Raw genomic sequence first — 72089 nt, forward strand, 5'->3', positions numbered from 1 at the left:
CAAGAGGATGGCTGGTGTGGGACTGGAACTGAGGTCACATCTCTTACCTTTCTGCAATAACTTCCCTCCTGGACCAAAGAAGAATGACAGTACCAACCCACGTGGCTCTGGACCTCAGCAGATATCAGATCTCTAGCAGGCAATACAGGATCACTTCCAAACACAGGTGGGCTTTTGTGGCATTCTGAACAAATGGTCCTCACCCAGTGTTATCACTTCTTGTCAGCTGAAGCACAAACAAAATCACTCCTGATCCAGGGTTACAAATGACAGAGAGATCTGAGGATGAGGGAGGAAGCAGGACAGGCAGTGATGGCTGCTGGTCTGAACTGCTGGTGAGCCAAGAACCATCCCCTGCACTGGGAGAGGTGACTGAATGGCTCTGTGCCCCTGAGGGAGGGACCAGGCCATGCTCACAGGGAACCAGCAACTACTAAAGAAGGCTTATGTGGATGGCATTTTTCAATCCACTGTGACTTACTGTGATCAGCATAATCAAAGCATGCAAACAGGGGAATATCAAGAAGCCAAATAACCTCTCATTTGGCTCTGCTGCAGCTACTGCTGTGCTGCATTCTGCTATCCACATGCCTAGAAAGCAGTGAGGAAACTGTGACAGGTCCAGTGGATAATGAAAACAGTTAAAGCTGGAGGGATGTACACGACTTAGTCTGGAGCATTTGTGGGGAAAAAAACCCAAACATTACAAATGTTTTCCTCACAGTTTAATCACCAGTTTTCACAACTGTCATAACTAATGGCTCTTACATTCAGCAAATAAAAGTATAGTGGGAATCAACTGATGGAAGATGAATCTAGGCCAATTCTTCCCAGAAATAAAAGACATAGCAAGAGTGGAATGACTGATCATTAGGATCATGTATCTTGTGATGGATCTTCAGCTGAGGAAAAAAACCTTTTCATTAAAAAGCTAGGCTCTAGACCAGTTCTGAAGTATACTTTGTGTTATAGTTAAATCTGGGCAATTTTTCTGACCTTCGCAAAACCTTTGCTTCTGTATTATCCCATGACCTCACGGTAGCTCCACATGGATAGATGTTTGTACATCTGTTATATTGATTGCTGAAAGAGTTGTTTCTTGGAAGTAGAAGACATACACCTGAAAGCCAGGCTATATATTAACCCATCTCTAACCTATGATATTCCTCAGTGTGATGATGAAAAGAGTAATTTGGTTTTCGAACTTGAGAAAATGCTGTAGATATTTATCAAACCTTACCCATAATTGCTACTGTCCATAAGTGTGGTCATTCTGAGGAATGGGTGGATAAACTACCTTTCAGGAGAAAAAGGGCTCACCACCAGCCTGCTGCAAGTGGACTGATTCTGAGAAAGGTACAGGGAAATGAGGATCATTTTGCAATTCCAGACAGGCAGAGCCCAGATTCAGGTTATAGTCAAGAACTATAAACTCACCAAAAGAAACCAAGCAGGTGAGCATCTATCTCCAAAAGTGCCACAAAAGGGTGTTGACAAGACAGTGTTGTCTCACCACTATGGATTTGTCCATGGCAAATTTTTCCATACCTCTGTCCATGGCAGACCATGTCCTAGCCACAGTTTGCCCCTCTTTGGTCTGATTCTCTGCTGAAATAACTCATCAGAGCATTTGCGTTTGGGTTGCTGCAGAAAATAGGAGGCTAAAGCTACCATGTTGCAGGGTGACGCAACATCCCACTTCAGTTATCCCAGTTCCTTTCCCAGGTGTGCCAATACCTTCTCCCTTCCCCTCCCCTTGCCTCCTGCTGAGAGCTGTCTGTCAATCTTGGCATTCTAGAAAGGGCGTCTGTGATTGGCCAAGTTCAAAAGACGCCTCTCAGCCCTGGGGACATTGGCTTATCCAAGTGTCACTTGTCCCCTGAGCCTTCCCCCCTCCTACCTGGTTGGTGGCACACCTACGCCTTCCCTCCCCCTCTCCCCAGGCTTAAAAGACACAGGACCACGTGGTTTGGTATTCTGTTGGAGCTGTTACAACATTCAGGTGTCTGTGTGCCTGGAATAAAGCTCTGGATCAAACCCTCCAGCAGAATCCATCTCCTTTTCCCTTCACCATCACCTAAAGCCTTTCCACCAGAGGTAAAACTGAGTTCCTGCATGCCTGGACCTGTTCCAAGTGCCAGCTGCCACACCCAGCCAGCCAAAGGTGTCTCTGAGGTGAAACACCACAGCTGCTGCTTTTGGTCCAGCAGTAAGGGTCAGATGAGCCCAGGCACATTCCATCTGGTAATATTGGGATCATATTCCAATACTACCATATAATTGTAATCAGTAAAAAGAAATAAAAAATTCAGGATCATTAGTTACTTCTAAAGGGTTAATTTGAGATCTTAAAAATCAAGGTTTTGCGGGCAGGAGGAACAATCTAGAAAAGACAACTTGTTGCTTTATTTCTATGTGTGGAAGGGAGAGCAGTGTCTTTAAGGGCTGCCAGTTTAACAATGATGTGCTCACTTATATGCACAACTCACTGCTACCATGGGTCAGATATGGGCAGTGTGAATGGCAAGGGCAGAGATTTCATGTACACACTCAGCCTACGGCACAGAAGTCTCCTTGGACACTGCAAGCAAAGGGGAAGGGACAGTGGGCAAGTAATCACTGATCTCTTCTTGCACTATTAATTCAAGAGCACACATTATGTCGTTTTTTTTCTTAATGAACTGTCTCTATCTATTTTCTGTTCCCACATATGTTGTTTCTTCTTTTAGCAGGTTGAATTCCTGTCATTCAGTCACTGGGAGGGATTTGCCAGGATAGACCCAGCAGACATTTCTGTAGTCTGAAGAGGGAGAAGATCAGGATTCCAATCCCCATTTTATAGTGCTTCTGCTATTTTCAGAGACAAGAAACAGCTATATGATTTTCTAAGATCACTGCAAAGAGAACTCTGCTCCAAATTTTTGTGGAGTCTGCCCTGTTCAGGCTGCAAAATATGCCTTGTATATCCTCTGATAGTTCAAGTGAATTAAGTCCCGTTTTACAAATGGAAAATACAGCAGTCAGCAAAAAGGATGAAGCATGCATTTTTATATAAAGCTTAATTTAACGTCCTTTGAAACCAATGCAAAGCACTGCATTGACGTCAGAGAGCTCTCAGTCAGATTCATACCACTGTAAATGTAAATTCAATCTTTCCAGTAGTAGAACTCATGTAATAAACCCCATTTTTGATGTACTGAACAGTGCCATCAGGCTCCCCTTTGATCGTCCATCAGCAATCTCCTTCTATGGAGATGATCTTTAAAGCGCGTTATGAAGGAGGAAAGCATCATCGGCCGCAATTTACAAGTAAGAAAGAAGAGGCAGGAGGAGACAAAATTATTAGCAAAGCTGGCTACTATGTCAGTACAGAAATGAGAACATAGCACATGCTTCCCAACACCAAAATGGGCTCTTCTAAGATAAGTAACACAGATAAGAGGATCTAATTTACTACTGATATGTTAAACAATCCTTTCTCTTTATCTTCCTAAGCAGACCTTTATGCAGAAATGAGCTCCAAAAGCTTCCGACAAATTCCAGTTGGTATGGAGGTCAAAAACCCCCCAACCAAGCAAAATGAACCAAGAAAAAGGGACCCGCCCCAAGTCATAAAAAAAATGAAATAGTTCAGAGTCCTTGTAAAATAAAAATGAAAAATTCAATTTTTTAGTTGAAAATTTCCATATTGCTTTGGTCAGGTTTGACTCTGTGCTGGCCTTATACAGGCCACAGGTGCAAAGAGGACTAAAGTTTGGTCCATTTTTAGTTTTAGGTGAAGCAAACACATGATTAACCCGTTCTTTGGAAGTCAGATTCATTCAAATAAAGCCCTTATCTAATATTTTATGCACAATTTCCCCTGCTCAGAACCTACAGCACTGTCTTGCACCACTGACAGTGACTAGCAAGTAGCTTGATTTCCCTAGATTTCAATGGACAGCATGAAGATAGCAGTATCATATTGCTTGCCAGAGATCCTCATCATTTATGCAGAGAAAAGCTTGAGTAATTAATCAGTCTTTATTTAAGCACAGAAGAGGGAAGGAAAGTGGAGATACACAGGCACTCCAAAAGAGACTCTGTAAGGAAGTGTTATTTTTAATATAAAAGATTGGCTCACAGCGCAGTGTTCAAAGTCAGAAGGACTTAAAAAACGCCTTCTATTTCTGTGAGCAGAGCAGTCACAGTCAGGAGAGCTGGAGCCCACTGCTGCTCAAGCACCAACAGCAAGCCTGTTGATGTAAGCTGGCAAGCATTAGTGTACACAAAATCACAGTTTGTAAACAGGCAGGGAATGCTGTGGTGCCAGGGACACACGCATGCACATCCTCCAGCTCCTCTCCAGAATGAGTGGGAATTGCTTGTGCACTGAACTACCTGAACTTGGCATTCAGAGGTGCCTCCACAAGTCAAATCCAAAGCTGCCAGATAAATGTTCCCTTGGATGTGTCCCTGCACATTGGAGTGACATCTCCTGGCAGGTTCAGTTAGGCTCAAGTGCTGGCTATTACCTATGTCCTCCCCCTACAGCACCACAGCTCCTGTCCTTCCCCCTCTCCCGGGCCAGGGAGGAGAGCGGCTGCCTCCTCGCAGCGAGCTGTGCTTGAGGCAGGATCAGTCAAGGCGCTTTCATATCCCAATCAAATTAGCCGCTGGGTTAATTAATATCTCTCTTTTCTTGTTTGGTGGGCAGATGTACCCCTTGTGGAATCTCCCTTGCTGGGGGATGGAGGCAGCGCCCCAAGCCCTCCCTGCTGCCCTGCCAGGCTCTGCAAGGGGACACAGGGCACTGCCATACAGATACCCAAACAGCAGTGCCTTTTTCCATATTGCAGGACATATAGCACATGGCCAAGCCACTCCTACAGTCCCATCCCCCCCACATCTCCAGCAATCTGTTTCTCTAGAGTGCTGTTATGTTTATCCCTAAAATCCAGTCCCTTTCCTTAGCTATTTCCTTTTCATCTAGATGACCACAAGCAATAGGATTCCTCTGTGTCAGAGGAAAACCTTCCTTTAGAATTTTTGTGCCTTGCCCCAAAGGGGGTCTCAGATGGCTCAGAGACCTGGCTGACAGCTTCACTGGCATGAAACACATGAGGATTTTTATGCAGCTGGCATCTGAGATAACACTGTCTGTTTGGACCTAAGGAGGTTCAAAATCTTAAACTGTTTTAAAAGACGTTGTTCAGATGCAGCTAGTGGACTAACAAAGTCTGGGGAGCAGGCCTATGACCTTTTCTTGCTGGGTGGTGGTGATGGGGCCTGTTCACAGCTTACGGATGAAAAATTCCTACATTAAGACAAAAAATTATAAAGGGCATCTGTATTTGCAGCAGTGCTTTCATAAGAACTGCCTGGAGCAATACTGGGATTGTGTCTCCACAGAATTTAGTAATCATCCATAAAATACATATGTTTCTCCCCTGGGACTCATTGAGAGAGCTGGGGGGAGATGCGGCTGAGCCTGCCCTTCTGGGTGGTAGGTGGAAAAGGGAACTTTGCCTACTGGAAAGGCTTGGGAATCACTGCCAGAGCAGGCTGTGATTTAATACTAGGAAAAACTGTATCCCCTCAGTAAATGTACTTGGACTAGATTTTATATAAGCAAACTCAGAAAAGCCTTACTCATTCTTATGTCACTAATCCAGGCACCTCATAATTTGCAGAGGGTGGGGGAAGGAGAGGAAAATCGACACACTGCTGCTTGCCAGCCACAACACAGCACTGATTTCCCACTGCTTGGATTTCATTAATTTTCTGTAAGGCAACAGCAGAGTATTTACTAATACACAGGGAGCCACACACACCCCCTGCAGGCATTTATTGCCTTTGCTCATCAATAACTGCTATGTCTAACTGGACATCTGTGCTCAGGCAGGTGGGGGGGCACAGTTTTCATGACATGCCTCATTTTAATGGTCATAATGAAATGAAAGCATGCCAGTGGCTGCTCTTAGAGACATCATCCCTCTAATCTCTGTATTGTTGAAGCTCAAACATTTTACAGATCAGAATGTAGTGTCTTAATGTATCCTAGAGACAAGTCAATCTTCCTCTGCATCCCTGTGCCTTCCCAGCTCTTGCCAAGACAGCAGAGTCATTATCTCCTCCGCTTTTCTATCCTTCCCTCTTCAAACAACACACTTCAGAGGCATTGAGTAATTCAGGCACCAGTCCTCAGGGCTGCCTCCTTACCCGCTGTGAGAGCGTCCTTCTGAAGAAGAGCAGACAAATTCAGACTGTCTTTGAGGAAGTAAGACAGCCTGAGTGCACGAAATGTAGGGTTTCTTGATCAGCAGCAGCACACATGGACCAAGCCCCACATACCCCAACACACACCAGACCAACAGAATCCCACTCAGGGACTTGGTAAGCTTCAGCTTCATGAAGCAATAGATGTGTTTTTATCAACCACTGGCAGGACCCAAAAACTGTCTCTGCATGAGCAGAAAAGTAATCAGTTGCTAAAACCTTTCCCAGGAACCACATTACCCTCAGACACAATGACCTCATCATGCTGGTTGCTGGCTTTGTGGCTCTCCTTAACAACTCTTGCTTCTCACTACTCTTTCCCTAGGAATGCTGCATTTCTCACACACAGGCATGAAATTGTCAAGGCCAAATGTTGACATCTGCTCTGTCCAAAGTTATTGCTCCACAAGCACAGCACCATGTCATGAAAAAGTCCCAGCACCCACAAATCTGTCTCATTCCTCCTTAGGCCCCACAAGATTTTAGGACCACAGACAGCAGGAAGGAATTCAGCAAATATATCCACCAAGCAAGCCAAAACAGAAATATTCACCAAAAAGTTTCCAAATGTTCTCACCTTTGGAAACCTTGGTATCAAGCTGGACACTTACCAGTTGTGGAAATTAAAAGAAAATGTCCTGACCTTTCTGTTCTATCACTTCTTGTTTGGTCAAATGGTCTCCCTGCCTCTTCAGCAGGGAGCAGTCACCAACCAAATTTTGTTTTAGTGACTTTCACACAGAGCTCCCTCTAACCAGCATCTGCCTCACCCATGCAGGGTGGGAAACGCCTGTACATGTCCTGTTCACAGCAGCACTTTCACACAACACCCACAGCATTCCAGCTGGAAACAGCAGAACCTCCTCCCTCCAAGGAAAAGGGAAGAGGAAGGTGAGAACTCCTCACTCTCAGGTCATATCCTGTTGTAACCCTCCAGAAAAACCCAGTGTAAGTTCAGGGCAGTTCACCCTGCATATTTACCTGTTTGGTCTCCACTAAGCAGGGGAAGATGTGGACTTGGGATCATGAGAACCTGAAGGATGGTGACAAATGCTCCCAGCTCTGCCCAGCCACAGCCAGAAAAAGAACAAGTGGAAGAGGAAAAAGTCACTTTGGACATCCTCTTGTTTTTTGGTGTATGATCAAACTCCCAAACCCAGCCCCAGTAAGTCACCCACTCCTCTCTGTCAGGAATGTTTCACCACAGCTGCTGCTTTAGCCACAATGAATGCATGAACACTGACACCAAGTTTCATGAGCTTTAGCTGTGCTATGATTCACACTTTCCTGCAATTATTGTAATTTAATGATATTGTTATATTTTGATCCTATTACATCTAATTAGATAAGACAGGGCCTTATGATGAGACTGTACCTCACACCAGTCGATGACTATTTAGTTTTAAGTGACATCCAGCATTTTAATCCACATTTAATTTCAGCTTTACTCCAAGCTCATATCACACTTCTAATGAAAGGCTGGATTCTGGTCTGCCTTTGGGGCTCCCGGTCTGTTGGCCTGGGGCACACAGACCCCTGGGAGCAGAGGCAGCACAGGAGCCACATCTCACCATTCTTTGTCACTGGGGTTCAAGAAAGGAGTGTCTGCAAACTTGGCAGGGGACAGTAAGCTGAGGACATGGTGACACAGACTTCAGTAGCTCTCCATTAGCACCTCATATGTGCATAAAGCAGTGTCTCATCCTCACTGCACACCCCCCTTTGCGAGGGAAGCCATCAGGAATGTCAGGATCTCTTGGGAAAACCCACCATTATGTTAGGATGAACTAGGACATTTCTCACAGTATCTGGTGCAGACATTTTCGGGCAAGGTACAGACGTCCTAGACCCAAGGCTGTTTCCAAGTCACCGTTTAAGCTCTGCGTAACAATCCCATCAACCCATCATTTCCTCTGGTGGAAACTTTCATTCCCAACTGCCCACTTCCACTCTTTCCAATCAGTTAGAAAATGTTATTTCTTGAGCAATCTCAGCCACAACCTATGTCCTCGTAACCAAGTCCCCCCTTCATTATTAACAAGGGACAGATGTGCAGAGAGAATCGTGGTCCTGCTTATTATCCAGAAAGCTACTTATTCTTTAAATGTCTTAAAATTGCCTCTTTTGAGGTATTTAATTTAATTTTTTTCACCCCAGATTTTATGCTACAAAGAAACAGTCTTCTGTCCTGCCTGGCAGCAATTACTATGGCCCAAGTTTGCTTCAGGATTTATGAAAAGGCTTCTATAGATTCTGGCAGCAGATTTGTTTGTTATTTTTATGGAATACTCATAGACTGCAAGTGATCACTGCAAGAGTGTTACTGCTAAGGAACTTCCTTCAGGCTGGCAGCAGCTCAGTTTCCCTGCCCATGCACACAGACCAGGAACAGCAATGCTTTTAAACTGAAACAGTGAAGACTGAGCTGTCAATCATCAAATTCCTTACAAATAAAAAAAAAAAAAGAAGAAGAAGAAGGAGGAGGAAAAAAAAAAAGCATATTTGAATAGAGGACTGCAAGTTCCAGCCCCCATCTGGGATTTAGTGATGATTAAATCCATTCACTGCTGGCACATTTTTCATATGCCACAGGTATCTCTCAGCTTTTGGGAAAGTACCTGGCTGGACTGGATCTGAGAAGTGACCTGACAATACAGAGGGACTTACCTTGTCACCCTTCTGCCAGGCCACACAGTCAACAGGAGACCCAGAATTAACACTCAAACTCAACACCAGATTGGTTCCATAAGGACAAATTTAAGACTATGCTGTCCACTAGGGAGGAAGGAGACAACAGAATAAAGATGCTTCAGAAATGAATTTGTCAGGTCGGAGTAGCTTAGAAGTCAGGCATAAGTTTTATTTCTTTCTGATTAGAAGTTAATTTAAGTTGTTCATTGGAATTTCAAAATCCTGTGTTGCCATCAGGACTGTAATGCATTAAGTATATAAAAGCCTCAACACAATTAAGGTAAAAAATGCTGTAAAATATGTTAATAAAATAATTACATTAAATAATTAACTCTTTATTTGCGTTCAGAAAGAAATCCTTTAAAGGCTTACTGAATAAAATTAAATAATAGAAATAAAGTTAGTCAATCAGCCAGCTAGGAGGACAGAAAACAGGCTGGCTAAGTGCTTGTGGAGGATTATTTCTGTGGCATTCAACCTCAGCGTCAGGTAAGAAGAAGTTGATGAAGCAAGAAAGCTGAGAAAGTGCATAATAAACAGGATGAACTTCCAGTAGTGGGAAAAATACATTGTCAGTGGATTGAGGTGGGTCAGATTGTGAGCATGACTGATGCTCACCACCAGCCATGAAGTCAGCGACTACAGGAAAATGATAAAAAGCTGGTGCTAAACATGGCAAGGCTTAAAATCTGGATTTATTAGTAGCCACTTTCAAATAGACAAACAGATTTTTGCTCAAACTGCCAACATTAGTGAGTAATTTTGAAGGCATGGGTACAGAGAGGCAAATGTATTTTGTAATAGCTCCAACACTGTGATTTTGATAACTAGATTGGAATTTGAACTTTCACTGATTTATTTTCTGGGTTATAGCGGGGCTGATAAGGAAGAAGAAAGGGCCACCTTTTCTGAGAAATATTGCATCCTGCCTGGAACAGGATAAGCAAGTGGTCAAAACATAATAGGGGGGAAAAGGGGAAAAGAGAAAAATCCTTATCTCAGAATTTCCATTTATAGAACACAGGACCTGGGGAGAAGAGCAAGAGGAACCAGGTGTGTGGAAAGTGAATAAAAACTTACAGGTCCTTGAGAGCTTCAGGTTCAGGCAGCACCTGCAGGGCTTTTGAGATCAGACATTTGAGAGGGTTTCAGTTTGCAGAAGCTTAGAAACTTTGGGGACCTTCGCCCCAAAGCAGTAAAAACAAAAATCAAACATTTCAAAAAAGGTTAAAAATTTACTCAAAAAGCTAATTGCAAGGATTCTTTTGAGTAAATTAGGTTGCTTAAAAGCTGTGATGACAGGTCCATAAAAATTTTGCTAGCAACTTCCAAAAAATGCCACAAATCTCTACAAAATAATTCAGAGGAACCAACCTTAGTATTGTCCATGAAAACCAAAACAAGACATAAAATTCTGAAATTTTAATAAAGAAAAGTTGCTGAAAAGTTATTTAAAATAATACTTTTTACCTCATCAGTGGAATTTTCTGCATGACCAATGTCTTTGATACCTGCCCTGCAGAAAAGGGGTAGATGCTTTTATAAGAAATAAAAGGTAAATTACCAACTAAATATCTCTGAATTACCAAAATGTTAAAATCCCTTTGAACCATAATTAGCTTACTTCTAACTCAACCTTAGATGGCAGGTTTTCACAGGATAATGGTCTTATGATAATTATGAACCATTTTTCTCTTTCCAGCACATTTTGGGCTGATTTTCTCACAGTGTGTTGTGGGTCTTTCTACTAGCTTTTACTGCTTGTTCTCCTTTACCACAGAGAAAACAACTTCCACATGTTGCTTTCTTCCCTTACTGACTGCGTTATCAAGCCTCCTTTAATTCAGCACCAACCACCCCTGGTGAATACTTAAACCCCTTTGCTTCATCTCTGAATGTTCATGCTCTAATAAAAAGCATTCCCATCCCAACACCTCATGCAGCACATTGGGCATTTTCAGGGTGAATCCAGAGAGCTGCACCAAGGCAGGAGTGGAAATAGACGATCTTTAACATCCCTTCCAACCCAACCTGTTCTGTGGTTCCATTAATTGCTCCTAAGGCCACAGGTTCTCTTGAAGGACTTCCAACCTGCCTTCTTACACCCACACTTTCTGCAAGCAGAAATGAGCCCCGAGACGTATACTATGATAGTAGAGATGAAATGCTGAGAGTGAGAATTAAGACCATGCTTTACCACATAAATGCTTGCCTTCTTGTCCAGAAAGAGAAGCAGAAACAAGAAAACCTCCGCTGGCATGGGTGTAAGGTGACATTCCCAGATCAGGGAGACCAGCCCCAGCTGTCACTGCTGCCCTGGCTGGTGGCCAGCCCTGAGTCAGGAGCTGTTTCAGGAGTTCACATCCCTCAGAGTGTGGGCACAGCATTGCTACAACTACAGCAGCATCACTGGCCTGTTGTTTGCTTTTGATACTGGCTTGGAGTTGACAGTTTCCATGGCCTCCAGCTGGGCCAGATCCTCACAGGGATACCAGCAGGGAATGTCCAGCTCAAACTCAGTCTCAGCTCAACTGCAAATCAGAAGTTCACTTGTCAAGACTGCAAACACAAAACTTCCATAAGTCCTTCTCTTACACTTTCAGGGAATCAAGTGAAGGATTTTCCCAATAAGCACAGCTGAGTGCTTCTAGTCTGAGTGCTCCCCCAGAGAGGATCAGACAAGCATTAGGAAGGAAGAAAATAAATACCTGCATAAAGTTTGTTTTTAGAAACCATCATCTAGAAGGGAAGCTTCACTTCCCTCAAAGTCTGGCAGGCTGAAGAGACTGAAGTTTTGTTTGGGAAAGCCTGAAACTCTGTGGAGTCCCTGTAAGTCAATATTTTTTAAGATCTCTTATGAACATGAGAATACATCATGGTTTTCTATAAAGAGAATTTCACCTTCATGTTAAGACCCAATTCAGAGATATGAGTCTATTTGTACCCCTTTTGCTGCCAGACAGTCTTGGTAGAACAAATACATTGCCATCATCCTCCAGGCAAGGCACAGAAGCCTTGCAAGTGCTGTCCACCACTGACACAGACATTTTCCCATTTTCCTTTCCCACCCATAGCCCCATGAAATCTCATTTAGCAGCAGCACAACTGCAGAGTCCATGCTGTGGGGTGAATTGACTGAAGACAATTCAACACTGGAGCCCCTTTCTGTGTTTTCCCTCACCATGGCCAGGCTGGGCACTTCACACAGGTGAAACCTTGGATTCCTCTGGAAGAGCAGCAACCATATTTCAGGATGTCAGCACACCACTCTGACATCCTTTACAGACCTGGGTCACACTCATGGCACCAGTGCTCCTGCTGGTGATCCACACCAGCCCCTAGCCAGGCACCTCCACACCCTCAGGGGACGTCAGAGACTGTGAAACAACCAAGGCAGGCAGACAAAGCTCCCCTCTCTCACATTTACTATTTGGGATTATGATCCATTGGGAAATGTAAGCATACCTTATTGAAAGAAACACCATAGTTTCAAAAACCACCTACACCAAGCCCTTTAAAAAACTGTTCCTTCCCAGATGACCAAAAAGTTTTGAGGAAAGCCAAAACTTGTTGGTCACTTCTTTTGACCAACAACTTGATTTCATTTTAGACGTGCATTCAGAAGATGAAGCCCTTTTAGGAGGTGAGCAATTGAACAGTTTCATTACTAAAAATGTTAAAGTGACATGTTCTGACCTTATCAAAAGGTTCTTTCAAATTATTTTCTAAACAAAACTCTTAAGAGAATTATGCATTCTATGCAATGTCTTGCTGTTAATGAAATTAATAATTTTCCTAATGAAATTGAAATTATTTTAATCTTCCTCATGAATAAAATCCAAACATCTTATTCCAAGCACACTTAATTCTCTTCAAGTTAAAAGAGAATTACCTAAGAATACAATGGAAATAGATGAAATCAGCTTCAGATGTTCATAAAGGGGTGCTTAGCCTTGGCACCTACCCAGCATGGAAAATTTTAACCTCAATAGCTCAGGTTCAGTCAAATTACGAGGAACAGACACCTGAGCCTTCTCATGATAAGTGCAAGGAAGCCACAGTGAGACAGAGTGAGCAGGGCAATGACAAAGTGCCAAGTCCCTTTGTGAGGAAAAAGAATTTAACCTTTATGGCAAAAGGGCTGCAGGGAAGACAAGATGGACCTCAGGTAGGACAATCTGCCAGTGGCTGGGCATCCAGACTTGTCTCCCAGCATTAGGATGCCTGTTGGACCCAACCAGCTTTCAGCCAGCGGGCCCCAAGCCCATCCTGGGAAGGTGGGGATCCACCAGGTTCTCAGACCTTGAATGGACACACAATTACTCCACTGCCTTCTCCAGGTGCCTGATCTCAGCCCAGCTGTCACCACTGCCCAGAGCAGGGACTAAGGGGGACTTCTGGCCACGCAGAAACTCCCTGACTCTCTGGTCACTGTTTCCATCTCTCTGAACCAGGCCAATATCATAAACAAATGAGTGAAGCAAAAGTAGTGGGATTTGCTCCAGCCCAGCTCCTAGGACTCATTTCTATCCCTGGTCTATCCTAGGACTCATTTCTGTCCCTGGTCAGCACCTCACCTCAAGAGGTCCTGCTATCAGCTGCCAGAGGTGGCGTTCCCAAATCCCCACCATTTAAGAGAGACCTGTCACTATCCCTCAAATCTGGGTGATGGGGACTCTCACTTCTGTGCCAAATTTTCCCTGTCCGTGCCTTCCTCTGTTTCTTTTCAGCAAGGTGATTATGTCTTTTCCACCCTTCAATCATTAAAAGCCTGGGTTTTTAAGGGTGAAAAAGGAAGCAAAGAGAAACACCATCTCCAGCTGAAACAGAAAGGAGAATTTCAATAGGCAAACCATCATTATTCTGTGGTGTGTAGCCTGGAATGCTACCGGAGGCACCTGGCAGAGAGAAACGTAGAATAGGAGAGGTTGAAGAAGCAATAATACTATAGTAAACTTCCTTGGGATGTTAGGTTGATCCAGAAACCCTTTTGCCGAGTTTCCCCATATGTGACCCTTACTCTGACAGATTGCACCAAGCCATGGTTCCTCCGCTTCCTCATGTACAATGTACAGTCACCCCAGCAAAAGCAGGGCAAAGGTACCAAGAGTTTATTTACTTAATTCCCCAGTGGTTTGTCCAGCCACATCCAGCCCAGCCACCTCAGGAACTCAGCTGGGAGGGCAGTTAGGTTGGGTGGTTTTCAAGACGCTCTTGGCAAGGTGGTGAATGGAGAAGGGCTCAGCTCTGCAGGTGCCCATCTTGAGATGTGCTGGCACTGACCAAGTGGTCCCAGCCAGCTATCAGCACTCAGTGACACATCCCACCTCAGCAGTGTGCTGTAGGATGCTGCTGGCTCTGCAGCCTTCAAAGCCAATACAACATGCACAACTAAAATGAAGGAAAAAAGATGAGGAAAAACCTCACACCTTTCAACAGGCATTATTAGCCCATCTCCAAAGCAAATCTCCTGCCTGCATATTTAGCAACCTGCACATCACCCTCTGAGCCACGGGACATGCCAGGGCAATGGGTCACCCCTCGCCAGTGGCAGTTAATGGTCAGACTCAGTCTCAGAGGACTTTCCCAACCTCAGTCATTCTGTGATTATCTGAGCGCCTGCACTGCAGCACCTGCCAAAGCAGTGCTCTTGCTCAGCCTAAGGTCAGGGTTGCACAGACGTGTGTGCACCCTGGCAGCCTCCTGAAACACCACAGAACCCCTCATGCCCTGGGTCATCTCTGCCGTGGATGGTCGGCCCAGCCAAGCGGAAGCCCCTTTGAGGCTGTGCTGGAAGCTAGTCTTTTCCAAATACGTCGAAAACAGAAGGCCAGGGCTGGATGCAGGTTTGCTGAGATCAGGGCTATTCTGGTGCAGACAGGCTATGTGCTGCTGATAGGGAGGATTAATGAGCCAGGCTGCTCATCCATTGCAATTAGAAACAACACTACAACTATTTTGGTGCCATTTCTCTGCTGAGCAATCAAACAGCTTATCAGTTCCTTCTATATCTGCATGTAATCACAGCTTTGTTAAATATAGGAGGGTAGCAGCCACATATAGACGCTGCTCTGCCCCTGGAGCTAAGGTGTAGGGGACCACTTGCTAATGCTCATACAGCACTAGAGAGAAAGTGAGAAAGGGGTTTGGTGAGTGGCACTAATAAGTGCCACTGTGGTGAAGGGCATGGTGAATGGGGAATGGCACTAACAGTGTCACTTTGTGGCAGCTAAAGTCCCTCTGGCATTTTCAGTGCTCACAGGACAGCTGGACACAAGGAGCACCTAATTTGCTCCAGCTGCAAGGAGAAGGCCCCAGGTGTCTGAAGCTGTAGCTAATCACCACATTTATCAGCATAAGAAATGGTTTTGTGACATTAGTAAAGGAAGAGGGATTCTAGCTCCTGGGCTCTGTCCCTCACTCTGACCATGGAGATCCCTCTCATCTGCCCCAGCTGCAGAATGGGAGAAACAGCACCTCTCTAAAGGATGAAATCTTGTCTCCTGCTTCCATGTTGTTATTTACAAGTGTGGGTGATACTTCAAGGCAGAGAGGACTTCTAAATAAACCAACTCCTTTCTTATGTCCAACATACTATGTTTCATACATCTCCTATGGAGCAGTAAATGTTTCATCTGCCTAGATTCCCTGACAAATTATATTACATACATATTTGTGACTGTGCATCCAATCGTCAATATGCTTCAAAATTCAGGGTAGGAAATGGACTCTTCAAACTTCCTGAGATTGTTACTGCTGCTACACGCATCAGAGTTCAACTAAGTTATCTGGAAGAAACAGCTTACCCAGGGCACTGGAGTTTCCATCCCAGGTACTGTCACAGATCCCAGCCCAGAAAAGCTAAGCCCAGAGGAGCTTCTCCAACAGAATGCACTCCAGCAGGCGAACAGCCAGACTCCACACCACACCATGTCCTGATGGTCACCACAGTCCTCACCACTCAAGAGGCACAGCTGAAAACTGAGGAGGAAAATAATCCATCAGTGTGCCCCTCAGTACCTGTTTACCTCACACTGGAAACAAGTCCCTACAAGCTACTGTCAGTAACTGCAAAAGTTCAGTCACAGGTGTTAAAAGGTTACAAGACAGAGCAAAACACTGAGGCAAGATGCACAACACTGCATCAATGCTATATGCCTTTAAAGAGCTTCCAAAGGGGTGCTAGCAGGGCAAAGCTTGGTTCAGGACAGCCAGACCTTGTTCAGATCTCTGAAAAATATGAACAGCTCCTTAGACACCTGCCAGTATCTGTTTTTCATACCAGAATCCTCTTCCATCACCCCAACAGATTTTAACAACCAACATGCTCTCATTGAAGCTACTGCCAATGCCTCTGAGTAAACATTCTGTACCTGCATGTGTCCTGGACCAGAGAGAGATTCTACAACCCAGCAGCCCTCTACCCAGAGTCCCTGCACCACAAACAAACCTCTGCCCATCTTTATAGCAACTTACTATGCTCTACAGTGTGATCTTCTTTAAATGCTCCACGGGTGTCTGCCAGAAGCGCAACTCGATATGAAGCTTACAAGTGCCAGACAGCTCCTTCATCTCTCCATGACAAATAAATCTTCAGGATAAATCCATGCTCTCCAATGTCACTTCTTATATATAGACAATCAAAGAAACTAAGGTACAGAAGTGGGAAGACAAGGCATATGAGTTAAATTATATTTAACCTCTCATTTAGCGATTAATCTAACAGAAATAGCTTGCTACATTTTTAATTTTACTCTCTGGTTCACATGAAAGTTTTTTCAAGCATTTCTGTACTGTGCTGAACTCTTCTCCTCCAAGATACAGCCGTTCTTATCCTCAGGAATAAACCTTTAGGTTATTTTTCCTTGCCAATGAAATGAACCCAGCCCTGAAGCAGGAGCTCACAGGCTCCTGGCTCAGTGTGACAAACTCCCGTCACATCCCGAGAAGACACTGAACAGATGGGCATCTCACAGGGCAGGATTTAAGCCAGACTGGATCCAGCCAAATTCAACAGGACCTCAGACAGCTTCCAAGGCCAGGGAATGCATCTCTACATACTGCAGGATACAGGATACTGACTCCATAAAGATGCAAAGAGCAGGGCAGCTCAATCACCAAGTCAGCAGTAGGGCTCCTGACTGCTCCTTGGGTAAGTTCTGCTACTGTTCCTCACTCCAGCTCACCTGAGAGGCTCTCCACTTGGCCAGCACTAAATAGAGATGCTCAGCAGGTGATTGAAATACGCAGTTTTGCCATCCCAACAGTGCCCCTTGTTTCTAATAAGGAGGCAGTTGCAAGCTGGAATTGCTGCAGGACATCTTGAGCTCTGGGTTCCCAGGAAGAGTTGTCGCCTGATAATGACCAAGTCACACCAGAAGTCCATCAAGATCATTGCAAAAATTCACCCTGCTGCAATGCCTTAAAAATGACTGACTTTAAGTTGCTTTCCTCCAGTCTGAGGAATCACAAGACTGAAAAAGATGCAGAAGACAGCTAAAGCAAGACAAGAAAGGAGCTTGCTCCTCCAGCTCATGCTCCACTGGGACAAGGGCCAAACAGAAGGAGTGGAGACAGCAGAGGCCAGAAACCCCTCAGCAAAAGGAGCTCTGGACTGAGCAGAGGGATTAATACTGCACCCAGCAGTGGGAGGATGATGGGGGCTGGAGCACCGAGGATCACTCTTGGGAACACAACAGGACCTGAACTCTGTTTCCAGCAGCTGTATACTCACTGGGAAAAAAAATGGCTCTGATTATCAGCTACTGATCTCAGCCTGGCCCAAACCATTTGAAACCTGCGTATCAGTAACACCTCTGTGGTACCTACAGGAACAGCAGACAAACAGGCCACAGGAAAGCAGATACCTGCTAAGGAGCCAGCCCTCAACTACTAATTATCTCTCTTTGATTTCCTCCTTAGCTCAGTCGAGACAGAGCAGGCTTTATTTCAGTTCTCCCTACTGAATCAGCATCTTCAATTCCCAGAGGCTTTTTTGTCCTCCTTGCTGAATCAGCATCTTTAGTTTCCAGAGACCTTCCTGCTGCTTAGAGCACACATGCCAGGAGTCAGCTTCACCAGGGCTAAGCAGGACTGGAGGGCAAAACACCTCCTATCTGCCTTTTCCCACACTCCTTGTGGCTCCTCAGCCTTGTCAGCTCCTGCCTATGCTTTTGAACACACCTCCCTGCAAGGAGTCCTTGGCAGAGCTTGTGACTATAAGACACCAATGCAATTCCCACATATTTGCTTCAGCTCAAAACACTCCGAGTCTGTATCTGTCAAAAGGGTAGGGTAGGGACCTTTCATCTGTCTTTTTCCAAAGGATGCTGGCACATCTGTGAAAGATAAAGCCATAGGAAGCCTCAGAAAAACATCTGCCAAGACAAGAAGGGGGACTCTTATCCCCAGTGTGATCAAGAAAAATAAAGCATATGAGCTGCTTAGCGTAGAAAGTTAAACAATCTCTTGGCTCTGGAAGTCCAACCCTAAAGTCAGGATAGCTTTCAAGATGGACTAATTGAACAGTTTTAGCTTTAACAGAGCTTTATAGCAGATCTCACACATGGCTGGGTCACCATTTGTAAAGAGAAAGTAAATTCCCAACAACAAGCAGCACTTGCTTACAATGTCTGCCTTGCTTTGTAAGATGGATCTCAGGGAGCCACTCACAGGACCTGAGCAATATTCTCAGAAACAAGAACTCAGGGGAGAAATGGAAAATTAGTTATTAAGGAATCAATTTTCCAGAACCGTGCCTATTTTAGCACACTTCACACAAGAGCACAATGCTGATGCCAAGCAGGGAAAAGCACATCTTGGTCTCACTGACACTCGTGTGTGAATAAAAGGCTATGTGAATAAATTGAGTGATTTTCCCTTTTTTTTAACCATGCCTTATCTTGGAGTGGCTGAGGAGGGTGTCACAGCCATCTGTAAGAGCAGGGGACGGGTGAGCAAGCCTCAGTTCTGTCCTTAAAGTCATAAATACCTTTCTGGTGTTTCTGTGCCACAGCAATAACAATATCTGTTTAAACCCTATCACAATTCTGGCCCCCACCCTTTCAGCCTTGCTTCCTCCCAGAAATGAAGTCAGATCTTCTATTTTTTTCTGGGTAGGAGCATGTAGTGCTCAGGCAGAGGCTTTTGACTGACACACAGGCGCATATTTGCAGTGCATCATACTGGGTAACAGAAAAGGATCCAAAATGTGCACACAGGCAGGACTCCTCAAACCCTCACCAAATTTCTCCTGCCCTTAGCATAAAGATGCTATGTGATCATTTACTAGCTTCAGTAAATTCTGCCTTGAGAAAAAAATCAGCATTACCCTCCAACCTGTTCCCTGGTGAAGCAGTTCTCAGGCTGCCATTTCCCAGCACTGCCTTCACTGGGACACAACCCTCCAGAGGTCCCCTTCAAGGAATGGTCTGCACAGAGGGGTCTGATCAGCCCACCTACACCATCAACAAACTCACAGCAAACTCTGCTCATTCACAGCCTTACATTACCCTGCTCCACATTTCCAAGACCATCACACTAGAGAATAAAACCAGGCACTGCTCCTCAGGGTGACAAGAACAAGCTGGCAGGGCTCCTGCACCAGAAACTCCAGCTCCACACCCATGCATGGAGCAGCAGCAGCCAAACTGCTGAGCCTGACTGAGGCAAAAACATCAAATCCTCTGCTACGATGGAACTCACTCAAGGCTGCAAGAGCTACTCATTGGCTCAAATAAGAATTAAACACCAGTACTTACATGGCTGCAAACTACATCCTAATGTACTCAGCATGCAGTGGCCAAGGCTGAACCAAAGAGAGGATGTTGTGAGTCGTGTTGGTGCAGCACAACCTTCCTCCCTGTCAAAGTGTTTGAACAAGAAAAGCAGTAACGTGGAAGATAACTTTGAATCAAGTCCTCCTTCCCTTCACGCTGGGTCCCAAGAATGCAGCTTGCACACCTCTGGTGAATAACACAGTGTTTATGGCCACAAACAGGCTGCAAGGATCAACTTTTCAGCCAGCCCCCAGCCCTGTTGCTTCTGCTTCTGGTTCTCTGGTAAGAAAGGTTTTCTAACCTCCTCCCTCCTACCTAACCAGGGGCACCTGCAGCTCATGGACAGCTGGAAGAGGCTGGGCCCAAACATGGGGAAAGGAGGGAGGGAAGGAGACCAGCTTTGCTAATGGACTTCCTTCCTTCCCAAAGCAAAGGCTCCCAACCAGCAAATGGCACCCTCTCTGTCCAGCCACACTCTCCCTTGGCTCCAGGAGCAGTCACAGTTCAAGAAGTTTTGCTTCCTGGGCAACTATCACTGCCAAGGATGTTTTCAACAAAAGGACCAATAATAATCATAGAAAAGAAAAAAAAATTAAAATTCAACTCCAGTAGAAAAATAATTTAATAAAGGGATAAGTTTCAAGAAAGTATCATTATAGTAACAATATTTTAAGTAAAATGTCCACAAAAATATACATGTCTAATGTGACTATACATTAAGTTTTCCAACAGGTCCTGTTTTACACTTGGTTCAGTCCATGTAGGTTTTCATCTAGGAAAAGCCTTTACTGCTATCAGCCTTCCTGGGACAGATCAGTTTGCACAACAGAATCACATGGAAAATGTTTTCTAACTCCTTTAAGGGTCATACAAATAAACTTTAGAGGTGGTAACAATCCAGAACAGATCAGGTCATACCATATCATTAAAAAAAAGTGAGTACAAACAAGGAAAGTGAAAGTCAGTTGCCCAAGGGACACAGGCAGAAACATCAGCCCTACAATGCACACTACACAACACTGACACAGCTGGAAAAGGAGGGGCATGAAGGGAAGAAGGGCAAGAAGGAGGGGAAAATCCCAGGAGGACAATTCCCAGGAATTGTGGAACTGCTAAACAAGGGAGCTATAGAGAAGCCAGGGAAAAGCACATGTGACCAATATATGTCTAAAAACTGGACAATTTTGTAACATAGAAGATAAGCTAACTACAGGAATATGAAAAGGAATCAGTGGAGATTGTTTATTTCTTTTTTTTCCAAATGGCTACTGAGCTGTAGAAATAACAGGTCTGTTCCAAAAAGCCCTTACCAATAGTGCTAATTCAGCCGAACCAGAAAGAAAAACCTGGTTACAGAGAGATGGAAGAGTACAGCAGAAAGTAAAGAAAACATGTTCCACCAGCAGAGGACAGGAACGCAACACTGAAGGGGAGATGCCAAACAAGAGAGATCAATGTTGTCAATGGGAGAGGTACAATGCCACAAAAAAACAAACCAAAGGGAACAAAACAAAAACCCCATCCCATAGAAAGAAAATGGAAAATGGCAAAAGAAATAAAAGGACACACACTTTCCAAAAGATTTTTTGTTTTATAATCAAATTTCTTTTACATAGACAACTGAAACACACCAATATTTTGTGCGAAAAATATTTTTAAATAAACTTTGCTTGTTCTACATTTTTGTACATTCTGATATACATATGTGACAAGGTTTATGGCACTGTAACCAGGATCAAAATCATACAAAGGAAAGAAATAATTGCTCGCATTTATCCTTTCTGAATCAAGCTGGCTGCTGTTGCACTATTAGACTTTAAAAATTATTATCTTATTATTAGTGGGCAGCCAACTCTTAATTGGTTTGAGCACTCAAAACAAACCCCAAATTATTATTGCACAAGAAGCCAGTGAAGGCATATGGCATAGAATGATCGAAGTCCCTTACTGTTAAAACTTAACACCCCAAAATAGAAAAATAGAACTGGAACATGAAACACGCCAAATAAACTTTGTTTTCTTCTTTAGTTTGAGTCAGGAGTGTGAAAAGTGCCTTGCAGACTTTTAAGCTGCTCTGATTTCCTTTGCATCAGTGAGCATTTTGCACAGTCTTTGCAGAACGAAGGCCCGTCTCTTTCAGGGAGGTTTTTTCTGCTTTGTTTTGGTTATTTGTGTTTCATCTTCAACTTAGGTTTCTTCAGTCTATGAACCTGCACAGACTACTTAGCCATAAACTCTACAAGTAGCCGGAGAGGAGGGAAAAATAAAACTTGAAAGGAAAAAAGCCCAACATTTCTTCTTCCTGTTGTTTTTATTTTAAAAAGTACTCTTTTTGCTCTGAAGCCTCCCTGCTGTGACAGTGTCTGAGAAGGAAATCACAACAGCATCTCAAACCCAGCAAAGTTCTTGGATCTTTTAAAAACCTTTCGTTACAAAAAAGGTTTTTATTCACAAAAAGTTTGCCACAAAACTCCCCTTTGAAAGCTAAAAAGAAAACCCCACAACCACCCATCACTGCGCCAAATCAGGTGAAGAACAGGTTCCACCTCCTCGCAGCGTGGCCGTCACACGACGGTCTCGACACCGATCAGCTTTGGTGTGAGGATTCGCGGGGTGACTCCATTGTTCAGGTCTTCTTCGAACTCCAGTAACTGCCCCATAAAGTTAAGGTTCGGGGAAATGATTGGTCGTTTTCCTTTGACAAATTTATAGGCATCTGTCATGGTCATGCGTGTGTGCTTCATTAGGTATGCAATAACGATGGTGGCAGATCGGGAGACACCGGCCTGGCAGTGGATGAGGAGACCTTTTCCACACTGATGAGCTTCCTCTGCAAACAGACAGACAAAAGAAAGTAAGATTTCTGCCCCTTTGTAAATCAGAACAAGCTCAGCGCAATTAAGAGTAACTTAATGTGAAAAGTTTCTTGATTTGGAACTTTTCATGGTGTCTCTTCCCCTTCCCATCCAGCACATCTTCCCCCAAGATTTCAGAGCTACTGAATGTGAAACCCCCAGTCCACTCTGACACTGAAAATCCTCACATGCATTCTCTGCTCTTTATTAGTGGAACCATGCATTGAGAGATGCTGCTTCACTGCCAGGGAGCATTTTGTGAGGAGGGCAAGGTCCATGATGAGGCATCTCAGGCTTCATTTCCACCTCAGTTGCAACACCACTGCGTTATGTCAGCAGCTCAACCTCCCTGTTTTTCAGAGCAGGGAGCCACTTCTAGAAACCAGCTATTTTCAGATTCAGTTCATAACAATACATGTGTTTCAACGCCCTTTCCTCTGAAGCTTTACAAAAGTACTCTTGAAATGAGCTTCAGTGGGTGTCTCTGCTGTGGTGTCTCTGCAAAAGGAGGAGCTGGATACACACACACACACCATTAAGATTCATCACTTACAGGGAGGCACCCTGGCCAGCATTTAGGGGGGATAGAGTCCTTCTAATCACATGCTAACAGGACATGAGAGAGGACAGTCACTACCATACCATCCTCATCTGCCACAGCTTGCTGTTAAAACAGGAGATGGAACTTCCAGGAAGTCACACTTCCAACTACTTCTTTTATTTCAATCCACAGGAGGAACATGAATTTAGTTTGCAGGTTTTGGCACGAATCTAACCCCACCAAGAGTACACTTCAACACACCCCACATGTTCAACCTGTACTGTGAGAGCATAAATGAAGCCAACTTCCCTCTAGACATTTTTGCCAGTTAGTATTTCAGAAAGCTGAAACTCTCTAACGCATTTTGACACACATTCCCAGAGATGATTTCATTTCCTATGGCTTTAGTCTTAGCTAAACCTGGGGTTGGTTGTGGTTTTTTGAAGACATATTTAAAGAAACATAGGCTAACAATCCACAGTTTAAACATTTCCAAATCTTCTCAAATGCAATTTAAAGTTTACCCTGAGGAAGGGAAAGTTTTGACCGGTTACTTCCCCAGCTGGTTAATTTGAGAGGGAAGAAAAATTCTCAATGGAGATATATTTGTTTATTAAAACAAAGACAGACCCTCAAGATGTAATTATTAAAAAGGAAGTAAAATGGGTTTTGAAAGGCTTTCTAAATCTTTCCAGAGCAAAGCTGCTTTCTCTGCTCTTGGTAAGGTCACAAGCCAAACACTATCTTTCAGTGGTTTTGAGAACTCCAATCCTGCAATTCAAGGGATGAGGGGAGCAGAAATCTCTCTCTTGTACCTCAGAAAGACCTCAATGGAGCTTCACAGTCTCTTTACCTTAGCTTAGCCTATTGCATCTCCTCATCTTGTTCAACTTGAAGTTTAAGGTTTTACTGGATTTCTTGATACAGCTGTTTTCCTAGAAGATCAAAGCAAGGTTTCCTTTTTTCTGCCCTTCACCCAAACAAGTGTTGACCTTCCCAGGCACACAGTACCCAGCAGCTTGGGAAGCTGACAGCACTACTGGTACTGCTGGGACTGGGTTAAGAACACAAGGGAAAATTTGAGTTAGAGATCCTTCAGTACTTCACACTGTAGAAGACAAGCCCAAAGGCTCAGAGTGGTAAGATTCACCTGAACTGCAGCATAAGCAGTGATTTCTCTATTCACTCCACTAAAGCAGTGTGGCTGCAGAGCACAGGCACCAGCACACCGTGACACCCTGCCAGACACAGACAGGCAAGGCTGAGGAGCCCTCTGCCTTGAGCTGCCAGCCCTGCCCAGCACACTGCAGGGGCAGATGGGCTCACAGCAACCTGCTGAGCCTGGCCCTCCTCCCTGCTCCCACAGCTGGGGCCCAATCCCTGCTGAGCCTGAGTGCACCTGAGCGCAGAGCCAGCACAAAGGAGGGCAGGGAGGAACATGGCTCTGCACCTCCCTGCCGTTATGGGGTCAGTCAAGGACCTATACTGTGCTGCTCACACAAACACACTTCTTCCTTTGTCTAGTACTCCTCCATCAAGCCTGAAGTATTGGTAAAGGAAGTAGCTCAGTCTCAGCACAAGAAAATAGAATTTTATGTCAGTGGTTCCCCTGGCATATTTCAGAAAACCTCTTAAGACACATACTTGTGCTAGCAAAGCACCTTTACTATGCCACAAAAGCAGTGTCCACAAAGACATCTAGAGGGGCAAGGAAAGGTCCTCAAAAGCTTTCAGTACCACATGCTGAAGCCCTCTCTGACCAGCCCTGCTTGAAGTGGCCATCTGGCTTTAGCCTAGCTGAGCATGGCCCCAAACTTGGCTGAGGGCTGTGCTGTGCTGATTGTAATGAGGTCCAGAACAACGCTGCTGGGTCACTTCTTCAGCAATCTCCACAACAAGCGATGTGTCTGTGGTGACCTCTCTCACACAGCCTACAGGGTTGAGAGGCTTATTAATGCAAGTTTTCATCACTATCCACTCAACCACGCATACACTCTGAAGCTACAAATCTAATGGTGGAACAAGCCAAGTGTGAAAGTTTGTCAGTTTTCTCATTAAGTTAGCAAAGACTGAGAGACCATTAAGAACAGTCACTACGAAAAACTGGCTGAAAGCCACTGTGTGGAAACTAGGAATTCAAAGGAATCAAAAAGAGGGGATGACAAAAGTCTCAATTTTTTTGAGTTTCCTGAATTTAGAAGCCTGGAGGTAGGCGTTACTATCACTGGATAAAAACTGTAACCTCAGGCTACTTAACCAGATGGGCCAGAGATGAGAAAGGACAGAAATATGACGTGCCCAGCATTTCTGACAACCCAAACTAAAGGAAATGTGGCCTTAACCAGCCTTCAGAGTTCCTGGCAAAGCATAAAGTTCACTCTCAATTGTTATAATGAGTAAAAATAATAACAATGAAAAAACAAACAGAAGTATTTCCAGGGAAGGGTAATTACCAATGAACTCAAAAGCCTCTTCAAAATACTGCCTGAGATTCTGCTTGTTGCTGTCAGTGGCTGGGAGCCGCTTGTAGTTGAACATGCCTTTCTCATAATGGTACAGGGGCAGGTGAGTGGTCACGTTGATGACGTAGCCGATGTTCATCCTCTGCATTTTCTCCAAGTCCTGAGCATCGTGCTCGTTTCCGAGGAAAAGGAAAGGCAGGATGGGGGTGAGCTCAGCGTTCTCAATGTCTGGCGTGGTGGGGATGGACTGAGGTAGCACGGGGGGCACGGCGGAGGCGCCGCCCCCTCCTCCCCCCTCGGGGCACTCCTGCAGCTGGAGGGAGTTGTCACAGAGGTTTTCATGGTTCTGCCTGAAACCGCTGAGTCCTCCTGGGAAGAGAGATCAAGCAGATACTTTGGTTAGATACCCCAAGATTCCTTCAGAGCACACAGTGGGGCCACAAGGACTGGAGCTGGTTCTGCTGTCCCCATCACCGCTGTAACAGTGCCACTGGGCTGTCGACAGCAAGGGTGGCATGAATCAGCAGGAGGCATTGTCCTCCCTCTGTGCGGTGGATGGTGCCAAAGAACAACAGGGCTCACAGACAAACATGCCTCTGTGCAACACCAGCCTGCTAGGGCTGCCTCACCTACCATCCCACGCGACAAGGAAGGTGTTCCAAGAAAGAAACTTGACCAAAACTAAGGGGCCAAGGTGCTATCAGCACACTAGAGCAGAGCAGCAAGCCAGCTGGGACAGTCTTAGCTTTACCTGTCCTTTAGCAGGACTGCAGGGCATCCCCCCCACCCAAAAGCTCTGAGGGGGATGGGAGCAGCTCACCCCAGCATCACTGCAGGGAACAGCATGTACCCGTCTGTGCGCCCAAACAAAAGAAAACCACTCCTTGTAACCTAACAGCGACTGAGGTGCTTGCTTAACATGTGGCAAACAGCTCTCCTTCTGCTGCCCCAGCCACCTGAAAATATCTAGCAAGAGTTATTTTTAGGACATTAAAATGGATTGGGAAATGGATCTGAGGGGGGAGGGAGAAGTCAGTTTTTCAGTGAAGGAAGCTCATGCCTTCCCTGTTCTATTGCTGGCTTTTTCAATAACCATTACCCTCCCCTTACTTTTTTTTTTTTTTTTTTTTTTTTTGAGGAGGGTGGCTTCACAGAGCTGGAGCAAGCAAAGTGGACCTTCTTTCTACACCTCATTCTGCCCTGACATCAGCAGCAGGCTCCCCACCTGCTCAGTTTCCATGGCGATCCCACAAAGCACACAATGACATCAGCTGGCATGACATCAGCTCTTTGAGTGCAAACAATACAAGAACTATTACTTTGTGCAAGGCCTTTGGTAGGAGGCAGCAGCGTTCCTGGAAGTCACTGATGGAATGCTAACAGGTGGCTCCTCTGAAAGAAAAAGGCGGAAAGAGGAGAAACGCAGGGATATGTTCCCCCCACCTCACGCACGTTGCTGTTGTGCCGGGATGCCTAAAGTCATGCTCAGCATCAACACGAGCCAAGTGCTCAGGCTCAATTGCACTTTGTTAACTGCAAGCCAAAAAAAACCCAGGAGAGGGGAGAGCGACTCTGAAGTTACTAGAAAGAGCCTCACTAGCCAAAATAAATGCAGAATGTCACTCTCCCAATAATGTTATTCAAAAAGAAAAAAAAAATAAAGAGAGAAGCTACTTGTCTTTTCCATGCTCTTTCACAGTGATCCAGTGAAGGCATTAAAGTGAAGCAAAATATGCCTCCACTCGGGCTCTGGATCAGACACAGCAAAGGGTTTCAATGCCTACTGTTGAGGGCTGCAATTCAAATGTCCAATTCAAGTGTCTGTGACATGCTCAGGGTGGGACCCACCCAGGCCCATTTCGGTGCCCTGTTCTGCATTTCAAGGGCACAAGGCACTCAGACTAGTTACAACCATCTGCGCCCCTGTAATGAAAGTGTCCTTTTCCACATCCAAACTCGTGTCCTTCACACACTGCTAGCAACGTCATTTCCCTGAAATCCTTGAAATGCCTACAAAATGCAGAATATTTCCCCTGCCTCAAAAATGTGCTTGTCTTCAGCTATTTCTGCTGGTTATAGGATGCAGAGGAAACAGATTTGCCTTAAAGATCTCTATTATTTAAGTTTTTATAACAGGGGATCAGGCTAGAAAGAAGAGCAAGGACAAAAACTAGAGCTCAACTGCACCACCTGGCCTCAACAGGGCCTGAAAAGTCTTCTCAGTCCACTCAGGAAAATAAACAAGATGATGGTCCCCAAGCTGAAGTTTGAAGTCTCATCTAAACCAACAGCCCCAGCCTACAGTCTAGGCTAAAGACTAAACCCTAACCCACATTCCCATCTTTCTGAATGGGCAAGCAATCCATTCAGCTTGAATACTCCTGTTTAAACAATAGCTAAGCATGCTGGGATTCCCAAGAAATCCCCTGAAAAAGATTTTTTTTAGTGACCCCAGAGCCAACGCTCATTTTCCACCTCTCCTGCTGACCTCTGGGAATAAGCAGCCATAGGTGGAGGTAGAACCCCACTGGTTCCTCACTCAGGTGGGGACACACTGATGGTGCGGCAGACACCATCTCGCTTCACCAGCTGTCTTGTAAGACACAGCAGAATATCAGGGCAAAGGATGGGAAGGGACCCCAAATACAACATATGGAAGATGCCCCAACAAGTGGAGTAGCCAGACATATAATACCTTCATTCACAATTTTTTTACAGACATTTACAGACATTTGCCAGTGCCACCATTCCTAATGTCAATTCACATCCCCCACTCTCCTTGATCATCTCCTCATGTGAGAGGAGAGTTAAAAAGTCAGTTCAAACAATATTTAAAGCAACCCTCAGAGCAAATGTTCCTGAAAGAACACATTACTGGGGAGAGGATTACTAACCTGAACTGGCTCAGACATGCCAGCCTGGGGAGGACTGGACAAGAACACTGGTACCCAGGAAATGATGCAGCAAGATGCAGTCATGGCAGCAAGCTGAACTCTAATCGAAGAGCAGGAGCTTAGCTTGTATCTGTGCTGCCATATGAGTCATGAAGGTCCCAAAATGGACCCAGACACCCCCTGAGTGCTGTTCCATTCTCAATACACACCATCCTTGTACAAACTGATTTATGAGGCACTAGAGTAATTTCAGTGGCACTCAAGCACGTATAATGCTCAGGCTTTTCTTAAGTTTGAAACTACCTCCCAAAACAGGTCCAAGCAAAGTTAATAATGATCAGTCAGAAAGAGGAGTGGATTTTCCACATGAAGATAAATACAACATACAAAGTATTCAAATGCATGTGCTGCTATTTCGGTTCATTTCAAGTCTTCATTTAGGGAGAGTAGAAAAGGTGGGAGAGAAGAGGCTGTTCCCACACTAGAGGCCAACACAAATATCTTGCAAGCCTGGTCTAAGAGTTGATTCACTAAACTCAGTAAGGTGCAAGACACCAGTGCTACTGACCACAACTCCAGACCACAAGGAAGCTGAAGGCATGGATTCAGAGACACAGCTTGGGGTTGTAACAAAAACTGTTTTGTGATTGACCCTGCCCAAGCCTTTCCAAACCTGGGGAATGAAGGAAGCACTACAGAGGGCACTAACAGCACCTGTGGCCAAGAAGCACAACTTAGCAGAAGCCTCTTACTAGCACAAAAGCTGCATTTTAAAAGCAGCTTTTCAGATGCTGTTTGCAATATGGGAAAAGCCTTCATCATATAGAGACAACCCAAGTAGAGAGGAACCATAATACATCCACCAAGAAAGCCCATGGGAATGCCTGGCAGTCACAGCCACAGAGTCTGGACTCAGGAGTGTAGCCACCTTCAGTGACCAACCAAAATGCCAGCAGGCAGATGAGCCACTGATGGATGTCCATTTCAACACTGCCCTGCCTGCAGCCCATCTCCCCTGGCTTTAAGCACTCCACAGAGCTTGTAATGACTAAAGCATGAGCAAGTATGCCCAGCCAGTGGGATGCAGCCTGTGCATGGGCACGGACAACATCCCAAGTGCCTTTGCTCTGTTCCAGAACGGCTGCTGGGCAGGTGTTCAGAGGGTTGAACCTACCCAAACCCAAACAGAGATGGACATACAAGGACACTCAGCACTCTGGGCAACCCAAGGTATTTCTTCCATGAGGAAATCAATCAGTGAAGTGGAATCTTTGCTGGCAGATGGCCTCACATGGCATTTAGCAGAATACAACAGAACACCAAGGGCTCTTTGCTCACCACTGATGCAAGACCCAAGTTGCAGAACCCTTCTTGCAGTTGTAACTGCATGACATTTTCCAACATCCTGCCCTGCCAGAACAGTTAATAAGTGACAACAGACTTTGGAGTGTCTGAGACCTCAAAAATTTTGGAGAAGTTTTAAGTCAGCACCTTACGTGCTCCAGCTATTCCCACTCATTTGTTCAAATTCTCTGCAGCCATCTGCCCATAAACATCTCACTTAATGCTCCTCAAACTCTCCCATCAGGCAGCACCCAAGCAGCAGCTGCACACAGATTTTCCAGCTCCAAAGCCACCCAGGACCCCAGGGCTCACACCAGCACTGCAAGACCAGGTGAGCAGCTGAACAGCAGCCAAAGCAGCTCTGAACAAATTAAAAAAGACAAGAATCATGGGTCTGGCAATAAATTCATGCTTAACACAGTGTCCGTCACTTGCCATCAGAAGAGGGCAAATACGATGCAAAACAAGCACAAAAGGTACAGCAAGAATGAGGCAGCCAGCTTTTTATGAGAGGCCTTGAAATAGCATCATCTTCAAAGAAATCCAGAGAAACAAATTTATAAAAGTGGATTGGCTGGTTGGGGATTTGCTTGTTTGAGGGGATTTTTTTGTGTTTGTACCACGGCAGCTTTTTAGTTTAGGGGTTCTATTGTTTGCTGTTCAAGAATATTGAGAATTTAAGTACAAGGAGTACAGTAACACCTGGCCTCCTCCTCTGTCTCTCCTTCAGCCACCACTGCTGCTCTCTGGCTGCATTACTATATGCAAACTAGGATTTGGGTTCACAATACGCTTTGGCACATTTGCAATATGTTTCCTATCTGGAAACAGGTTCTTGCCCCAAAGTTAAGGAAGTAAATGACCTTGTTTCCAGTGGGAGAGCTTAGAGAGAGGCAGCTACAGTCAAATACCCTCACCACAAAGCAACACCTTTGCATTACCTCATCGGTGTGGATATACTTTGTTGTGAGCGTGGCAGGTACTGGGTGTTCCCGCTCCCACTGCAAACAGGAACATACTTTTATACATGACAGACTGCAGATGTGGGAGCCACATTTAGACTAAGCACGTGGTCTTAGGAGACAACCAGACCTTTTATATGGTTTTCAAAGCTGTCCAGGCAGATTTCTGGATCTGCTCATCCTTGATTACAATACCACAAAGCTATCTTGGAAAAAAAAAGGGGGGCAAAAAAAAGAAAAGCAATGCACACACAAGCACAAGAAGAACAGAAATCCCAGGAGACTGGGAAGTATCAGTGAAAGTGATGTTCAATCTGTAAATTCCCCTCCTCTCGTGTTGCTGGGCTCTTTTGGGGTGCACAGCAGAGAATCTGGTGTTACCACAGTTCTGGTCACCACAAACTTTAGTTGCTCAGTAGTGAAGCCAAGCTTTAAAACATCCACTCAGCATGTGCCCTGTCAGTACCATCACAGCAAACCCTGCGGCTGTGTTTGAGTGAATTTAGGGCTGAAATGTCACAGGGAGCATTTGGGGTGCAGGACAGAGACACTCAGACAATTGGTGTGTATTTGTTTAAGACAATGCTTTGAATTTGTGCAATACAGCCTGTTCCTTTAAACCTGTGACCTCATTTATTTACATTACTGCAGAAAAGCACTGCCAGAAGCAACAGCTGATGACAGTCTCATGTATTTTTCCACTAAGACAACAATTAAACTGCTCCTGTGTTATTAATGAACAGATGACTTTGTGTCAAGTTGATTCAAAGCACAGGATGCCTCAAGGTTAAGCAAACGTGACTCCAGCACGTAAAAACAGAAGTTAGGTATTGTCCAGATGCTTCGCCCACCCAGTGCTCTCCTCCCTCCTCAGCCTCCTGAGCAGGAGGGCCCAGGTCTCACAGCCAGCCCCACCATGCTCCCAGCAGTGTGGAGAGGTCCTGCTGCAGGGTGGCACACTGGTCCTGCTGAGCCACCGCCACTGCAATGCCACCATGCAGCCTGCTCCTGGGCCATGGGCCTTCCACCAAGGCAGATGCTGCTGCACAGGTTGAAGCAGAATTCTGCCATTATAGGCCCAATCCACTCCTAGGATATGGACAACAACCTAGACCATCTCTTCACACCACCAACACAGCTAGGGCTGCAGGTGTAGGTGTGCTGAGCACCAAGGAAACTGTCAGGGAGGGCATGGAGGCACAGGGGCTGCATTCATCGGGCACAGGGCCTAAGGCCACCTTGCAGTTGTAGATGCAGCCAACACACTGGCTCACAGATGTTACTGGAGTGATTTTAGCCATAACAAAGATGGTTCCTGGTGTGTCCTGGGGATTATGCTCTGTCCATCCTGAGGCACTGAAAGAAGGGATGCTCAGATCTCAGAACAACACAAGACACCCACTTTCCTTGCCCAAGCAGGGCTCTGCTTCCCAAACTTCTACAGCATCAGGGCCAATCCAAGCAGATCACTGTAGGAGTGTTCCTACTCTCCAAGCAGATGGCCATCTCCTCACCACAGCTACAGCTGAGCAGTGCTCAAGGCTTGCCCTCACTGCTGTAGCAACTTTGACATGGCTGGAAATACTGTATTTGCCCACACAGCAGGAAGGACAACTCCCTTATATCCACAGGGGTGGGGACCTATTGGACCACACTCAGCCAGGTGACATTAGTGAACTGCTCACCTGCCTGTGGGATGTTCCAAGGAAACCCTGTCGTGGGGCTTTCCCTGTCACCCACACAGCATTCAGCAACAGATGTGCTGCAAAAGATTAAGCTTTGAGCAAACATAAAAAAGTAAAAGTAAACAGCACACACAAAGAACAGCTTCCACCTCGATACACTCAATCTAATCTAGTCTCTCCCTCGAACTGAGCTGCCAACAGCACTTCAAAAAAAAGGCAAAACTTCACATTCCAAAGAACTTGCAAGGTCAGTTTTTTAGAAGTCAAGAGTGCAACGCCAGATAAAGAGGAAAGATTCCCCCTCAGCATCAAGGGACATGCACATATGTTTGCATGTTATTTCTAATTTTATCTCACTATGGTTCTCACCCCTCGTCACAGCACATCCTCTCTCACTGGCTTTTGAGGTCCCTGACCTCATCCACTTTAATTTTTTTCCTCTGATACCAGCACAGCAAAGCTGGCTCTCCCAGGGTCACATCCTGGGGAGGCAGGCAAGAAGCCATCCAAAACCCCACTCCCTGCCAGACTGTGCCAGAGTTGCTGGCTCTGTCCAGCTCCATTCTAGTCTCCTCCCATCCCACTACCACCCATTTTCAACCACACCATCACCCCCCAGGAGCCTCCCACACCTCAACACATGACTTGCTTTTTTCCACCATCAGCTTTCACCTCTTCACTTTTCCTCTTCTCGTGACTACTAGATCATCTAAATCCATTCCAATTAGAAAAAAAAACAGTCTTTCTTCCTTGACCTGCCACTAGAAAACCTTTCTTGGATTTCAGTTTAACTCTTCTTTATACTTTTTTTGTCTTAAATTTAGGGGTTTCTCTCAGACCCTGAACACCCAAGCAAACCCACATATCCCATCCATATCACCCCTTTACCTGTCAGCTTTTCCAAGAGATGCTACCAACCTTTGGGCTCATCAGCCTGTCCAGAAGCCACCCTGAATAATTTGGGACCCCCTCTCTGTATTCAAGACAGTGGTTCCTACTTGTAACTGGAAATCTGCCCTGTGTTATGGGAGTGCTGAGTCTGCTTATTTCAAAATAAAAACTCAAGTATTCACAGGAAAATAAGCTAGCTTTCTTCAAACCACTGTGTTATCCTTGGGGAGCGGTCAGGAAGGTGAAAGAGAAGGCCCGATCTGAATTTTGGTACAAGGACTAAACCATACAAGAATGTAAATAGGAATAAGGCAGTAAACCCCACATCCCAAACACACTATGGTGACAACTCTGCAGCCACCAAGGAGGACTGGACGTGCCCTCCCTGGAGGGCAAGCATTTATAGCAGAAACTCAAAATTAGTCACATTACAAATTCTCATGGCAAAAGTATGTGTTCCCATGGGGATGCAGGCTAACATGAAGTCCAATTAAATAATCACTGGAAATGTCAGCATAAACCCTGAAAGAATACATACTTTTACTGTGAAATGCTCCCACTGGAAATCATATTAACAAAAAGGTCATCAAGAAATGCTAAAGCTATGTACAAAAGAGGCAGGGGAAGTGAGGGAGGAGGGAACAGAAAATATTTTAATGCAATACAATACCACAAATGGTTTTATATTGACAAAGAGCTATGGGTCTGTTTTCCCAGACAGAGGTAGAGCTGAGCAGATTTGCCCAAAACAGCAAGTTTCATTTGTTTTTTAATCGATTATCAGTTCCCTCCCCGGCCATGACCATATGCACCTCTCAAGCGAGGGGCCTGGACAGAGCCAGCCCAGGAGCAGGACACGGGCAGCTGTGGCTCAGCACGTCTGAGCAGGCAGAAGGGTCCCGCACTGTGTCAGACACACGCAATCCTGGATGCGTAGGAGCAGACCTTTCTGTTTAATCCGAGCGCTTTAGAGAACACTGACATTTTCATGCTTCAGCCACCCATTTATTCTCTTTCCCCTTTTAAGGACAACCTCTCCAGGACAGTTTCTTTCTAAAGAGAGAGCAGGCTGCTTTGTTTCTCCTGAGAATAACACAGGCTCTTTTCCAGTCCAAGCCACTGCTCCTCTACATCAGAAACACCAACACCATGCACATTAATATGAAAGGAAAACAGGGTGCTGATATAGCACACTCTCATTTGGGAGTACCATCCATTCCTGATGAATTTAAACTCTTTTTAGACTGAAAAGTTTCTACCTTTTTATCTAGAAATAACAATATCTGGCTCTGATTTGACATTTTCTAGCAAGGTATTGCAAAACACATTAAGGAAAAACAAGGAAAGCAAAGGATGGTTTCTTGACATATCTCAGTGCCACAGAGTCCAAATTAAAAGCAGCACACTACTGGAACTAGCACGGTGTATGCTAGCCCCCACTTTGGCAAAAGCTTCAGGGCCAGCCCGGCTGGCACATACATCCCAGTCTAAATGGTCAAGGAACCAAGGCTAGCCCCCAAAAACCCCACAGGCAAAGAGAAAGTTGACCAAGATTGCATCCATATTCTTCAGACTCAAGGCAAGAAGGAAGCAGGGAGAGGGTGAAGAGAAAAAGGCATATTAACAGAATCCAGAGCTAAACAGCAACAAAACAAGTAATATTTCCAGCTAGATGAAAATCAATCCTTGTGTCCAAATAAAATAACTCCTTGTCTCCACTAATATTTCCCAGGAAACATAAGAACTCTGTTGTCCCCAACAGTGATGATGCTCTGCCTTCCTGGACTAACACATATGAATTTAAGAATAATTTCATTGTAAACAATCAGAGTGGTTGTGTACCTAAAATATGCCAGCAAATTTTAAGCAGCAGCAAAAGTCTTATTTTTAGCTCTCATCCACTGGACAGACAGATTCCCATTACCTTAACAGAAAACAAGAATAATTAAGAGCCCAGCATCAACATAGTGCAGGTCAACTGCTCCAACAGCAGCTTTTGCTTTAAAGCATTAGTGTTCAACTGCTTACATAAGGCTTAATATCACACTTCGGCATAATGAACTGGAGACAATCAATTTGACTGGTATGACAGAAGCTTGCAAGTTTTCTTCTATTTTCTTTAGGCCATTGTAAGAAAAAAAATATATATGATAATTATGTGTGGACAAAGAGTAACATTTGTTCTTTTTATTACCTTTAATTAGAAGCAGCTCTTCTCTGTTGCAGTGAATCAAGTGGGAATTTATCCAGACAGGCTGTAGACTTTTTAAAGCTAGGGCATAGTAAAGGAGTTGGAAACAAATGTGTTCACATCTCTATTATTATTCTCTTAATTTATATTTTCCAATTTACTCCTTCAAAGCCCTGATCTTCTAAGCAGGGTGTTGCATGTACACAAAGCAGCACTTAACCCTGGCAGGAGCAGTGGTTCCCAAACCCTCCCGCCCAGTAGGAGCATTTCTGTCCTCCAGCAGCAGGCAATGACAGATTTACATTCCCTCCTGACCCCACCATGCCCAGACCCTCCGGTGGGCACAGCCCAAGGCAGAAGCTCCCACGGCAGGAGCTGTGGGTGGCTGTAGCTGGGCTGACAAAGGGTGGCACTGCTCCAGGCAGCAGCAATCAGAAGCTCGTTCCTTCACGTCAGAGGGATGAGGTGGCACCCACACCTACAAGGTCCCGGTTGCTCCCTGCAGACTGGCCAGTTTAGGTCTCTCTGCACACTCTCTCCTGGGACAGGCTCACTGAAACCAAGTGCCAGGAGATCAGAAGCTTGTGCCCCTTCCGGATCCCACTCCTTTTACTGGGAGCAGAGCATTCCTTTGAAAAGGAGGCAATTCCCTCACCCAAGCAGAGAAACACATGAAGATGAACCTCTATTTAAAAAAAAAATTCCTGGAGGCAAATCAGAGCCTAAAATTTGCAAAATTATGTGCAAAAATGCACAATCAAGGGAAGAAAGAGGGTGCTCCGAAATCCATCTCCCACTTTCTGCAGCAGGCAGCTGTGCTGTCCCAGGGCACCACTGCGACTGTGGATGGAGCCAGGGTCAAACACAACACCAATGGCAACGAGAGAGATAAGCTCTGTGTAACAAATGGCGCAAAGGGCATTAAAAAAAAAAAAAAAAAAAAAACAGAAACAAAAAAAAAACAAAAACCAAACCAAACCAACCACAACAAACCAAAAAAAAAAACCCCACATCCAAATCAGATGAAAATAACTTCTCTACACCTCATGGCAAGTTTGTTATGTTGGCTTAATCAGAGCTCCCCTGGCCACAAGACTGCCCTGCTATCTAGGCCCAGATTTATCCCTCTAGTCCAGTTCCTCCCTTTTTGTACCACATGGCGGACAGACTTGCTTCTCCATCTCTTCCCCTTTCCTTCCAGTCCCCAAAATGCTGCTCCAGAACTAGGTCAGAGACCACCTCTGGGTAGAACACAGGTCCATGGGGAATCAACATCTTTCTAAGCAGCAGAGGACACACCAAAAACAACCTTCAGAGTGCTCCCAGATGTGAGGCTGCCTTCACCATAGACACCGATTGAAGCAAAGAGTTTCCTGTACTAAAAAGTCACAAGATATTTAAACAAAATGAAATAACAAAACTCCCAAGCTCCACTACTGAACCACAGAGCATTCATCAACACACTGTGCAGAGACCATGAGCACCCCTGAATCTCCCAGCTGCAGAAACACGTCCCCTGAATCCCTCGTGCAGTCCCCATTCTGCCCTGTCACAGGGTGTCTGAGTGGCACTGCCAGGACTGGTGGCCAAAGCCAAGAACACTAGTGCACATTTCAGCTTTCCCACAACCCTCAACACTCACTGGATCAAGAGTAGGCGAAAAGCCTGCCAGAGGAAGCTGAAGCAAATACAATATTCAAGACAGCACCTTGATCCAATCTCCTCTCAACCAGACTCTTTGCAGCCTTTACTTTTCCATGAGGCAGGGAAAGGTGAGTCCATGATAAACACACTGCTCTTCTTTAAGCCCCAGCTTACCAAACACCTTTATGATAACAACAAATTAACTTTTACAGTACAGAGGTGTTTAAAAAACTGCTACAGACTGATTCAGGTGAGAACTTAGACTCAAAGCTTCAGAAAAGCAGCTGCTCACAGTAATTCAGGTCAGCCTTGTGATTTCTGTAGCCAGCACTCTCCCAAGCCCACCAGGGACTTCCCAACAAGGCCAAAGCACCACACAAAATCTCATCTCACACTCAGATGGACAAGGCACTAGGTTATCTTCAGATTACCACAATCTATTTATTTAAATAGCATGACTTGACAGCTCTGCAAGCTGATGCTGAATGTTTGAGAGGAGTTTCCCTCCTGGCTGGCTGGTGAAATTGCAAAGCAGGGAAACATTAAGATGTCTGCATACTGCTTATATTTATAGCATTTCTTCATTTTTGAGTTGTTTGCATAAATAAAAACCCCTAAATATAATGGGGCTTTTCACAGAGTAAAAAGTCATAGCCTAAAGACAAGGGATGAGCCCCCTCTTCAAATGCATCATCAAGCCAAGGCAATCTCACTAAAAACTTCTGTGCTCATAAGTGTAGTGAAAACTCTGGCTGCTGCTTTGGAAGCAAATCACACATGTACATGTGTAAAACACTTTTTTTTTAAATAGCCCATCTGTATTAGTTAAGATCCAGACACCACTCAAAGCTCAAACACAGCTACCCTTCCATCCCGAGCCTCTCCAAAAGGTTCTGTTCACCTTGAGAACAAAAAGCCAGAAGACAGACGAGCACACCATCCTAGAGAGATTTCAGTGGAGGAAATTCTCTGGCAGGGCAAGGCTAAGGGCAGCACATGAGGCATTCAGCTAATTACAATCCAACATCTACCGACCAGGAACATCATAGGGAATGTTACCCCAGTTTATACAGAACTGGAACTAGATTTTTCTTTACAAGCATCAGAGAGGTTTGCCTAATCTAACATTTTGGTTCTTCATTCCATGGGTATAAGAAACTGGGGAGCAAAAACTGGGGCGGGGGGGTGGGGGGGTGGGGAATTTCCTTTCTATTCCTCCGTTTCCAAGGCACTGCCATTGCTCTCTTTCCAAGGGCAGTTAAAATGTGATAGGCACCATGCAAGCCAGCACAGCAAACTCTCAGATGCCATAATCTCAGAGAAAAAGCCACATTTACCATTACTGTTGAATAGGCAAAGTGTAGAGGTACCTCTCCTCTGCAGAAGTACCCTCAAAATATGTCAAAGACCCTGGTCTCCAGCCACACCATCATCCCAATTTATCTATATGCAAAAGGTAATGACACATACAAACAATTTTCTAGTATGATGGCAAAGAATATTATTTATTCCAGTAGAAAGATACTTTAAGCACCAGCAATCAGAGTCTGAACACTGAAGGTGAAATCTCAGCTCTGACAGAGCTAGCAGAAGCTTTTCCCCCCGTGAATGATAGGGCCAGCTCTCCTCTGCAGCACAGAGGGAATAAATTTTATTTTTAAATGTTAAGTGACTCATGTGAAGTGTCCTGTGTTTTTAAAACTACACATTTCCCTATTACAACCATGACCTAATACTTATTCAGTGGAGATCTCTGGTGGAAATAAGTGCCAGGCACATGTTTTGTTGGTCAGCTGGATTTGTTGACCATTACATCAAGTTTTACTTTCAAATACACTTGTGCAGTGTAATCCAATTAGGGTTTAAAGCAACACTGACACTGTTAAATTCTATAATTAATCAAACTAATAATTAAGGTATTTGTACAAGTGACCAGGTCAGGTATTCCAAAGGCAGCTGATCACAGTATTTACATGAATGTAGAAGAATATAAAGCAAATAATTATTCCTTTTGTAAGGAATAATTACTTGCTTACAAAGCCCCTCTGTAGTTGTTTCAACTTTGCTGATATGTGACTCTAGTGTGGTAAGAGATCTGAAACTATTCTTAGACCATGGCAGAAAGCATGAAGTGGTTTCTTGGCAGGTCTTACACTCCCCACTATAATGAGAGCAAGTCACTTCATTTATTTCCCCGTCAGATGAGCAGAGAGAAGACTGAAAGGCAGAACATAAATAAACTCCTCAGACTGTGAACAAGAACAAAGAAACAACCAGGTTTTGTGGAGGAACCAGCTGGTTCCTCCCCATCTCCTTTGCAGAAATCCAGCCATGAGTTTACAGCATATAGTGGGAATTAAAAAGAAAAAGCCAAATCATATTTTTGACCTCTGCTTTTAAATTCCTTGAAGTCAAACACAGCAGCCCTTACAAACTAAACACAAGACTTAAGCAGATTCACAAAGCTCCTGCTGCTGGGTCTTGAGGAAAAGGAAGAACGGCAGGATGGAGACAATGCCACTGGACCCTGGTCAGGGAGACAAAGGCAACTCCTCTTGTGTTAAAAGCTGCCATGATGTGCTGGCATAGATGCTTCAATTTTTCATTTTATTTTCCTTTGGAGATTGAATTTAGCTTGTGAAAAAAAAAAGCAAAAAAAAAAGCTGAACTCCAAGCTTAAATGTTTCAGTCATGGAAAACTAGTACTTTTGATCTGAATGCAAATGAATTTCCCACTTTCCATTTTGAGGTCCTAGGAGCAATCTTAAGCATACCAGCCCCCAAGACTCAAGGAAATTTGTGCTATGAGCTGAGGTGCTCAGGGAAGGCAGAGATGCATCACTGTTGAGTTTGCAGGAGGGAAAGGGGCACAGCCCTACCAAGGAGGGCCAGGGCTGCTGACCCAGCCTGGGGTCACAGCACCATGTTCTTCCCCTCCCCAAATTCAGCTTTGACATTGGCCTCAAGCAGAAGGGACACTGGGCTCATATCACCGCCCCCATCTCCATTCCAATGCTAAGAAAAAAACCTAAATTAAAAAAAAAAAAGCATCGACAAAAAGTGAGGCCTTTAGTTTTCAGCAAGCATGGAATACCATGGTCATGGTCATGGGGTGTTGGGGGAAATATGACTTCTTCCTATTTTGTTTATAAACAGATTGAGCAGCAGCTTTAGCCAGGACAGCTCAGGCTGTTACTGCCCATGTACCAGGACTACCAAATACAGGATTCTTATGGGCTTATTTTTTGTAAAAATAGACGATTTATGCCTGTCTCAAGTATTGCTGTGCCCTGTGGCAAAAGAAATAAGCAAATCTTTCTTAAGAGCTTAAATCAAAATTATGCATGTGTTATATTTATGACCAAAAAAATGTTAAAGGAAGTAGCAAGAAGAGGCATGGATAGAAAGGGAGGAACTGAAGTCTTAAAATCTTTCATGCCACAGCGTACACGAAACCCTCTCTTGTCACATCGCTAGTTTATACACTGGTCTGCTACATTAAAAATAAACCACACCATCTCTTTTTAACTCGTGCCTAACAAGGCACGCTATACATACATTTATCTATAGATCACGGCGCGGCCTTGGAAAACAGCAGAGGGTTTCTGTGCTGCTCATAAAGTCTGGGGCACCTCCGAGCCGCTGGCGGGGGGCGGGCAGGGCTGTGGGGCAGAGCTGTAACCCAAGCCCCGGCCCCGGTTGGGGCGATGGGACCGAGAGCGGCCGCGGGGCTGACAGCAGCACCAAACATGGGCAAGGGGGCACCGCAGCGGGGACGGCCCTTGGACAGCCCGGCTAGCAACCAGTGTTTGCAAACACAACACGGGCATCAGATGGGCCCGCAATAAATTAGCGCCGGGCAGCGGAGAGCGAGAGAAATCACTCAGAGTAACATAGCCAGGCAAAGAGGGCTCCCCGGCCACCCCCAGTTTCGTTTTAGCGCCTGAACACAGGGACGGGGACGAGCCAGCTCCAGGGCGGCTGAAGCACGACGGAAAAAACGCTACCTGTCAAGTGAAACTAAATAACGAGTGCCTCCAGCGCCACGCCCCCAGCTCGGAAAGCCAGCCGCAGCCTCCCTAAATGCTGCTTTATCCCATGCTCAACTCCATCCGATCCCAGCTGGAGCCCCCCTTCAGAGAATGGGAGTGGAGTTGCGGTGATGGCCAACAGCTCAGCGCTGCCCAATTACTGCCCTGCAGCTTCATCTCAGACAGGATCTCATCCCAGGTACTAAAGAAGTACCATGCGAGGCTCAGAGAAGCTACAGTGTTTTCAGAGAAACACAGAGAACACCTTCAGCACTCTACTTTTTCTAAGGATAGGAAGGCTTGCAGACTACAACCACATACCCAGCTGCAAAGGCTGTACAACAGAAGGATTACCACCAGAAAGGCACAACTCCAGTGGCAGCCTCACTCTGCCAAGCGCCTCATCTCCTCTTTCCACAATGAAGGGCATCATCGTGACCGCCAGAGACTCAATAAAAGCATACTGGGATCCTGTAGCAAGTATCAAAACAAGCCCAGCATGATAACACTCTTACCAGGAGCAAGGGGACAGTTCAGCAATTTCAAGCTTCCACAAGATACACAGAGGAGTATCTTACAGGATCCCTAGATCCTACAAAGCCATGAAACTCAGCTGAGGAAAAGGGATAAAGTACCAGCCCACTGCATTCTCCTGCCACACTGTGCAGGTTGGAAGTAGCAAGCTGCACAGAAAAATTAAGCAAATTAAATACATACAGTATGAGCTAAGCAGCAAATTCTTCCATAGTTCCCCACTGCCACAGCCAGTCTCTGCCAACCATACCTCCGAATGGCATAAGTACCCAGGGGAAAGGAAATTTAATCTAGAGGACAGCATTGTTATAAATAGGATCTGGAGAATAAAGTGAAGTGTCCTTGGATGATGCCTTAATTGGTGGGGCTCATCTCCACAAGAGCATTAAGGGATAAACCAAATTCCATATTAAAACAGGAGCCTTCACAGGAAAGCCATATACATACATAAGCACTCATACACAGAAACACACCACTTTTAGATCACTCTTTAAACAAATAATTTCCCCCTGTCCATTATTCAGACCCTGTATCACCAAAACTGGGCTTGATTGCTCAAGTTGTGCTGACTGGTCCATGATACAATGCCTCAGACCAAGTGACCTCCCTCATCTTTCCTCCCCACTCCTTCTACTCTCCCACTGTCCATCTCCAGCGCCTAGGAGTCCAGTTTTACATGGACTAAAATAAGGTTGCTAAGTAAAGGTCAGTCTGACAAACTAAAAGAGAAGTATCCCCTCCTGGACCTCTGCTCCTTGAGCTATAAATACTCAGAATAAGCACTGGGGGAAATTCTTTGTTTGCACAGACAGACACCAGGAAGCACATTTCCTCCTCCTTACACTTCTCATCCCTCCAGCTACTCAAGGACAACATCCAGAGAAAAGCAAGCACCTCTCTGCTACCAGCACCATGATTTGTCCGTGGAAGGCATTTGCTTTGCCACTGGTGACTTGAGACACCCAAGCCTTCCCAGAGATAAATGGATGCTTTCAAGGTGCAACCATCAGCAAGGCTAACAGCAGAGAGTACACACTTGCAAAGCAAACCAACACACTGTGTCTGGGCAATGAGGAGGATTACCTTTTAGGACTAAGGGCTCCTTGCCTTCTCGCTTGAGTGACTCCAGCACTATGTGAAGTGGCTGGGAAGGCATCACCCTGCTTGGCTCATTGGTATTCTCATCATAAACTACAATTTCTTTGGAAAAGATTCTCTTGAAGGAGTCCTTGCCTTCCCGGCAGGAGATCAAGTCCAAGACTGTGATCTTGCCCTGCTGGAGCCTTCTCCGGCTGATCTTGTCAGAACAGTTAATGTGGACAGCCCCTTGAATGTGGCTCTTATTATACTCCATGAAGGGCCTGCAGTCAATGATAACAGGACCTTGGTTCTGTTGGTGGCTCTTGCTGCATTTGGTCATCTTCTTGGCCAGATCGTTGGGGTAGATGATTTTGATGCTGGTGAGCTGCTTGGTGCTGCCCGAGACGGGGCTGCCCACGCCGCCCAGCGGGCTCAGGCTGCCGGCATTCTCATTGCTGTTGACCATTTGGTTGGCAGCGCAGGCGGGGGAGGCTCCGGCGTGGGCGCTGCTGGTGCTCGCTTGAGTTTGGGCCTGAGTGTCCTTGTCGTAAGTTGCCACAGTGCAGCAACTGGCACTGCTGCATCCACAACTCAGAGAGCGTGCAGAGCCGTTGGATGAGGGCATATACGTGAGATTAGCAGTCTTTGTGGACACGACAACTCCGCCGAGCAGACTGGAGTGGCTCTCACCAGCAGAAGAAGCAGATTCAAGGAAGCTGGAGTCTAAACACAGGTTGAGATCCTGAGGTCTCACTGGCCTCGAAAGTGCCACTACTACCCTGTCGTCTAAAGGAGATGGAGGCATGAGGAGGCTGAGCACTAGCAAGTTAAGAAGAACGCAAGATCACCCTGAAAAAGAAAAAGCAGAAGGGAAAGAAGAGAAAAGGTGATGAAAACAGATCAGGAAATCACATAAACCAAGAGATCCAGCATCTTATTTTGCCGACACTCATTATCCCTACAACCCCTTCTGACAGTTACCAGCTCACAGTAGCTGCTAATAAGCCTTTTTCAGTGCTGCAGAGAATGCTTCAGCTATCTGCATGTGCGCCCATAGCACGCAGAATCCACACGAGCAGCCTAGACTGTGCAGTGACACCCAGGAGAAGGCATTTAGCTACATGCAGACGCTACGGAGCTATTCCAAAACCCCAGGCTGCAAAGCTCACCACTGATAGCGACAGAGGCACGTTCCCTTACCCCGTTGCTCACTGAAAAGAAAGCAACTACTGGGCTGAGTCCACTACAGGGAGGAGCGTGCAAGAGCTGAATAGCTGAATGTGTCAGAGGTGATATGCAACTTTTCCAGCATGCTGGAATAAAATTAGCCTGTGAATAAATTTTCTGAGACAGTTACAAACTTGAACACATAAGGCTAAACAAAAAAATACCCAATAGAAAACAAAAAAAATTAGCTTCTGGAGATCCTTATAAGCGTGCACCTTGCACTTCCCTCCCCCTGTTAGAGGTGAATCCAATCCCAGTTAAGCCCTTAGCTCCAGGCTCGGGAAGTCTGCTGTTCTCCAGCAGTCCGCGAGGTAAATTCCCGCTCCCCACCACATTTCACAGCTTCTTCAAAGAGTGGTCCCCTCCGCCCCAGGCAAGGTCACTGCCTGCCCCACCTTTGCCTTCCCATTTGCTAAGACGCAGCACGCAGGATTTGAATCCCCCCGTTTCTACTCGGCAGACAACGAAGACGACAGGAATAAAACACCCTGATAGTGTGTCACCTTCACCAGCAACTCTGGGAGCAGCCGCAGCTCTCCCTGAGAAACCCATCCCGGCACCAACTTCACCAACTCCACCAAGACCCCGGAGCGGGGCGAGCACTCGCAGCTCCCGCTGGCCGCCCCGGCCGGCTCTGCACCGGGCCGGCTGGGGCATGTCCATCCCGAACAGGGGATGGCGGGGGGCACTGCCACCTCCAGCAGCCACCGCTCTACGTAGCAAACCCGCGGGTGCCTCCGGAGCGCGGAAAGGCGCCGCGACCCGCCCGCCCGGGCACGGCGGAGGTGCCGCGGCTGGGCAGAGCGGGGCCAGCGGCGGCTCGCTCGCTCCAGAGGCTTCCCCAGCCCGCTCTTTTCCCAACCCTCCCCTCGCCCTATTTAGGTTAAGAACTAGGATAAGGGCGCCCCGAGCGCATTCGCCTGACGCAGTTAAAATTATTTAATAAACGAGGAAGACAACCCAGTTACCCCAGCGAGGGGAGACAACGAAAGAGCCCAGGAGAAGAGAGAAGCTGAAGTTCTGCCCGCGATCGCAGGGAGCCGGGGCTACCGCCAATCGCGCGGCGGGCCGGGCCGGGCCGGGCCGGCGCTCCCCGCCCCGGCAGCCCTGGCGCGGGCTCCCGCGGCCCCGCTCCGCGCCGTGCGCCGCACTCACCGGCGCGCCGCGCTCCGGCCCGCTGCGCGGAGGTGGCGGCGGCCGCCGCGGGAGGAGCCGCTCGTGCCGGTGCGTGTCGCGCGCACTGCCCCGCGCGCCGCCCGCCCCGCGCTCCGCGCGCCGCCCGCACCATCCTCGTTACTTTCTCTTTTGCTACCGCGTAAATGTACGGCCCGGCGGGGGCGGGGCCCGCGCCGACGGGCGGCCACGCCGACCAATCGAAGCTCGGGGGCCGGCCCGGAGGCGGGGCGATAACGTCATCGGTAGCCAATGGGGAGCCCCGGAGCAGCCGCCCCTCCCCGCGGACGGGCGGGGGCGGCCCGTGTGCGCGGCCCCGCCCCCCGCAGGACGGGGCGTGCCCGGGAGCGCCCCGCGCTCGGCCGTGGCCGCGGCCCGCGGGAACGGGGGCCAGGAGAGCATCAGCCCCGCTCCCGGAGTGCGGAGACAGCGGGGAGTGCTGCCCGTCCGCCCCAGCCCCGCCGCAAGAGGTTCGCCAGTGAACCAGCGGCGCCAACCCGAGAGGATGCTGTGTAGATGCTTTTCCAAGCAGTCCTTCCCTGTCAGAAACAAGCCCTCCTGAGGTACTTGGGAGGAGAAAAACCTAGCAACCACATCTGCTCCTGGGTCAGTCCATCAACCCACCAAGGCAGAGACAGGGAAAGTGGCATCTCCATCCTACCAGTCCCACCCTGACCATGGCAGCACTGGAGAGTTTCATCCACAGCCCAGCATACAAACCCGCTGAGCTACAGGAGGAAGGTTGAAGTTGGAGCAGATAAGAAAAAGCCCACGCTAACTTCTTGGGAGCAGAAGAACAGTAATTTCCTCACAGAAAATCATTAAATCACAGGGAGGGCAGGAGATGTGCCCTACACTGCCCGGAGACAGCCAGGCCTGGAGGTCCCTGCCTGCCTGAGCCCCAGATGGTGCGTTAATGAAACTCAGATAAAACCCAGCTTTGGCACATTGTCCAGTAAAGATCCTGAATGTCCAGATTAGATTGGATTCTCCCAGTCCAGTCAGTGTAAAAAGGAAAACAGCACAGGCTGGAGGACAAGATTTTGAGAATAAGCATGAATCCCTTTCATCCTTTCTGTCAGAGGCTGACATGGGCAAAATAATGAGCTCTCACCCTTGTTGTGTGAGCACTACAAGGTGAGAATTGATTTTCAAGCCACATGGATCAGCTCCTCACACACACCAGGAGAGTACCTGGCAGCAGCACAGGATTTCTGCGCCCCTTCCTTCCTCGCTGTGCAATCTGTTTACACATTTCCTGGTTCAGCAACCACATCTCTTCATGTCCAGTCCATCACATATCAATCCACCAAGTCAGTGACAGGGAAAGTGGCATATCCAGAGCAATGCATCCTCCCATGTCCTTCCTAACCATGGGGGTGACAAAGCATTTCACCAACTGGGAATGCCAACCAAGCTTCGAGCTACAAGAGGAAAGATGAAGTTAGAGCCAGTAAGAAGTTGTCAGCATGATAACACTGAATCTAAATTAGCCCCCAAAAATTTTGGTTCTGGGATGTATGCAGATAATTCATTTTTCAACTGGGATTTTCAAGCTGTAACTACCAATTCAACTGGGTCAATTGCAAAAAAAAAAAAAAAAAAATATATATAATGCAGTAATATTATCATCCAGCAACTCAGTTTAAAAAATTATGAAAACAGAGAGGAAGACTTTAGAAGCCCTGAATACTTGATTTTGTTTTTATTAATAATTCTGAGGTAAACAGCAAATCCTTTTTCTCACAGGCATTCTTTAAACAATCAGTTGCTTCTCCTTAATGTTCCTTGTGGGACAGCAACTCATCCAGCACAAGCTGAGGCTTTTGGTTTCCAGTGTTGTGATACCACAGCAGGGCACCAGTTCCCCTGCACACTAGGAAGGAAGGGGAAGTGGGGGAAGGCTCTCACTTGTAACAGCTTCACCTCCAACAATCTGCTTCTGCTGACAACAATGTGGGGAAAGACTTCGAGCAATTAAGTCATAGAGTGACTTCCCCCCACAAAGACCACAGTCTGGAGGTATTACCTTCTGAATAAAATATTCATAAAATGTAAGTCCCCACGCTACCCAGCAAAAACGCAAACCAGTCTGCTGCATGAACAGCTGCCCTCCGCAGCGAGGGAGCAAACAGCTCGATGGAGAAATGCACTGGTCTCACTCAGACTCCACCAACACTGGTCAGTTCCCCAGAGGTGCCACCGTGAGACACCACTGGAGCATTTCCATCCTTTCTATTCCTCTTTGTCCGTGGCTGCCTGAGGTTGGCTCTGGGCTCACAGCAGAGGAGGGGTGGTTCATGCTTCCCTCCAAACCTCCCTTTCAGGCCACACTGGCACTTGCGGAAGGAGCTTCCCATGGGCTCGTGTTCAGTTCACCACCTGAAATGGTGCCCTCCACCCGAGCAGCTGGAAACCGTGTTCCTGTTTGTGCATCTCCCAAAGCCAGACATCTCCTAAGGCAAATATTTGCTAGAAAACACTTAGAGTCATTGATTTAGCAACCTTTAACTTTCTGACAAAACTTCTCAGTACAGTACTAACCATGTGCACCAAGAAAATGTGTTGGGACTTCCTTGTGGAGGAGCTCTCACAGGAGAGCTGTGCAGAGGTTACTCACAGCAAGCAATGCTCCCTTCTGAAGGATACTCTGCCTTTGCCAAGTTTTCATACGATACAAAGAGAGGCCAAATGTTATTTTGTATGATATTTTACTTAACTTTTAATTTTTCTAAGAATGTTGACAGTAAGTTGCTATTCCACCCCAGTTTCAGAGGATTTCCTACACAACTTTACTGACTTCATGCTTAATACATTTTATTAGCCTATGACATAAGATTGGCCTTTTTTCCTGCTCTCAGAAGCCACAGCCTGCTGTGACTTTTGTTCTGAGCATATTCAATGAACAGCTTTCTAAATTATTTTGCTCTCTGTAATTCAACACCCAAAACAGACAATACTTATCAATTCCCTAAAAGCTAAACTTCTATTTTCTGAAAAGCACACAAGAATACTTACTATGAAATCTGGAAGATCTTAGTTAAATTCCCACTTTCAGCAATAGCAACACATGAGATTTTGACATTTATTTTCCTCAAATGTTTTTGCCACCATGGTGCACTGGCTCAGACATTTGAAGAAAACCACAGGCAGACAAAGTGAAATCATCTCAGAATTGAAGCAAATCCTCACAAAACTCTGCAGTATACTAATTGCATAAAATCCAATCAAACCTATTCAACCTCACAAAAAGGGTAATTGCTAAAAGCACATGCTGAATATTTAACAGATGTGAAAAACAAACCATCACAATTCTTACCAACCTCTTAAGTGCTCTCAAACTCAACAGTCCCTTCTTATTGAAATATTTCTTGCACATCAACCATTTTTCTACTCTACAATCAGGGATGTTTTATCTTGTTTAGGATTAGAAAAAGACCCAGAACATTATTGCCTTTATCAACATAGCCATGCACAGCACCTGCCCTGCAGCTAAGTAGAGAAGAAGGTGTGCTGTCCTGTCCCCTGAACATTCAAATCTCTGGGGTCATGCCTGAAGAAATAATTTCACCTGTTGTACATATGACGGCAGAACGGGGCACTCCAACGTTGGCTGCTCTCTGAGGTAGCATTATTCTGGTTTTAGGAGCACAGTAACAACCAAAGCCAGGAGTTCACAGTAACAGGCTGAGTGTAAAGACAACAAAGGACAGACCCCTGTCCCACCTGAGACTGTCATTTGAACACAGCAAAGCAAGTACCCAATTTTACCAGCAGAAATGGGAAGTAAGAGGCTGAGTGACTTCTCTAAAGCAACACAACAGCTTACACAGTGGAGTAGAAAATTGGGAAACTGGGGAAAACAAAGGTGCTAACCAACACAGTATTTCAACTGCAAACCTGTAGCTCGCATTTCATCAGGTATCACATGAACTGGCTAAAAGAAAATGTCCTTGGGGGCTAGACTGAACATCTATGTGTTCACTACTTAAATTTGCCCGTTTGTTTTTTTAAGCAATCTTTGATTCTTGTTTGGTTTTAATACATGCATGGTGTCTTTGTTTGTCTTTGCTAGAAATGTCAATTCACTACACAGGCAAAGCTGAGAAACCACTGTTAGCCATTTTGCAAGAAAAAGATGTCCCCCCTTCTCCTTTCTTTTGGAAGCCTGTTTTAAAGGCACCTTAGTAAAATACAAGCTTCCCTCCTAAGTGATCATCTGATATGAGAAGAAACAACCTGTTTTAGACAAACAGTTCATCTTCTAAGCAAGGGGGTGGGATTGAAACTGTGCACAACATGAATTTATAGGGAAAGTGAGAGCCAGTAGTAAACATAAAGATGCATCCTGGTACTCCCATGTGCTTTTTATGGCTTATCCCCAGTGGGGAAGCTGCTATAAAATTACCTAAGTGAGAAACTGAAATGCAACAACTCTGGCACTGTAACTCCACGTGGATGCTTCTGCTGCACAGTTACCAGCCTGTGTGGGTTTGGTAAGGCACAGGTGATGGATGCCAGGTGTCCCTTCCCTGGGACACACCACAGGAGAGTTAGGGCAAGGAAGTCATGGTGGTGAGCAGCATCCTTCAAACAAAGCAGCAATACAAGCAGTCAGACAAGTGAAGTCAGCCCACGTCTCCTGACCATGCCTGCTCCAGTTCAGCTCTGAGTCTTTGCTGTGGAGCTGTGCTCACATACTCACCCCACAGCCCTTGCAGGCAGCCCTTGTGCTTGGTGGCAGATGACAGCTCAAGACCACCCTGCAAATACCTTGAGCTGCTGCAGATGGATGAGTTAATTTGATGAATTAGGGGACAAGCCAGCCTGGGGGAGTTTGCCTCCAGCACCCCATCAGCATCCCCCTGACCCTTCTGCCAGCAGAGTGTGGGGATGGCTGCACATTCAGAGGAGTGGGAAGTGGTTCAAAACCTTTACCTTTAAGGTGCTGGAGTGAGATGATGTGTGCTTCCAGCCTTGTTTATACAATTTCATTACACAAATGCAGCTACAGATTGACATTTTAATTCCTCTATATGACATTTACCCAGGGCTTCAAAAAAAAACATATTTCCACTTACCTGGCTGTATGTTCTACCTTTAAAGCAACAGAAGAATGATGAAATAGGAGTTTGCTTCAGTAAAGACATCTAATTTTTCAAACCTGCCTGGGTCCAACCTGCTCATTTTTATTTAAGGTTCTCTTATTATCTCTGGCTGCAGCATGGCCAGGAATCTCAGCAGGACAGACAGAGATTATTATTTTCTTAACAGTCCTTTTATCATTGTGATTTTCCCATTTAAACTGTGTCTGTTTGAGTGAACAGGCAGTTACTGGTCTCCCCAGGGTACTTGTGCCTTAGAGAGCAGAAGAGACTCTGGTTACAAGAAATCTTCAGGTGTGTTCCTGCAGCCTCTACACCACCAGCATGAAGCAACACATCAGGAGCACACCAAGAGCACATCAGTAGGACAGGACAAGGCAGGCACATTTGTGCTGCCCGGGAGGGAACAACGGCTTGGGAGGAAAAGAGTATGAAAAGAAAAAGGAAACTGCTTTCTGAAGGTCTTTGTTTATAAATTGCCTCCATTTTCTTAGAGCTTGGGTGAGATCCCTCACTATGTCTCTTCTTAGTAGAGCCAAAGGGGAAGACACTGGTGATGAGGAGCAGAGCAAGAAGGCTGGAAAAAGTCCAGTTGGAGCCACTCCCATAACTCTGTTCAGCAGTTTGGGGTCATAAAGGCTAGTCCCTCCTGGCTTTAAAAAGAGATCAGGAAAGGTGAATTACCAAATTGGCTCTGTTGGAAAATAAGTGCACAGACAGTCACTGCTGTGACAATCGGTGTGAGCTGAGAGTGCTGCAGAGCTATTGACAGCCAGCTGGGTCAAACTCCACTCCCGTCACACCCAACGCTCCCAATCAATGCCGTGAGAGCAAACAGTGCCTTCCGTGCACAGTGTCCCCTTCCCAGAGGCACATATCCAATTGTCCTCGCCTGGCAGCTGCAGGCAGACATGCACAGGGCAGAGGACGGCAGGCTGGGCTGACACAGTGGGATGGAGCGCTTCTGGGGACCCTTTCCAGACCCCAGCTGAGAGGGGCTCTAGATGTCGTCCTGGGCAGACCTAAGCCTTCCTACCCCCCTGCAAAGCCAGGTGACAAAGCCTTTGCTTCTCATGCCAGGAACGATGGCTGTCTGCCTGCTAAAAGTGACAACTCTTACCTTTGGTGTGCTCTCCCTCCTTTTTTTCCTTTCATGAAGCAATGTGGCTCCTCTCTCCTGAGCCACAACAGTGAGAATACTCTGTCTTGCATATTTCTGCCTCCACTCCCAGAAACAAAAGGGGAAGCAGGACAGGAATATGACCTTTATGACTTCTCTGCACTTGGAAGTGTGCCAGAACAGATCATCAGAGATGCTGGTTTCAATTGCCACTGTAGCTGCTTGAGCATCAGCCCTGTATAGCTCTAATTTGGGAAGGGTAGCTCCTGGTTGTCATCCTCCAGAGCAAGCTTTCACATAAGTCCTTCCACCTGGACCACAGTTTTGGTCCTGCCTGCTTGTCTGCTTGCAAACACTAGTCAGGCTTTGAAGGTCAGGGGTGTGGAAAAGTGCAATGCAAAAGAAGCCCTCCCAGACAGCAGATTTGTGTCAATACCAGAGCCGAGCTCTCACCAGCCTCACTCATTGACATAACTGACCTGACTTTCGGGGGTCAAATAGCAGCCCAGATAACTGGCATTAGCTGCCCTGATTTGCAGGCAACTTTTTAACCCAGGGTTTTGTGCCTGCATCACATCCAGCTGCTGCTCCTGCCTTGCTGCCTGGCCTCCACTGGCCCAGTGAGACGGGAACCAGCAGAAGAGGCACAGATCCCCCTTCCTCTACCTCTCCTTGTACCAGGTGTGTTCTTGAATTTGCACCAGGCCCTGTGTCAAAGCAGCAAAGGGGTGGAGAGCAGAAGGGACCCACAGGCAAACACCACCCATGCAGGCAAATCATCAGCTCTGCTCCTTTGCTCAAAGACCACCTGAGCCTCCTCAGCCTCTCTTGAGGCATGAATGGCATGGCTCACTCACTTGATTAAGCAGGTGGAAGGACACCGGGCTCCCAGCCCTCCCACCAGCCCACAGAGATGAGGGTGTGGAGGACCACACAAGCAGGCTTCAAGGAAAAGCACTTCAGTCAGCCATATGCAGCACTGCACTTTGGCATTTGCAGGTGTTTCAGAAGAAACTAATTGAATTCTCATGAAACCTCCAAACATTTGTCCTAAGAGAACATCCTCACTTATTTGCTTATGGAGAATGCTTTGTACTACGAGTCACTGCATTTGGATTAGCATTCAGTGCCACTTTCTACACCACTCCATTTCTGTCTGTATTAGACAGAGCTGTCAGCATCTTGCCTTCAGTGAAGAGAACATCAATATTCCCTGGCAGCAGGCAGGGGAGGCTCAATGCAAAGCCACAGTTTTAACAGTTTAACAAATGTGCAGACTTGCAAACCTGGAAACTTGTTCTTGGCCAACTAGATGGCTTAGCCCAACTACTTCCATCCTTCAGTGCAGCTGCTGCCAGAGCAGAAGGAGAACAGGCCCTCTTCTGACCAGCATACCTTCTACACTGATGGGAACAGCTCCTGAACCACACAGACCCTCCCCATGGGCTAGCAAAACCTTTCTTCAAGTATATTTTCAAGCAACTCTTCTTCTCCAGCCTGGGCCTTCAGCAACTTCCCCTCCATGGGATAAACAGCTTCTTCCTCATCTTGATTACAGCAATCCTAAAATTGGAACTGAGGAGCTAACAGGAAGAAAGAGCTGGGCTCTTATTGAGATCAATTCTATTTCTGTCATGTTGACTGAAATAGACAGTTGACCTTGTTCTACTTATGACTACCTCAGTGCAAGCCACAGCTTGCTTTATCACCAGCATGGGGCGAGCAGGTACAGCAGAGAGTTCTCGGCCCCCTCTGCCTGTCTCACAAATCCCATTCCTCCCACTATGGTCAAGCAACCAGCGGTCACCCCCATGCAGCCAAAGCCAGGCAACGGGGAGAGTGGAGTTCATGTTAACAGGCTCCAGAATTTCAACTCATTAGTGAATAAGCAAAGTGCTCTGGGTCACAGGACAAGGTTTTCTCTCTCCTCCTCCACTTCCCTGAGACAGTGAGCAATATTTACATTCACCATTTTCTTCATGCTGATATGACAAACCAGTTTAACTGCAGAGGGTGCTTGCCTTGCCAGTCAATTGTACCAAAGGCTAGTGAGGCCCACTGAAGTTTACACAGCTTTCATTAAATAAATTTTCCCTTTGAAAGGGATGAGATTTTAATTAAAACCATCTCCTGCCTTCAAAGAGCTTCCCTCCAACCAGAAAACCTCTCCTCACTTCCTTCTGCTCTTACAGCTGCCAGCTGAGTCCCACAGCCTGCCTGTGATGCCCCTTAATTTTTTGCCCAACAGCTGTGATGCTGGGGGCTGCCAAGACTTGCCAGAGTGGGTACAGGAGGCCAAGCTCCTGCTAATCCCTACAGGTGAGCTAATGCAATATGGGACACCAGCTCACATGTTGCTGCTGCAAAGTTCCTTCCTTGATAGATCACCGCCACTTTTATCTTAGTGTGATGCTCTGGCCTTGCTGAGCCTCTAAAAATGTTGTTGTTCCAAGGGGAACAGCATGTTCTCTCACTAATGTGGGGGCCTGAATATATGTATTGTTATGGAGAGAGTCTCTGTTAAGATCTATGTATTGTAAGATCTATGTATTGGTCCTAGTTACTCCAAATGAGCTACAGCTGCAAAGTCCTTAGTTGGGCAGCAGCTGTGGCTTGTGAAGGTAACTGGAATAAATAGGGGTGGGTTGAGAGCCCAGGAGAAGCCCTTGAGAAGACACATGGGGAATTGTGCTGCAGAGGGGAACAGCTTGGTACAGTATGGGATTTGAGAAATATGAAGACAACATGAATACAACACACTGTGGTTTAGGTGTCCCCTCTTCCTTTGTGAGGTCAAACGTACCAAAGCCACCAGGAGATGAGGGAAAGACATTGATGGCTGAAGAGGGTAAGAGAAGATTACAGATCAATTTGGCTCTTGCCAGGTGAGCCTGTCTCTGTGAGGCATGCTTGTAACCAAACTTTATGCAGGCAGACTACACTCCTGCCACGTAATTAAGTAATGGCAGTGAGACAGTATAATCAGTGGTTGCAATTGTTAAACATTTTATGGCAAATCCTGCTTGGTTTACTCCTGAGATTGAGGGACTTCCTAAGGGACCTCTACCCCTCTGGGTAGAAGGAAAATGGCATAATGTAATCAAGGCAGAAGAGGAAGAGGGCTTCCTTGTGCCCCCTTCTGAGAGCACAGCAAGTAAATACAGATCTTGTGCAAAATGCTTTTTCTCACTTAACAGGGAGATTACCCAACTCAGGTTAGGCTGACTGTTCCTAATAGGAAATTGCAGTGCCCTTTTCTTATATAGCAAGGTACTAAATTAGGTTTAATGTCCCAGGCATTTCTCATAACTTCTGTTTTCCCACGCTGACGATCCTGCAGCTGATGGATTGTGAAACCATGGTGCAGGGACACACACAAGAGATGTCAGCAATTGAGATTACATACTATGGGCCTGCTTCCCCAGCCCACTGAGGATTAGCACCACACCTACCATCTACTTAGATACCTCCTTGAGAGATTAATGAGTTGGTTGGTCCAATAAATGTTTTCACCCCTGTTACTTGCTGAAAGCAATTTGGCATGCAGCCATTACCTAACCAGTCCTTTTTCTTGGTCCAGGCCAATTCTTGTTGTTCTTCTGACCCCTGATGAGCTCCTTCAGTCTTTGTAAGTATCCTGTTCTCACTAGGCAGCCACATAGTTGCTCCTGAGTTGGCTATAAAATCCCTGCCAGCACCAATGGCCCTGGCTCCATAGCCCAGAAGAAGCATTTTGCCCTGCTGCAGGTGCAATGTATTGGAAAGACATCTCCTAGTGAGGTGTTCATGTCCCAGCTTGGGTTACACAGCTCTGCTCTGCCCACAGGAGTCTCTCAGTGGAGCACTGCTGCAGCTCCACTCCACTGGCTGCTACTGGGGTAGGTCAGCTCAGCTGTTGTTTCCATGTTCAGCAGCAAACTGCAGATGTCAGGAGCTGGATGGGCAAGCTTTAATCACAGCCCCTTCCTTGCCTCAAAGCAGGGACGGGGCTATGATTAAAGCCTGCCATATTCAGGCAGCTGTGGGATTGGCTGTCACTACTCTAAGGATCATCACCCTGCAATACCTTATTGCTCCATCACCTCACTACGGTGCCCTTGGCTCATCCTTTGAGATCTGGCTGCAATGAGGCACTACAGATGAAAACTGTGGTGGTGCCAGTCCTCCATGGCTGAGGCAGCGATGCACACACCACTCTCACGATGAAAACCACACTGACCCCCAGGATTTCCTCCTTCCTCATCACTGAAGGGCAGTTGGGTGCCTCATTTGCATGATTTGGCTGCCTCATCTGATGCAGATGGTGGTTTGGTGCCTCATCACCTCATCATTTTGCATGAGGTCATAGCAATGGCTCTTGTCCATCCTGAGAGCATTGTCAGCATGCTGACCAGTCCTCTCTGCTGACTGCCTGAAACAGGGAAAGAGGACCTGGCACACACAGAGGGTGCCATACTCCAGAAGTGACCCTGCAGACTCCAAAGTGACCATTTGAGAGATAAGATCCTGTCCAAAATGGAGCATCATTGGTAGCTCAGAGATCCCAGGTGACTTAAACCCAGATTGTTTAGGACATAAAAGGATGAGAAGCAATCCCAGAAAGAAGAATCCAGGGCAGCCCCAAGACCAAACCATTAAGTGTATGCCAGGACATCCATCAGAATTTCAGTTCTATGTGAATTAACAGCAACACACTAAGATGGGCTGATGGTATAAACAATGCCTGGTAGTCTTCATCCTTGTGTTCAAATTCTGCTCTTCCTCCTAAAATGTTGATCAATTTTGCCTTTATAAGAACAAAGAACACTGCTTCCTCTCCTTCTTCTCCAAAATAAGGCCATTAACGACAGAGATATAATATCTGCAGAATAATAAAAGTACAGAAAACTTACAGGACTTTGTATGTTATTTATGAGATGGTGACTCAGCCTTAAAATGCTGTGGAAGCCAGTGTAAGTAGCTGTAACCTAGCAGAAGAGAAAGGTTCTGATAGCAAAAGCAAGTAAAACAATCAGCTGTACACCAGGACACAGCACTGTGTAAATATTTTTGGGCTGTGCTAATCAGGCAAATCAAGCAGATTTCCTTGAAAATAAAAAGGATTTTTTCTAGATGAAGGTGTACATTTACTATTAGTCTGATTAAAGTAGTTTTCCTAATTTCCAGACTAATCCTATGTGGCCAGCAAGACAGTAAAGAGCAGATTTTTTTTTCCCCTGCCCAGATGCAGCGATACCATGGTGAACACTGTCATTCCAGATATCATACAGGTCTGCTCCAAATCCTGTCACAGGACTTTTGATCAGGATTTTAGTCCTCTTCCTTTCTAGGCAGTCATACCATCCAGATGAGGCACCCAACTGCCCCTGCCTAAATTAGACACTGCCTCCTGCATCACTGGAGTGCTCTGAGTCACCTCCCTGTCCACTGCTTATCCCTGGAGATCTAAGAGGAGATGCCAAAGTCAACCATGTGTGTAATTACTCAAGGTTTTTATCAAAGGAGTGTAAAAATAAAAAGTGATTATATAATGAAGTGAAAGATTCTTTCTTGATGAGTGTTGAGTGTTAATTAAGTCATGGTCACACATGTGACCATGTGGGAGCTGGGACTAGATTATTGTCCTCAGGTAGGACAACAGACCCACGCTGGTCTGCTGGGTTATTATGAGATTAATGTTCCCTGATGAGCAGTTACCACACCGACCCTCACAGAGGAGATTGCACGCTTCATCTGGTGTAAGGTACCATAGAAGGCTTGGGTTGGCAGGGACATTAAAGATCATCAAGTTCCAACACCTCTGCCATGGGCAGGGACACCTTCCACTAGACCTGGTTGCTCAGAGCCCCATCCAGTCTGGCCTTGAACACTTCCAGGGATGGGGCATCCACAGTTTCTGTGGGCAACCTGTGCCAGTGCCTCCCCACCCTCACCAATTCACTCACAAGAGAGTCACCAAAGAATCTCTTCCAAATATCTCATCTAAACCTACCCTCTCTCAGTTTGAAGCCATTCTCACTTGTCCCATCACTACACATCTGACAAAGAGTCCCTCTGTGGCTTCCCTGTGCCCCCCCTTCAGATTCTGGAAGGCTGCTATGAGGTCTCCATGCAACCTTCTCTTCTCTGGGCTGAACAGCCCCAACTTTCTTAGCCTGAATATCCTGGTGGCCCTCCACGTTCCCATTCCCATTTTGCTTCACTGCTTGGCTGGAGAAAATCCACCTCATAAGCAGTGATCAGGCACACCTGGTGTTTCAGAAACACCACAGAGGATCACTAAGCAAAAACAGTTGTCCCAAGAAGTATTTCCCAAATATCACACGCATTGACAACAGCAGCTACCAGATCCCTCTGTGTCAGCACAGGCATAATGCATATTCAAGATTTATCTTCTCTATTTCTTTACTTCCTACACTGCAGGATGACCTCTTCAGAAATAAGCACTCCAAAGGGACTTTTCTCCTTGAATACCAAAGATGTACTTCCCTGCCCACATGAGAAGCTTCACAACACAATTAGCAGTAGCAGCACTGTTGGGAGGACAGAAAGGGATGAGAGCTGGACTTTCATTATCCTTTTAAGGGCACACCTCATCACCTAAACAGGTTCCAAAAAATAAAAATGTAAAGGATTAGAACAGAGTTTGCATTATCTTCAAATTTAAAAAAAAATCTTTTTGGTATCATGGCCAGACAGAAGCCAGCAAATGTCACAACCCCAGCTGAGTGTCCGGAAACAGAAGCAAGCACAGCCAAGTCCACCACTGTGTGTTTGTGTGTTGCTGTCACTGGCACACATGGAGAAGCTCTAGGGTACATTACACTTTCATCCATACAGCTGCCTGCACATTTTGAGGACAAAGCCCTGAGTTTACACCTGGGTAATTTCCTATGAAGGTCTGTGCCCTGCATCTGCAAAATGTACATGTAAGTCTGTGCCTGCAGCTAACAGAGGGGGCAAATCTATTTACTACTAATTTTGCCAAGAATGAGAGATCTTCACTATAAAAAACATTCCTTCTTTGTGTTCAGTTTTAGAGATAAGCAATTCAAGGTCAGTTTTTAATTCTGAACTAATTTTAATGGTTGAACCGTAAACACTCAAGCAACAGATTAATGGAAATTGTCATAAGACATATCTGCAGCAGCTCTGCCAGCTGCTGCTCTGATGCTGCTTCTGACTTCTGAATTTTCTTCTTTTTTTTCTTTTTCTCAAAAGTCTTGCCTGTCACCTAGTTATCTGCAGAATGAGCAGAACAGGGATTGAGAAATGTGCAGTAAAATTGTTTCAGACCCATGGAGGCTCTGATAATGAATCTCCAAAGCTTTCCCTGCCAGCAAACACATTTTTAATCCCAAGCACAGCCAGAGCATTGCTTCTCCTTTGCCCTCATCCTCCCACCACTCTCTCATCAGGGCTTCAAGACCAGAAGAGAATCCCAGGTTCATCCTGTTCTCTGGCTGGCTCCCTCCCAACTCTTCAATCCCACCTTCATTCCCAGCAGGGCCTGGGATAGTACAGGGCACCTGGCAGGGAGAAAGTCTGCTCCGGATGAGGGTAATAGTGATGTTCCTACCTCGAGGTTTAGCAAAATCAGCAGCCCTTTGTATACTACTCGCTGTGGTAGTCTGACTCCACTGCTCATGATTAGCACTCATTGTAAATGACAGGGGAGTGAGCAATGTCCTCTGTGTTCAACATGGAGCAAACACAAACAATTAGTGCTCAATACATAAATAAGAAATTACTTCATCAGGCAAAGATGTATGTAACTGCCACCACAGGCCATATACAACAGGTCTCTTCATCTGTTCCATTTGTCACTGTAAATACAAGTCATCTCTCATCCACAGCATCTCTCATCTTAAAAGACTGCATTGTATTACAGGGTTATACATCCTTTCAAAATAGATGAAATAAAAGCTTAGGAGGACAGTGATCTTATGGATATTTAATTCATGACTAACATTTTTCTGACAAATCGTGTAAATAAAACTTTAGCTTGGGCTCAGGAGAGTGATGGGAGCTTCCAAGCATTCTGTCATCCTGGCTGGCTCAATGTCTTCTAGCCTGGCCTGCTGGGGAGCAGCAGGGACCTTGAGCCACTGCTCAGGATTAGGACATGCACATTTCACTAAGATATTCCAAAGAAACACTGATATCAGGAAGAGCTCAGAAATTTTAGTTTCAACAGCAAATTTTGGTGTGAAGATCTTAGTGCACATTTGAGTAGGGAGTGGGAAGAGGAAGGAAAAAGGAGGTTGTTTTAATATAACTGCTTGTTCAGCCCAGTATAAAGAAAAGATTTTGCAAAACTCAAACCGAGCACACTGGAGGATTTGGGAACATGCATGTGTAAGCAGCCAGGAGGCTTTGTTTTGATTTTTTTTCCCTTGATATTGCTGTCATCATTGCTACAGTTGCTGAGGTCAGTATATAAAATGGGGACTGCAAGCAAAAAGGTGATAAATGCAACATTGCTCCTTCACAATGTCATGGCTTCAGACTTTTTGGCCATTAAACTTAGTGAGCTCTGAACAACTCTGAATATTAAATAATTCCAATTAACATTGTGCACATAGGCACAATTGCACACACACAAAATGCTTTTGGCTGATTCTCTCCATGCCACACAAACAAATCGGCATTATGTGCAATCCCTGTGAGCAACTACTCCATTTTGAGCCTCTGACAGCAAAGAGATCCAGCAAAAAATTGACTGAACCCCTCAGTGGACAACCAAGGAACAGCAACAATATCCAAGCCTTGGCAAATACTTGTGAAGGGAAACTCCTTAGTGCTTTTGATTCCTTCTAACAGAGCTGTTAGGAGCAGTTTCATTAGCCTTCTAAGTGTTTCCTTCACTCTCTTAATCCCTCTCTCCTGCCTCTTGGCCTGGAGACTCTCTGTGAAAGGAATTTCCATGTGTTAATTATATCGTGTGTAAAATGTGAGGTAGTGAGCGTGTGGCAGAGTGTTATTACTCTGCCACACACTCACTGCCTCTTAATTTTTCTGGGATACTCCCACACTGTGAGAAGCACATACAAATTTGGTGAGCTAACTTCAATTCACGTGCTAGCTACTGAGTGAAAAGGGCTGTGACAATCTCAGGTGGTTTCAGTGAGCCATTCCCAAATCTTTGGGTTTGATCTTTCCCATTACAGGAGCTTTCCTCCTCCTCTGTGACTTTAACCCCTGCTAATGAAGAAAATACCTGGGAGAAGAGTCACACTGCATCCTAAACGATGAGGTCACCCCTTTTAATCAAGGGACAAATTTTCATCAAGGGACAATATTGCACAATTTGCAATCATTCACAGCAGTGATGACTGGAGTTCATCAGTCATGGCTAGACTTTAAGGAAAAAACATTCATTATCAAGCTATGGAAAAGAGAAACAGAAGGTGACTCATAAGCTTGAACCATTCAGAAATCAAAACTGCCACAGGGGTGGTAATTACACTGGGAAGGTGGTGAAAACTTTCAGTGACTACCTTCCTACCTGCAATGCAGCTCACCAGCACCTTGCAGAGAGAGGATTTTCTTTTCTGAGAATAACCCCTGCTGGGTGCAAGGAGCAAGGTTTTGCTGAAATGCCACCTTCAATGGAAGATGTAACATCTTCTCAAGGGTTTTGTGGTGCCACAGTTTCTCAGCAGTCAGGTGGATGTGCCATAAAACACAGTTGTTCCCTAAGGACACTGCAGTCCCTCCTGAGATTCGAGAGACTTCAAGAACTCAAGACTCCTTGAGCTGCAGAACTACTTCCTGCTGGTACAATACTGCAGCTCCACAGCCTCCTGAGCACATGCTATGCATGAATACAAATTCATAGGCAGGATATCACAGGATCTTGACTTTTCAGCTCAGATCTACAAGACAAAATCAGCCAGTTTGTTTTTGTTTACCTCTGAAGATATCTCTCTTTTAGCAGAAAAGCAAAGGATTCCTAGTCTTTTTCTTTGCTAACTAACTTTTCCCAGTTTTTTAGGCCCACAGAGGCAAATGGACACCAGAAAGCTGTTCCCACCAAGCGTGTAAAGCTGGTATTCCAGTGTCAGAGGAGCACAATAACCTGTCAGTACTGCACACCCACCACACAGCAGGAACATCAGGGATAGTATTTCTTGGGACAGCTGTAGACAAGTGTTGGCAAATGTCTCAGACCACTCCTTTCTGTACAGACAGTGGGAGCTAAATATTACAGTGCATTTAAATGCCTTTTTACATCCCAGTTCCCTCAGTGCATCATTTAACATAGCCCCATGGAGCATTAAATCCAATTCTACATGGTTGCATACAAAATAGGAAGCACTTTCAACTGCCTGAAAGCTGATACAACAAGCAGAGATCCTGTATATAGTATATTCATATATAATGCCCATCTTCCCCCGGTATATATACTTTTCATAAACCAGTACATTAAAAATAAGACCTTATTTTATCATAAGATATCATGAACTGTCCTAGACTCATTCAACTCTGCTTAATCACCACAAATATCCCATGTGGAAAAGTGGTGTGAGTAATTCTGAGTGGAAATCAGAAAAAACAAGTAACAAAGGCCAGTGGTAACAATCAGGCCAGCACTCCCCATCACACTGGGCAGACAACTGCAACAACTCCCAGGCCACTTGAGGCCATGCCCTCATTTACAAAGAGATAGTGGAAGCTATTGAGAAATCCCTTTAACAATCTGAAGAAGGGCAGATATTTTGCCATTGCTACCAGACCCATTAGTCTGCTGACTGAAGGCTTCACTCCATATAAGCACATCCCTCGAGCAATTCTGACGGGCCAAATATTTAACATTTTGTTGCCTCAGAGAAGCAAGTGGTGAACTCTGATATTGCTTCAATGTCCTGATACATTGATCCTGACCCCAGGGAAGAGTCTTCCCCCCAGCTATTTCCACTGCCATGGATAGAGTAGATCTGCAGCCAGCAGGGATGGGCATAACAGCAGCACTGGTCTATCCAGGCTTGCCTGATGAAGCTGATGACAGAGCCAGCACCTCCAGCTCATGTGCAAAGTTAATATATGCTCAGGTTACCTGATTTCCGAGAAGAAAAGCCCTGGGAAATCTTTACAAAGGTTATTTAATGATGCATAAGTGGTGCCCAGAATTCAAGAATCTCTGTTCCAGGTATGGCAGTGAAATCTACATCCTGGCCCTTCTGAAGGTGCTGCAGATTCAAATCCAGTCTCCAGATAAATATGGAAGAGCTGAACATCATGCAAGAGCAAGGCAAAAGGAAAATTTTACTAAGTGTCATGCTGGGAGATTGCTATGTCAAAAGCCTGGCTCTAATCCTGGCTTTCAAGTGACACTTTTGTTAGCCCTAAGGTTTAGCCAGTGCTGCCATTCTCCCCTGTGCTGGTGTGCCAGGAGAAGCAGTGCCCTGCTGAATGAATGAGAGACGGAGGATGGAGATGGCTGAGCAGCCTTCTAAAATAACATATGAATACAATTGCCTACAAAGCTCAAGCATTTTCCCCATGCCTCCTCATATCTCATGCACCAAACATGCAAGAGATGTGCAGCACTTGCATCAGGCAGGCTCTAGCCACATCATGCCCCTTCTCCTCAGAGTCTCAGCTGCTGTAAAACCTCTTCCACTCCTACACATGTCCCTGATGTGCTCATGGTCATGGGGCACCCTGTGCCTGGGCTGCCCTAGCCTGAGCAGTCACCTCCATGGAGGCTCACATGTGCAGGGAACAATCTCTGAGCCCATCAGATGTCCCTGCACCCATCTACCTTCTGCTGAAGATATGGTCCCTTTCTATCTGCCCATATCAAGGTCTCTGTTTCCATACAGGTCATTTCTACACCAGTGCTTCTGTCTCTCACCTAGTAATCACAAAGAAGCCCATCAAAATAAGAGGGCAATTAAGGAAGAAATCTATGTTTCAGAAGAGAAGAAAGAAAAACCCTCTGAATCCAAAACACTAATATTTTCCTGCAATGTTTTGTGATACATAGGCCGTGAGATACGACCTACCCAAACAGATGCAGTGAGGACTGCTCAACTTTGGATCATCCTTTTTGGAAAATCCCTAGTAGCTGTAGACAAACCTCGCCTCTGGAAATCCCCTGCTCACTGCACTACTGTCCTTTTTTGCCTAGGGACAAAACCCCAGCTGTGCACTTTCCTCTCCTATGTGGGTAGTGGGAGGCCAATCTTGCATGAACATTTGGACAGGAGGCAGAGGTTATTTTTGGCTGCTCTGATAAGGAAAGAAGTCCAGGCTGAGAAATACAGGGAAGAATTAGACATGTCTGAGTTGGCATTTCCCTACCAGGGCTAGGGGAAAGTTCAGCTGAAGAGGCAGCAAATGGGAGAGTCACATGGATTGGAGCCAGGTCTTCCCCATGCTCCCAGCCCTCCTGCAACCCAAACCAGGCAAAGGGGACATATCCTGACCACGGGAACCACACTATGGAGAATGGTCATTATGGAGATTAAGGCCATTCCATTATTGAGAATGTCCTTATCCAGAACAGAGCTGGAAGAATTGTTCCTTCATCTCGCTGGGCAGGCTGGAACAAGCAGCCCAACAGCATGCCATGGCCTGGGGCGACTGAGTCCCTCCTGGGTGACCTGGAAGGTGCAGCCTCCATGGTCATTCACAGACTGTAGCAACTTTAAAAACTACCAGCAAACCTCAGGGATAGCTGCAGTTCCTGACAAATACCCCTCTCTACTGTGCCAAGGAGATCCTGACACAAAAAAAAAAAAAAAGAAGCTTGGCACACTGAACTGAGGGCTTCCCTTCAATTAAATCAATGCTGTCAGGCATGATGAGCATGTCTGAGGGCAGACACGGGGCTGGCATCACACAGCAGTGAGGTGTTGGATCTCAGCAGTGAGGGGAGCTGACACCTCCCTGCACAAAGGGTTAAAATTATATCACCTCATGCATGAAGAGGGGGCCCAGCATGGTGCCAAAATACAGCTCCCTGCTGCCAGCCTGAAGCTGTCCCACATAAGGGACCCAACTCCTGCTTGGCCAAGTCACTACAGAAGTGGGCCTGCAGGAAGATAACCCATCACAGCTCCTCATGGGACATAAGGAGGTGATTTTCACTTAGGATAACATTGGTTGTGACTCATCTGCCAAAACTGGAGTAGTGACATTTCTGGGTTTCAGTACATGGAGCAGACCACAAGCTCTTCTCTTGCTATCGCATCAGAAATGGAAATTGAAAAAACCTGAAAAATCCCAAGAACTGCTACCTTACAGTCACATCCACAGACCTGAGGTCTCACACACAGCTGGGGCCAGGCTGAGTTGCCCTCCAAATCCTGTGGAGAGGGGTTGAGCAAGAAGCAGAACTGCCATGACCTTCCCAGTGACCTTGCTTTGTGATGAAGTAAATACAATCTCCTTGAGGACTGCATGATGCTGCCACAGTTAGTGCTTTGTCTGCTTCTTTCCAAGCCTCTACTTCTTTAGCTGTTTAACGCTTTGATGGCAAGCCAATAGAATCACTCCCAGGTTCTAGAGGGAGAAAAGGGATCAAAAACAAGAAGCAGAAGTCCATGACAGTTTAAACATATCTCAGCAGGACTGGGTTAGACCTTAGACTTGCCTTAGCAGCAAGTCCAGCCTTCCTGTTTTCCCTAGTGCTTCTTACAGGTCTGAGCTTGGAACTCTGAAGGCAGGTGAAAATGAAAGGAGGATGTGGATCTGTAACTCGAACAGAAAGAAGAAGTCAATAAAGTCTACAGAGTTTTATTAAATAAGCTCTAGGTCAGTCCAAATTCTGCATCTTGAATAACACCATTTCCTTCAACAAAACTGTATGAGACATAAAAGAACACTGATAGTTTTACTTGACTGAAGGTGGGGAAACACTAAGACTAAGCAGCGATCAGATAATTTTCTAGTCACTGAGTGACCAATTAAGACATAGGTAAAAGGGATAAACTCTTACTGAAGCAGTTTGTTGGCAGGTGGATGCACTTGCAGCCAGCTCTGTACTGGTGGGTATATCTGAGGGACCTGACACCACACTCATACCACTACAAACCCACTGATTTTGGTAATCCAGGTGGAATCTCTGGGGATTACCTTGTGCAATCACCTGCTCACAGCAGGGCTTGCCTCAGAGATGCAACTGACTCTGCAGCCTGATCCCACTGTTCAGTTTTTCTACAGAGTTTTGGTAATTAGAGAAGAAGAGGGGAAGAAGCGGGAAGCAATTCCCAATCCAGCCATCAGGCTTCAGAGACTTTCAGGTGGTTGGTTCATCACCCTGGAAGGGATGTGATGGAAGGTTCATGCTGCACCAGCCATTTCCTGCTGAGCTGCTGCCAGTGCAGTCAGAGCTGCGAAAACCCCACCACCGCAGTGTTGCAAATCTGGGTCAGCATCTTGAGGTTCCCTGTGGAAACAAATGTTTCCTGCCCCCCTCTGTCCTGGCTCTGGCCAGGGTGTGCACTGGTATCATCTTTTCTCTGTATCCCCTCATCTAATGAGGATTTCCATCCACTACCCTTCACCCATGCACCGTACCCACCCACCATTTTTTGGACTTGGTTCCTAAATTCATTCCAAGCCCCCAGCAGGCACAGAGCAGGCATTTTTAGCCGATGAAATGCAAAGGAAAATTCACATGGAACAACAAGCCTTGCAGCTGGCATCTCAAGTGAACAAAATCAGGGCATGCTCCAGATTTGCTGCAACTGCCCTGAGAAAGGTTTTTCAAAAGCCACTGTCATGCGAGTGCTTCTGCTGCACTGTGCTCATTAAAGTCTTCTCCTAATCTCCAGTGAATATTTGCCCTAGGGCCCTCAGCCCATGTCTTAAAATTGACATGAGACTGGAAGTCTCTGATAAAAGAAGATGCGAGACAGTGGCAGCCAAAGATATCAAAGGTCAAAGTTGAAATATATTGTGGATCCAAACAGATTTAGCCTGCTCATTTTTAGCTGCTTCCCATTAGTGCACCACACTTCCCCCTAAGTATTACAGACAGAAAGTAAGTGCAGGCTGCACTATCCATGTGGCAAGGTCCAAAACAGAGTGGAGACTCCACTGCAGCCACACCTCTCCTGCAACAGCCTTGGGTAGGATATTCAGAGGATCTCAGTGGATCCACAGAGGCATCCCTGCTCCCATCCCTTGAGTTGAGAGTTTTGTGGCTCCATTGCATTTTCTCCAAATAACGGCATTTTCATCACAAGGTCAGATGGATCATTTATATCTAAACCATCTGAGAGTCAACAAAAGCCTTGAAATCTTTATTCTAAACTTTCAGTGGGCTCATAGTTTAATTTTCAGGTCACAGTCCTTTCCATCTCTTGTCTCCCTGCTCTGAATCAGAAACACCAGTTACACAGCCAACCACCTCCCTGCTGTTCCAGGCTGCATCCTTTCCCAACTGGGAAACACAAATGGCCATCCTTTGGTCCTGCTGGGCTAATTTAGGCTAGATAGGAACAGGATTGGGAAGCAATTCAAGGGAAAATTGTATCTGGTTCCCCACTGTCTCAGAGAAAATGTCCTCCGAAGTCAGCACTTCAGATGAAAAAAAGGGAGACATTGAACAGACTTGCACTTAAATCAGAGTGGCAAGTAAATGTTCAAAGAAGTTTCATAGCAAGGTAATAGCAGACAGAGATCAAGAGCTGCACACAAAAAGTGATTTTTTTATTCCCCTTGGGTTCAGGGATGTGGGCTGTACCACAGCTAGCAGCTCCATTCCCAGTTTTGTCTCATGAAAGCGAGTCCCAAAGTCTGACTTGGGGTGCTGGCTCCTAAGCAAAATCAATTATTTAAGTTCATTAGGCACAGCCTTATCTAGAGTTTGGAGAACTTATTTGCTCCAAATGAAAAGCTTTTTTAATGTTACATGAACTAAAACATTATTTTAAGGAGTATTTAATTTTGTAGAAAATAGCCTCACAAAAAGAGGAAACCAAAACCTGCACTAAATTTCTGCACAGCCTGCAAAGCCTCATTTCCTATTTCCTAACAAAAATGCTACCATGAAGCAGTTTCAAATTTTTAATACCCTGCAAAAGTGTTAACAGTTACTGGCCATATGCAATTCAAAAGAATCTCATCTGATAATTCTGAGTCATCAAAACTGTAGCAAAAATCCTGAAAAAGCAGGCATTTTGCAAGACTGTAATTATTCTGCCCCTTAAGTAAACCATATTAACAGGAAGAATCAAGGTGGCCCCACAATAGCCTGCTGCATGGAAGTCAATCAGAAGGAGCTAATTTCGGATCCAACGTTCCTGAAACATTTTGCTGGAAATTCTCATAGAGCCATTTTAAAAAGGCTTTTTTTGAGGAGCCGCTTGTCAGTTTAACCCACGTTTGAGGTTATTATTTGCCAAGCTGAGGAGTAGAGCCAGCTTGCACACAGCAGAGGGGTAGTGAAGTGGAGGGCTCTCATGCAAGACAAGTCCAGATGAGACTTCCAAATCAATTTGAAAGGCCTGCCTGAATATAATTTCCTTCTTTACTTGGGAACTGCTAAAAGACAATCAACAGCTACATGGCCCTTTGTTTTAGATTTTGGGGGTGAGGATAAACATTGTTCTTAGCACAAAAATCCATCCAAGCAGAACATGTTTGAAACAATCCCAAGGACTAAAACTATTTTTATTAACAAGTTGCAGTAGTTCATTCTTCCTTTGTGCCTGTTGGATGACATTAGCAAGACAGTAGCTCATGGCAGGGCAACAATCTAAGCACCATATTTATTTAAAATTTAAAATCTTTCCCCTAGTAGCAAAGCTGTGTAACTTTGTTACTTATGGCAAAAATTTTAAAAAGCCTCATAAGTGAAACAGAGGATAAAATTTTCCTAAGCTTTTTGGTTTGGAAATTTAATTTTTCAGACCCTGGTATCTGGCACAGGTCAGAGCAAGAAATGATGTTGTTTCAGGGACACATTCAACTCCAGCCTTTCCAACTCTGTGTCATGATAAACCTAAAAAGTCCAATTTTTAAGTTTTTCCCTTAGCTAGAAATTATTTTAAAATAAATCAATTCAAAAGTGCAGAAATACCTCACATCTACAACACCATAATATGAATGCTGTTGCCTTTGTTAGGTTTTAATGTTAACATTCCTTTCAACTTAAATCAACCAAGTGAAAAGCAATCGGAGTACTGCTGGTTGAAACAAAATGCCTTCCTCTTGTCACATCAATCCAGTGTGGCACCACTCAGAACAAGCTGAAGATGCCCAAAGCAGCCGCGTGTCTCCCCCTTCTACCCCCAGTGAACTCAATGCTAGTGCGAGCCCACAACATGTTATTTTTTGACAGACTCCATTTTCCAATGCAAATGGGGTTTGGAGAAAAGCTCTGAGCCATCTCTGGGGAAAACAGTTGCAAAGGCTCTGTGCTGAGGCACACGAACACACAGGCTGAGCTGAGTGCTCTCCTGTCAAAAAACAGGCACAAATTCAGCGCAAGACGGCACAAAAGACATTTTACCAGGGGTGCAACGACCTCTTCCTTGCTTTTAGTATCCTTGTGTAATAATTTCATACTCAGATTGCAAGGGCTTTTATTTTCCCTTCTCTGTGCTCCAGGCAGTGCAGATTCTACCGCAATGTACACATTAAACAGTCGCTGGCAGTACTCTATAATCACCCAGGAATGCAATGGGTGTCACATGGGGCTTTGCTCAATACAGCTGTTCACTGGCCCAGCTGAACAATAAACATTTGAATTATGGCAAATGTTCTTTGAGGGAGAAAGTTTGTTATTAGTGTAAATACAAAAGGACTCTTGAAATGGCCCAACAACTTCAGATTCACGTCAGGAGTGCCCAAAGTTATGAAGCTGGAGAATACAGAAGTTGAAAACCAAGATATTATTTTCTTGTTATTCAAGCAGTGAGAATTCATTTAAAAATATCTGTATGACCTCAGGGGAGTCACAACCACAGAACCCAGAAGATTAAAGAAAATAAGCATAAAATACCTTCCTGAAAGAGTCATGCATTTCTTTCTTGATTGTAAGAAGTGATGGGCAAACCTAAAAAGGTCCAGAGGTTTGGATACTCCTCCAGACAGCTGATGCCTTGTTAACATCCCCCTCAGGGAGCACTTCTGCTCACGTTTATTAGGAACAAGGAAGCTGGTAAGGTTCAAGGTCATGCCTTTGCACTGCCAATCTGAGTCCTTCACTACCTGCTCCTACACAAATAATTGAGTCTCCAAACCCAACACCAATAGCAACAATGTTGGCCAAACCACAGAAGAAGTAAGAAGCTGCAAAGAGCCCATAGAAAGTTGTTCAGATTATATTTTCTATGGGCAGAGAGTTCTGTGAGAGATTAAAATCATAAAGTAACAAAACAGAAGAAAATACAAGCTGGAGGCTTTCTCAGAGAGTGCAGTTTCCCCCATCAGAGATATTCTTCCTGTTATGCCAGACTACTCATAGCTGACTGCATTTGCACAGCAACCAGCCAGCAACTTTTTTTTTTTTTTTAATTTATATTTGCTTTGAATTACATGTTTTCCGGTGTCAGCTTTAGAGGAAGATAAAACCTAGCTGCAGCAACAACTTTTAAATCAGCTATCATCTCTGCTTCAGTCAACAGAAACCTTAATTAAAGCATTGGGTTACAGGGGTTCTAGTTACCATATAACTAGCAACATCTTCAAATATTTGGATTGTAAACAATCTTCATAACTTGGAGACAGGCATCATCTTTCCTACTTCACATTGAAGGCTTTGCAGGCATTTTGTAGAGGTCTGGCAACAGGGAATGACAGAAGGAAGGACTGATAAAATGCTGCAGCACAGCAATAAGGTAGTACAGGGAAAATACAGTAGATATGTTATGGTTTGTGATCTCTTCTTTTCCTTGCTTTGAGAAAAAACTCTAGGATCTTTGCATTTATATTATCCCAGAGCTGGATTTGATGGTGCACCAAGGCATGAAGCTCCCTAATGCTCTGGTTGAAAGTACAAAAGGATGCTAATTTTACAGTACTTACTAACTAGCTGCTTTCAGTAGTATAGAGCTACTTCTTTATAAGTGATATTGTAAGCATCCTATTTACTCTTGCTCTTCACATTCAGGAGAAAGGACTTGCATATTAAAAAAAGAGCATTGGACATTAGAAGGATTTATGGAGGAAAAGAACAAGTGAAGAGATTCCTATTAGGTAGATGAAAAACATTAGATGTGCTAAATCAGTAGGTATTCTGATTAGCATGAAATAAGTATCTGCTCAATCTAAATAGGCTGAGCCTGCTAAAATACTCCACAGACCAGATGTAAAATGGTATTCAGATAGCCTAGTGAGTAACTTTAAATTCTTCCTCAATTCAAAGAAATACAATTTTGTATATCTGTACCTTTTTGTGAGCATCAATTACAAATTATTTCTGCCCCATATTCCTCTACCACCAATCAAAAAATACTCTGTTGTCTATAATCTAATACTAAAATACATGTCAAGCAGGACCCCTCACAGAAGAACAGACAGTGGATTATGGTAGACCTGGCTATCTTTAGAAATCCTGCCCTCATCCAAAACTATGAAATTGCTATATTTACCTATTCCAAAAAGCGCTCTGGGGTCTCTGGGTTTAGGTTTCACTTTAATGAAGCATTTCAGAAGAGGAGAAGCATGAGAGTCAGTACCTGCCACCAATCCCTAGAGGAACATACATTTATGAGATCCCTGTCAGATCACAAGTTCATCAGGCTCACCAGAAAGCCTCTGCATGATAACAGGTCCTAGAGGAACCTCCTAATACTCACTCTAAGCCTCAGCTATAACCGTGATGTCTCCTCCATCTTTCACTTCTCTTGAGAGATGAGTCCAGCAGGCTCTCTGCTATGGTCATCAACTCCCAAAAATGACACTTAGGGATGTCACCTCCTCCCCTAGCCTTTGAGCATTAACTGTATTTTTATAGCAGCTGGCCCAGAAGGGGAGACTCAGCTCCTTTCTCAGCCCACCTCATGCCTTCTCATGAGGTATTTAAATGCCAAACAGCCAGATTAGAAAGAGAGTTGGTGAAGAGCAAAAGAGAAACAATAGCAGCTCTGCAGCTCTCCCTCTGGAGTAAAAAATCCACTGTTCATGGGACTGGACAGAAAGAGGGAGAAAACAAGCACTGAGGGGGCATCAGTCTAGAGCCTGGTCAGGCTGGACTAGTCCCTGCTTCTGAGGCTGTGTTTGGGTTTTAATCAATAAGCACTCAATGTTAATTGTATAAACAGCCACTGAAGGAGCTCCAATCTGGGCCAATGCCTAAGAGAATTCTATTAAAATGCAACAGACATTGCCTCATTAAGAACTGCACAGCACAAAATGTCCTATTTTGCAGACATAAGCATGAGACACCTTTGTCTTGTCTTGGAAGGTTTTTAAAGGGTTATGATATCATATTCACCTCAGAGGGGAGGTTTTCACTGACTCACCAAAGCAGGATCAGGTCATTATGGCAACAGATCTTGCTAAACACAGAGACACATCCCCCACTCTGGAGTACCCAGCACTCTGCCGTGCTTACAGCACACTGCTTTGGGTCACAGGGCAGCCAAATGTTCGGAATATTGTTATTCTTCTGGCATCCCAAAGCCACACACCACACCACTTAAAGCACCACCCTGAAGCA

General features: G+C 45.5%; 1 protein-coding gene across 2 annotated transcripts; it reads right to left on the minus strand.

Annotated features, from left to right (window-relative positions):
• Nucleotides 1-20325: 20325 nt before the first annotated feature.
• On the minus strand, nt 20326-45284 carry DUSP10 (dual specificity phosphatase 10). Of its 2 annotated transcripts, none has more exons than XM_063152249.1 (4): nt 45224-45284; nt 42845-43690; nt 25577-25954; nt 20326-22557 (listed from the first exon to the last, which is right to left on the minus strand). In XM_063152249.1, exons 2-4 carry the CDS (start codon nt 43644-43646, stop codon nt 22292-22294), a joined length of 1446 nt encoding a protein of 481 aa, XP_063008319.1. In that variant the 5' UTR covers nt 43647-43690; nt 45224-45284; the 3' UTR covers nt 20326-22291. The 2 variants fall into 2 exon arrangements, with proteins under 2 accessions (XP_063008319.1, XP_063008320.1); XM_063152250.1 differs by lacking the exon at nt 45224-45284 and adding an exon at nt 45037-45131.
• Nucleotides 45285-72089: the final 26805 nt, after the last annotated feature.

This window comes from Melospiza melodia, chromosome 3 (assembly GCF_035770615.1).
Source record: "Melospiza melodia melodia isolate bMelMel2 chromosome 3, bMelMel2.pri, whole genome shotgun sequence".
In the NCBI taxonomy this organism is placed as follows: Eukaryota; Metazoa; Chordata; class Aves; order Passeriformes; family Passerellidae; genus Melospiza; species Melospiza melodia.

Coding starts and splice junctions, on each gene's coding strand:
- DUSP10 (XM_063152249.1), bottom strand. CDS start 43,646: ATGCCTCCATCTCCTTTAGACGACAGGGTAGTAGTGGCACTTTCGAGG. Junction 25,955..42,844: donor GGAGCCCTTAGTCCTAAAAG/GTAATCCTCCTC, acceptor CTCTCTTCCCAG/GAGGACTCAGCGGTTTCAGG. Junction 22,558..25,576: donor AGAGGCTTTTGAGTTCATTG/GTAATTACCCTT, acceptor GTCTGTTTGCAG/AGGAAGCTCATCAGTGTGGA.